We start from the raw sequence: 72,089 nt of genomic DNA, 5'->3' as shown, positions 1-72,089 counted from the left end.
ATAAAAATAATTTTTTAAACTCTAAAGAACCTTTCTAAATATAGAAAATAAGTTTATGTAATAAAGTGACCATTCCAAATAATTTTAAAAATAAATGGAATAAGGTTCAAATTGGCCACTAAACGTAATCTGAAAATGCAATTAGGCCACTGAACGAACAAAAAGTGCAATTAGGTCACTGAACACTCAAAAAACGTGCAATTAGACCACTGAACTCTCCAAACGTATGCAATTTCACCGGATAGCAGGTTACCATCAATTTTAGCAGGTTACCTGCTTACGTGGCAGCTGAGTTGGCATTTTTAATAATTTTAAATAATTAATTTTAATAATAAATTTTATAAAAAAATTGAAAAAAAATTAAATAAAAAATAAAATAAAGTCGTTTTTATTTTTAAAATTTTTTTTAATAAAAAATTATTATTAAAATTTATTAAAAATGATTTAAAATTTATTAAAAATGCCAACTCAGCTGCCACGTAAGTAGATAACCTGCTAAAATTGAGGGTAACCCGCTATCAGGTGAAATTGCACATTTTTGGAGTATTCAGTGGTTTAATTGCACTTTGTTTTCGTTCAGTGGCGTAATTGCATTTTCAGGTTACGTTCAATGGCCAATTTGAACCTTATTCCAAAATAAATTTATAAACTCTAGAGAACTTTTTCTAAATATAGAAAATAATTTTATGTATCAAATTGACTCTTTCTAAAAATTTTAAAAATAAATTTATACAACCTAGAAAACCTTTCTAAATATAGGAAATAATTTTATGAACCAAATTGAGCATTCCAAAAATTTATAAAAATAATTTTATAAATTCCAAAGAACCTTTCTAAATATAGAAAATAATTTTATGTATCAAATTGACACTTCAAAATATTTATAAAAATAATTTTACGAACAACAAAAAAACCTTTCTAAATATAGAACATAAGTTTATGTACTAAATTGACCATTCCATAAATATTTAAAAATAATTTTATAAACTCTCGAAAAACATTCTAAATATAAAAAATAATTTTATATACCAACTTGACACTTCCAAAAAATTTTAAAAATAATTTTATAAACCCTAGAGAACCTTTCTAAATATAGGAAATAATTTTATGTACCAAACTGAACCTTCTAAATATTTATGAAAATAATTTTATAAACTCCAAAGAACCTTTCTAAATATAGAAAATAAATTTATGTAACAAATTGACCATCCAACAAATTTTTAAAATAATTTTATAAAACCTAGAGAACATTTTTAAATATAGAAAATAATTTTATGTACCAAATTGAACCTTCCTAAAATTTATAAATATAATTTTATAAACTGCAAAGAACCTTTCTAAATATAGCAAATAAGTTTATGTACTAAAGTGACCATTCCAAAAACTTTTAAAAATAAATTTATAAACCATAGAGAATCTTTCTAAATATAGAAAATAATTTTTATGTACTAAATTGAACCTTCCAAAATTTTTTTTTAAAAAAAATTATAAACCCTAAATAACATTTCTAAATATAGAAAATAATTTTATATACTAAATTGACCATTCCAAAAAATTTTAAAAATAATTTTATAAACCCTAGAGAAGCTTTCTAAATATAGAAAATAATTTTATATACCAAATTGACCCTTCTAAAAATTTTTAAAACTAATTTTACAATCCCTAGATAACCTTTCTAATTATTGTAAGTAATTTTATGAACCAAATTGACCCTTCCAAAAAATTTTAAAAATAATTTTATAAACCCTAGAGAACCTTTCTAAATATAGGAAATAATTTTATGTACCAAATTGACCCTTCAAAAAATTTCTAAAAATAATTTTATATATTCCTAAGAACCTTTCTAAATATAGTAAATAATTTTATGTACCAAATTGACACGTCCAAATATTTATAAAAATAATTTTATAAACTCCAAAGAACCTTTCTAAATATAGAAAATAATTTTATTTACCAAATTGTCCCTTCCAAAAATTTATAAAAATAATTTTATAAACTCCAAAGAACTTTTCTAAATATAGAAAATAATTTTATGTATCAAATTGAACCTTCCTAAAATTTATAAATATAATTTTATAAACTCCAAAGAACCTTTCTACATATAGCAAATAAGTTTCTATACTAAAGTGACCATTCCATAAACTTTTAAAAATAAATTTATAAACCCTAGAGAACCTTTCTAAATATAGAAAATAATTTTATGTACTAAATTGACCCTTCCAAAAATTTTTAAAAAATAAATTTATAAATCCTAAATAACATTTCTAAATATAGAAAATAATTTTATATACTAAATTGACCATTCAAAAAATTTTTAAAAATAAAATTATAAACCTTAGAGAACCTTTCTAAATATAGGAAATAATTTTATGTACTAAATTGAGCCTTTCACAAATTTATAAAAATAATTTTATAAATTCCAAAGGACCTTTCTAAATTTAGAAAATTATTTCATGTACTAAATTGACCATTTCAAAAAATTTTAAAAATAATTTTATAAACCCTAGAAAACCTTTCTAAATATAGTAAATAATTTTATGTACCAAATTAACCCTTCCAAAAAATTTTAAAAATTATTTTATAAACCCTAAAGAACCTTTCTTAATAGTGAAAATAATTTTATGTACCAAAATGTCCCTTCCAAAAATTTATAAAAATAATTTTATAAACTCCAAAGAACCTTTCTAAATATATAAAACAATTTTATGGACCAAATTGAACCTTCCAAAAATTTATAAAAATAATTTTTTAAACTCTAAAGAACCTTTCTAAATATAGAAAATAAGTTTATGTAATAAAGTGACCATTCCAAAAAATTTTAAAAATAAATTTATAAACTCTAGAGAACTTTTCTAAATATAGAAAATAATTTTATGAACCAAATTGACTCTTCCTAAAAATTTTAAAAATAATTTTATTAAACCTAGAAAACCTTTCTAAATATAGAAAATAATTTTATGTGCCAAATTGAGCATTCCAAAAATTTATAAAAATAATTATTTAAATTCTAAAGAACCTTTCTAAATTTGTAAAATTATTTTATGTACTAAATTGACCATTCCAAAAAATTTTAAAAATAATTTTATAAATTTTAGAGAAACTTTCTAAATATAGTAAATAATTTTATGTACAAAATTGACCCTTCCAAAAAATTTTAAAAATAATTTTATAAACTCTAGAGAACCTTTCTAAATTTAGAAAATAATTTTATGTACCAAATTGACCATTCCAAAAATTTATAAAAATAATTAAATAAACTCCAAATAACCTTTCTAAATTTAGAAAATAAGTTTGTGTACTAAATTGACCATTCCGACAGTTTCGAACCGAATGAACCGTTAACCGAAATTTTAAAAAATATGTAACCATTAACCGAACCGAAAAAGTTCGGTTAAAAAACGGTTAACTGAACTTTATCGGTTCGGTCGGTTAACCGAAAATTTATCAAAGTTTGTACACCTCTAATGGTATTACTCTGTATTCACTAGTCAAATCAACTCTTTATATATTTTTTTATTATTTTCTTTAGTATTTTTAATTTTATTTTTTCGTGCTTAATAATACTTTTAATGTAGTTTCTAAATATATAAATTTTATATACTAATAGTAAACTTAATATTATTAAAAATTGAATTAATAATAACTTCGATCAGTCAGACATCGTTAAACTAACTAGACACATAAAATGGGATGACGGGAGTAAATCATAAAATCTAAGGGGGCGTTTGGTTCAGGTTATATAAGATAACCAAGGGAATGTGACATTCCAAAGCTCACATTCCGGTGTTTGGTTCATATTATCTCAGGGAATCTAACATTCCCAAGGAATGTCACATTCCCTCCACATAGGATTTTGAAGGGAATGTGATTCCCTTCAAAATCTTAGGTAATCTAAGATAACCTTGGTTATGTTAGTTATATATATATATATATATATATATATATATATATATATATATATATTATGTTATGTTAGTTTATAAAATAATTTTGTTTCTCAAGTTCAAGATTTTAGTTAATATTTTAAAATCATGTGATTATATATGATACCGTTATCTTATTTATTTATTTTAATTTTTAAATTTATTAAAATATATGAAAATATGTTTAAGGATATTATAGTGTGTATAAAAGATAACCCTAAACCAAACATCATTATATTACATACCCCAATTTTAACCAAACACAGGAATCTAACATTCCCAGTAATCTAACATTCCCAGCAATCTAACATTCCCTAGGTAATCTTACATTCCGTGAACCAAACGACCCCTAAAAGGTGAACCCTAAGTGCATTGCACTTTTACATTGGGTACACTTTATAATGGGTGCACTTTATAGTATTGCTAGGTATACTACAAAACTCTAAAGTAAATTTCTAAATCAAACCAAAAATATTTAAACCCTAAATAAAACCAAAAGAAAAAAAAAACTAAATTAAAAGCTCTAAAAGATAAACCCGTTCAATGCACTTTCACATATCATGAAATGCACTATATAGTGTTGCTAAATGCACTTTATAGTGCTATTATGTGCACTTAAAGTTTAAGTTATTTACACATTTTTTCCCTTCACATAATTATATGGGTGTGGGGATGAAGAATATGGCGCGGGGTGGGAAATCGAGTTTTTAGGTGGAGAATATACTCTTTGCATATCCCAACCCCTTCCCCGCTTTCATTTCTAGCTGGAGACGAAGAATTGTTCTTTTTATCTAGCCATAAATTAATAAATGATCTGTGTATCTAGTTTGGATACGAAGAGATTTTTCCCTCTCTAGTAGGAGACAAAGGCGGGGATGGGGGATTGGATATTTCGTCTTTTTAAAAAAAACTTATAAAAGTTGTTTTAAAAATTATTTAAAAATTAATTTTTAAATAAATTAATTGCCCCATCACTTCATCAGTATGAATTGAAATAATATGTGAATTTTGATTTAATTGCATAAAATTTACTTGCAAAAAATTAATTACATTTTTAAAAGTTGAATGACCAAATAATATTTTGATTTGTAGTTTTTTGTCCGACCACGAGATGTCCTGAGAAGGCCATTTAAGTCCGTACCATACTCGGACTAATCTCCATTCTCATTGAGTCAGTCCAATTAAAGGGGAAAGTACTGGCCAGATTAGGTTTTCCACAATCGTTATACCGTGCACCAGGGCGCACAATGCCATGGCCCAAGACGACGTCGTTTTTATAAGTTGTGTGGAGAGTTTAACACGACGGACCCCGTTTCATCCATTCAATCTCATTTCATTTTTTAACACTTGTGTTTTATGTGTATTATATTAAGAGTTTATGCGTATTATGTTAAGAGGAGTTTATGTGTATTATGTTAGAAATTTATGTGTATTTTACTATACAATATCGTAAATTTCAGAGGAAACCACCCGAATGACGATAGATAATTCACGACGCAGAAATCAGACACAGCCACAGACAAAGACAAAGCTTATTTTCTTCTTCTTCTTCATTTTTTCGTACTCTCAACACTCGCTTGAGTTTGCATTCAGTCCATAGCCTTTCAACTCTGTACTAGTCTGTACTGGAATCTAATCTTACCCAGATTGATTGTGTCCTTCATTAATTTCTTGGAAACCCCAGATTCGAATTAGGGTTTCTTCAATTTCTGCATGAACTTAAGATCTGACAGCTTCTGAATCGCGCTCGAGGGTTTTCCCAATGTTTACGCCGCAGAAGAAGTCGTGGTCGGCCTTGCCGATAACACCCGCTACGGGCAAGGGCAAGGGCAAGGCGGTTGCGTTCGTCGACGGTCCTCCTCCTCCACCGCCGCCGGTGGCGCTGTTGAGTGAAAATGGGGCCAGGGGAGTTCGGGATATGGAGAACATGGAGGATTGGAGGAGGTTTAAGGAGGCTGGGTTGCTCGACGAGGCTGCTATGGAGAGGCGGGACCGTGAAGCGTTGCTTGAGAAGGCTGAGAGGCTCGAAAGAGAGGTGAGGGATTCTGATTCTAGGGTTTCCAATTTTGAGTTTTGTTGCAAGTTTCATAAGCATGACGTGTCTGCCTCTTATGTCACTTATTTTGCTTAAAAATTTATTTAATTGGGTGTTTTTAGTGGTTTGTGCTTTTGTGTTTGAAATATGAGTTCTCAGTCTGCTTCTTATTCTTGTTAATTAATTAAATAAAAAGCCTTAATCCAACTACCAGAAAGTTCCCAAGTGCATGACTTCAGGTGTATAAATGATTGGGACATTTTGCTATTGCCCTAGCTGATCAGGAGTCTTGAATTCCTTATTGCACTTTATAAATTCCAAAATTATGTGGACTTCTTAGGTAACAGACTTGAAGGGCACCTGAAATGGATTCAAATTCTTTGTTTCTATTCAAATTCATATGTGAAAACCATGCTTGGGTGCATCAATTGAATCTAAACAGTCTGCTGGGACGGACTGACTTTTTATGGAGCCCTCTTACCTTTAGGACTAGATACTGGCAACTTTTGGGAGAAGTTAAAGATCTTGCTGCAAAGGAAGTGAGTTTCTAGAAGATAAAGAAAAGTAACAATTTGGATTGTGCTGAGCCCTAATTCTTAGGAGGAACGCTAGATGAGGAAAATAGGCCTCTATATAAGCCAGAAGTGTTAAACATTTTAGTGAGAACCACCGAAGCAGTGATCCAGGTGTCATTTTTTCACAGTTTGAGTCATTGTCCTAATCATAATTTTGGTTGCAATTACAGGAAAAAATCTATTATGACAAAACCTTTGACATCTAGAAGAAAGTCAACATCAAATATAACCCTACTAACGGCACAGCAAATTTAGTGTTTCCGTGTGTGTCGTTTTAGTGTGAAATTCAAAGAACTATAATTCTTTTCTAATGGTTATGAATGAGACCTGAATTTTAGATTTATTGGGTTGCAGCTTTCTCCTGAAAAAGATTACATAATATTGTCTTGAAATCAGTCTTGAATTTGTTGAAAGTTAAATACTAAGATGTTACTTAATATGTATTAATTTCATTGTTGTTACTGTATGCACTCTTATCATTTTGGCTCTTGGACTATCTGAAGTTGTCATGACGTGCTAATTTTTGGAATTTATTTTGTACCAGCTTTTTGATTATCAATACAATATGGGACTGCTGCTAATTGAGAAAAAGGAGTGGACTTCCAAGTATGATGAACTTGAAGATGCACTTGCAGAAGCCCGGGAAATTGTAAAACGTGAAAAGACAGCTCATTTAATTGCAATAACTGAAGTTGAGAAGCGGGAGGACAAGTTAAGAAATGCTTTGAGCTATGAGAAGCAATGTGTGGCTGATGTAAGATATCTTATTCAACGATACATTATTACTTGATAATTAGTGTGCGTGCACCTGTGCTTGTCTTATTTTGCTTTGGGCTATCAGGCTATGTGAAGCAATGTGTAACTGATGTAAGAAATCTGATATGACAATACCTTATCACTTGATAATTATGTTTTATTTTGTCTTTTTCTAAATCACTGAATTTATGTTAGCTCCCTGCAAATTTTGATAGGGAGCATGAATAAACTTGTCTAATCCATTGATGTTTATAAAATCTAAACTATCTTACATGTTTTTCCGATCATGTGAATATTTTATAGTAGCACACTTTTGGTTTATATTTTAAAGTTTAAACACTTGAAGATAAAATAGTTGGATCCATTATTCATGGTTGCTAATCAATTCAAATTCTTCCAATTAAGGTCTCTTTGGGCAATGGAGATAAAGAAAGTAATTGAATGATTTAGAGTTGTTCGTACTTGTGTTATAAAATATGATTTTGAAATTGATATTTTATTTATACAGCTTGAGAAGGCTCTGCGAGAAACACGTACAGAATATGAACAACTTAATCTTGCATCTGAGGTAAAAGTTGCAGATGCAAGTGCTATACAAGCTGGAATTCAGGATAGATCTCTTGAAGTGCGAGAAAAGTTGCATGTTGCTGATGCCAAGCTAGCAGAGGCAAGTAGAAAAAATTTGGAGCTTGACATGAAATTGCATGAGCTTGAGGCCCGTGAAAGTGTCCTGAGGAGGGAGCGTCTATCCTTTAATACAGAGTCAGATTCTTTGTCTGTACTAATTTATTTGTTCTTACATTTGTTTGTTTGTTTGTTTGTTTTTTTTTTTTAATTTATTTATTTAATCTGACATCTATCTAGTGTTCTTGTAATTAAGTTACAATATATTCCTCTTGAATTGCTAGACGAGAGGCACATGAAGCAACTTTCTCCAAGCACAAAGAAGACTTGCGGGAGTGGGAGAGGAAACTTCAAGAAAGGGAAGAAAGACTGTGTGATAGTCGGAGGACCATTAATGAGAGAGAAGATAAGGCAAATGAACTTGAAAGGATTGCCAAGCTGAAAGAAAAGAAACTTGAAGAAGAACAGAAGAAATTAGATGTAGCTAAGTTGGCCATAAATGAAAGAGAAGTTGATATCAACAACAGGCTAGAGAAGCTAATTGTAAATGAGAAAGTGAGTATTAATCTACACTTTCTAATTAAAAGGTTGTGCAATATGTTTTGATTGCAATGCCCATTTTTTCTTTATTTGGGTGCAGGAGGCAGAGAATCTTAGAAAGAACATGGAGATGAAGGAGAAGGAATTGGATGGCCTAACAGAGAAGCTAAGCAAGAGAGAAAGAGTGAGTTCATAATTATTTAGATAAAGTTTTCATTGTTTTAACTACTGCACACTCTCCCCTACTTGAAAGTCTCATGATATTAATAGATTTTTTCTATTCACAGCTTGTGCCACTCCTTTACATACTCTTTTTTGTCAGGCTAATTCTTTTCATTATCACTTAGGGTTAGTTGAGGGAGGGATTGTTTCATTTGCACCAGGGTTTGTTTATTTTTTTAATTGTTAGACCTCCCCAAACTCCCAATAGCTCTGCTTGGATAAGTTTAGATAATGTACTTCCTTTGCTGATCAAGAAGTTCTTTAACTATTTCTAAATAACTAAATGTTATTACTAGTTACTGAAGCTTGTATTATTGTAGTCATATTAAGGTTGATGATGTAAAATTCAAATGAATGACTTGGTTTAAATTGAAATTATGTCATCCACTTATGTTGGCACTTTATCTGCACTCAAATGACTCAATTTATAGGAAGAAGCTGAGATTTTGAATTGCATTTTTGAATTGATTGTTTCTCTATACTTCGTTTATTATACTGATGGTTAAATTTCTTTACAGGTTGAGATCCAAAAGCTTGTTGATCAAAAAAGACATTCTCTTGATGCTGAAATGCAGAAGTTTGAGAAGGAACTGGAGGATAAAAGAAAGCTTTTTGATGAGGAGATGAAAACAAAGGCTGAAGGATTGGAGAGAAAGGAGATGGAACTCAATCATTTGGAGGATAAAATTAAGAAACAGGAGCTAGCACTGGAAAAAAAGTCAGAAAGAGTCAAAGAGAGAGAGAAAGACATGGATAATAAGTCAAAAGCACTGAAAGAGAAGGAGAGGACAGTGAAGGCCGATGAGAAAAGGCTGGAATTGATAAAGAAAGAGATATCTTCTGATAAAGAGAGTTTGCTAGTTCTCAAGGATGAGCTTGAAAAGATGAAGAGTGATATCAATCAGAAGGAAATGCACATTCGTGAAGAAGCTGAAAAGCTTAGAATTACTGAGACAGAGAGGTCAGAGCATCTTCGTCTGCAAGCAGAACTGAAACAGGCAATTGAGAGATGTAGGATTGAACAGGAAATGCTTTTGAAGGAAGGTGAGGAGCTGAAACAAGACAAAAAGAAATTTGAATATGAGTGGGAAGCACTAGATGAGAAAAGAGCTGCTGTAGCTAAAGAATTGGAAAATGTCAGAGAAGAGAAGGAGATCCTTGAAAAATTACAGCATGCTGAAGATGAACGATTAAGAAACAATAAGACAACCACAGAGGAGTACATAAAGAGAGAGTTAGAAGCCATTAAAATAGAGAAGGAATCATTTGCTGCAATGATGAGGCAAGAGAAGTTAATGTTATCTGAAAAAGCTGAGAATGACTATAATCAACTCCTTCATGGTTTTGAGGCTCGAAGAAAAGACCTTGAGACTGATTTGCACAATAAACAAGAGGAAATGGATAGGATTTTGCAGGAAAAGAATAGAGCATTTGAGGAGGAGAAAGAGAAAGAACTTAGCAAACTCAATTACTTGAAGGATGTAGTAAATAAGGAAAGGGAAGAAGTGAGATCTGAAAGGCTCAAGTTAGAAAAAGAAAAGCAAGAAATCTCTTCTAACAAAAATAAACTGGAAGAGCATCAGCTTGAAATGCGCAAGGACATCAATGAGCTTGCTGTTGTCAGCAAGAAACTCAAGAATCAACGGGAACATTTTGTAAAGGAAAGAGGCCAATTTCTTGCATTTGTTGAAAGGATAAAGAATTGTGATCATTGTGGAGAAGTAACAAGAAATTACACTCTCTCTGATGTTCATTTGGTGGAAATGGAGAATAGTGAAGCTTCTCCCAATTCGGTGCCGGGAGATGAAATTTTGGATAAGGTTGCTTCCTATGTAGAAAAGTCTCCAACTGCAGAGGAGCAAAAGTTATCAGACTCTGGTGGTCAGATTTCTTGGCTCCGCAAATGCACCTCAAAAATATTTAAGTTGTCTCCTAACAAAAAAACTCAATATTTGGAGTCAACTTCATATGCAGTCAAAGAGAATCAGCAACATAGCAGTAATACTGGTATAGAGATTAGAGGTTCAGAGGGACCCAACACTCGACAACTGGCATCAGTGAAGATTATTGAAGATGCAAAGGAACATGTAGACGATATGAACAACATAGACAACAAGAGACAAGAAGTACCTGAGGAGTCACAGCAATCTGACGTAAGTGTTAGACGCACCCGTGGTAGAAAAGCTAATGATGGAATACGTAGGACGCGCTCTGTGAAGGCAGTGGTTGAAGATGCTGCTGTGATTCTCGGTAAGACTTCAGAATCGCTGCAACCACACGATAATCATTCCAAGGATGTGGTTGAAGTAAGTCGTGCGGACTCTAGTACTGCCACAACACGGAGGAAGAGGACTCGTGGGCAGAACTCTAAATTGACAGGGGCTGAACTGGATGCCGATGATAGTGAGGGAAACTCTGAAAGTGTTACAACAGGTCGTCGACGGAAGAGGCGTCAAACAACTGCTCCGGCTGTAGATAATACAGGAGAAAAGCGCTATAATTTGAGACGACACAGGACGTAAGTTTGTCCTCATTATTAGATTGTCTAAAGCTGTTAAGGCATGCTCATGCTTGAGCAGTTCTACAAATCTCAATGTGTTGAGTACATGGGTTTTTCTTTACATTTTCTCTTTAATGCTTCCTTTCAATATATTAACATAGTAATAGTGATACACATGTTGCATCATTCCTGCATTAGGTCTATTTATATTTTATGGTGCTATATGCTTCCTTGGAAGATTGGCATATGCTCAGTCTTGCAGGTGCAGGCAATCTAGTCTTTTCATGCAGGAGCTTTGACCTTAGGATTTCATCAATTCATGAAGATTAAGTATGATGGGAAAATCAAGATCATAAAAGGGATCTGCACTATTTCCCTACAAATGATTTGGGATAGTATTGGTTCTTTCCTTGTAGATTTAGAAGTATAATATTAAGAAACTATCTTTAGTAGTAAGTACTAGTTAATAGTTTGTTTCTTTTCGAGATTAAGTATTCTTTAATATTCCTAGTAGGATTAGGACTAGTATTAGTATTTCCTCTATACATGCGCTTGTAACCTTTGGCATAATCATTCAATTTTCAATAAATTTTATTCTTTTTGGAGCTACTTGCTTCTCTTTCTGTATTCTTATTATGTCCCTAACTGCACAGCTGTTACTAGATTTTGGTGTGAGCTATGTTTTGGAATGCTCTTTGTGAAAACAGTAAAGAGTTGGGTTAATGGGACTATCGTGCGACAAGTAATATTATGGCCTTTAGTGATCCTTCTAAGATTTGGTTCTCTTTTAAGTAAGCAAGGAATATGTAAATTTATTCTGTATGGGTAAGTTTTAAGGCTAATGTATCTTGCCTTTTATAGGAATTGGGGATCATAATGTTTTGATTTATAATATTAATGCCTACTGATTGCTAGATATAGGTGGTCTTTCCCCATTTGTGAAGTCTGCAATTTTTTTTTCATTCATTAATTTTTTTTGAAGAATTTTCATTTATTAATTGAAAATGAAGTTTGTGATTCTCATTTGGAATTTGGTCATCCTAAATTATGATGTTTCAATATTCAGCCCAGGAACGACTGTTGGTAAAGCTTCAGTTGGTAGCGGGAGAACAGATGTAGATGAGCGCAGCAACAACAATCGTGGAGTTGCAGCAGGGAATGTAGAAGTTCCTCCTGTTCGAGCACCAGAAGTTGCTGGTGAGAATGGCCATCCAACTACTTCGGTCCAGGTTGCCAATTCCAAAGTTGTCGAAACTGAAATTGTCTCCTCCAGTAGGGGTGTAGCGGTAATTTTCTCCCTTAGGTATCCACTCTTGTTTATTGTTTTCAACTGCATCATTGAGCTCTGTCAATTCACTTTACTTTATGCAGTTGAAAGCACCAGAAGATGGTAATGAAAATAATGCCAATACAGCAAAATTAGTTGAAAAAACCAACATGAGTGAGGAGGTAGATGGTACTCCAGAGTGCAACGAGGGAGATGAGTACGAGAGCACATTGCATGCTGATGAAGGGAATGATGGTGCCAGTGATGACAACAAAGACAATGACAGTGATTCAGAGGACGATGACAACTCAGATGATCCCGGTCAAGCGACAATTGGTAAAAAGTTGTGGACATTCTTCACCTCATGATCGTTGGTTGTTCGGGTTAGTTCAATGTTGAGGGAAAACTCTCTCCTTGTACACCCTTTTCTTGTACCATGCATCATAGTTTAGACTACTGTACACTTTATTCAATGGAGGAAATCACATGTTGATTTGATGAGGCAAAACCTTGGCGTTTTAGATTTGAGTAGGTCGGGATCTGTTGCTATTTTTTGACCCCAGATCCGTGTAGTGTTTTGTGCTTTAATGGTCTTGTTCATGGAGGTCCAATGTTTTCAAGCATCATTCTTTTCTATTGGCACAGAACTGTAAGCCTTTCTGCCCACATATAAAAGCTATATTAGAGACAGGAGATCAGTGTTGTTTTCAGTGGCTTTCAAGACTATCTTTATCTTCTCCTCTTCTTTAATGTTATTTTAAAGCTGTCATTTGCAGCAAGGCTATGGATGTTAACCAAGTCTTTGATTGTACTTTCCTAGAGAAATGTCAAAATCTATTAATGTTAGCTTGGTTTTACTCTTCTAGTAGGGAAACAGTAACTTTAATTAGCTCTAGTTTGAGATTAGAAGTAAAATAATGTTAGTTTGAAACTTATGTTCCCGTGTTAAGGGATTGAGCTTTGACTTTGGGTATGGATCAACTTTAAATTTTCAGGCCAGTTGTTTCACTGTTAGAGGTGCCTAAAAGCAAGCAAGGGGATCAGTCACTGTGTAAGATAGTGAAAATCTTGTGTTACACACAAAAAAAACAATTGTCTATTTAACCGGCCCGTCAATAAAGTTACTAAATTTGAGTTTGATATAAACTTTTAGGAGCGTTATGCTATGGACCCGTGTCCACCATGTGTATGGTGGACACGCTGTACACTCATAATTTTTATACTGTATATTCATAATCTATACTGTAGATTCATAATTTTTATACTGTAGATTCATAAAATTTATAATGTAGATTCATAATTTCTATACTGCACATTCATAAATTTTGTACTGTAGATTCATAATTTTTATACTGCACATTCATAATTTCTGTAATGTAGATTCATAATTTCTATACTGTAGATTCGTAAAATTTATAATGTAGATTTATATAGTACATAATTTATGAATGTGCAGTATAGAAATTATGAATCTACAGTATATAAATTATGAATGTACAACGTGTACACTATGCAAATGGTGAACACGGGTCCATAGCAAATTTGCCAAACTTTTAAGTGTACTTTATAAATATGAAAAGATAAATTTACAATTACATATCATAATTAAGATATTTTAACTTAACTTATTGCTCGACAAAGTTTGGTTCGAGTGCAACCAAATCAAACCCTAATACCCAATCAAGATAAATTGGAATAATGGAACTCATTTAGGCCATATTAATAACACTAACATTTTATTTATTCATACTCTTTTATCTTGTTTCGCTTTTAGTTATCTTTGACAGATAGCTTATTTAATGTAGCCTCTAAAGTCCATACTCATATGTGATATGTTGCAGCCTTAACACCTCTTTTACTTCTCCTAACAGATTAAAGCAATTATATTAGCTTTAGGCTAACTGATCCGTCCCACTCTATATGCTGAGCCCATTGGAAGAAAAGAGGGTTTCAGTGGGTGGGTAGGTTTTGGGGGGGGGTGGGGTTAAGAGAAAATGACAAGTCAAGCCATTAGGGGTGGCAGCAAAATTCAGTGTGGGCTAGGGGGGGACACCTCTTTGTAGCTCCAAAGTCTATCCTCCAAAACCGAGATGGGTTGTGGTCCTATTCCTATTCCTATAGTGTCAACAAGGGTTGCTATCTTCATTAACTTCTGTTGCATTATCTGTGTGTGTATTCTCCCCCTCCCCTGCACTCATCACTCATTCACACACAAGAAAAAATGATAAAAAGTTAATGCATCTGCTGCTAAAGGGATCATGCAAGTACAACTAAAATCTCATTCAATCTTGTTTGATTTTTCAATGTTCTTTAATTTTTTTGATATATTAGGTTTTCCAACTTACATTAGACTAACCAGTTAATCCTCAGTTTCCACCTCGACCTGTACACATTGCACATAAGGAGTTTCCATATCAATTTTTTGGGCTTTGGGTCTCCCAATGACTCCCCCATGCCTTCAGATCAGTGGAAATCAGACCCCCACTCTACCGTCAGAGCAAGACTTTCAGGGCGACCTTTGATCATTGAGTTAAGCCTCGTTGGGCATGTTCTTTAATATAATGTTGATTTCATTTTTGTTACTCCCTGGTGTTTAGTAGTTAAATTAGACTCGGGGTATTTTGAAATTAAAAAGTAAAAATAAAAAAAAAACTCTTTTAACACTTGTTATTATTGTGACAAAAGGTGGAACCGTTCACTCCAGGGGCAACAGCTTGTGGAGGGTCACATTGTTGCTGGTGAGACTCAATCCTTAGTCTATTGCGACAAACTTTACCTCTGCAATCAGTTGAATTGCCTATGCGGGCTTCATTCTATTCATATGGCTTGAAACTCTGACCGTCAATCTAGTTACTTGGGCTAGTAATCTTATTTTTACCTTTCATTCAACTATTTTTAATGCAGAGGACCATACTTCTTTGTACTACAATGTCCTGTATACAAACTAGTATTGTCTGCCTAAAAAAATGTTGGTCTGCCCATCGTTTCTAACAAAGCATGGTAGACTTGATACAATGTCATATAGGATTTGATACAATTATTGATTTACCTGCTTGTATGAGTTGTATCAGGTATTATTAATTTCGATACTGACAATATACGATACAATCAAGTCTAATATACACTATTCCATTATAATTAATTTTTTCATACTCCGGAATTAGGCATGTTCTAATATGAACATGATATGCTTGGATACTGACGAGTGATATTATTTTTGTAAGGAATAAGGGTCAAATAGGTCAATGAATTGCACACCAAAATACAATTAGGTCATTGAACTCAAAAAAGATGCAATTAGGTCCCAGAACTACACAAATCCCTGAACTGCATCGGTTCTGGACTTTTGATTTTCTTCAATAATGTTTTTAATTATCAAATCTTTAGACATTAAGGCTAGGGTGTATTCCACAAAGTGCTTCATGCATGTAGAAAATTTAAAAAAGGTGTATTTTGAAATGGGTAATGAGTTTGAGATGTTATGATGATGAGCAACGTAACCTAATTTTTAGAATTGGTAGTGTTTAGGAATTTTGAGCTCTGGCAGAAAAGTGGAATGTACTTTTGGCATTGGAGGGTGGAGGGTAGTTAAACTAATTCAAGGAAACCCTATCCCTTTCTATCAAAGTAGAATTGGGAAATTTTTACTTTGGTCCTTGAGGCTGTCTCTCCATTATTTGCAATGTATTTGTATTTATGCATACCATACGTCTCATTTGGATCCAAACAAATGCATGCATTTGCAAGAGTTTAACATACTTTTAATCTGATTTTGATTATTGAGTTGGCAATTTTCATATTTTTAAATGTCAGAAAGTTGCATTCAAAAAAAAAAAAAATGTCAGGAAGTTATTTTTCGCAAAAGGTAATTTTAATTTTACTAATATCTAAGATTTTGTAGCAACGGTTGATTTGTAAATGGTAAAAGTAGAGATTTGTAGTATGGTGCATTTGTATTAGAGTACCATATCGTTGTCCTTTCAAATAGAAGATATAGTATATTCATATTTTTACCAATATTTTTTAGAACAATCTTGTGTGAATAAACTGAGCACCTTGTGCTTAGCTGACATCTCTGTGACTCTTCTTTATGGAAGGTCACAGAATCGAACCCCAGTATACTTGAGACCAACATCTTTTCTTGTTATCATCTTGTTTCAAACAATCTTACTAATTAAAATCCAATCGTTATATCCTACACCACGGCGCACATAGCACTGTGCGCCGCACGCCTCCCAAAACGACGTCGTTTTGGGGTAGTGTTGGGAGGCGCGGTAGGAAGTTGCTGAGATTATGTGTATTTGTTCACAACGTTATGTGTATTTGTTCACAACGTTATGTGTATTGGTTCATACAGTTATGTGTATTTTTTATACAATTATGTACATTCTTTTTATACAATTATGTACATCCGAATCAGAAAATTTGTATGTATTATGTTAAGAGTTGATGTGTATTATGTTAAAAGTTTATGTTTATTATGTATTATGTTAGATTATGTGTATTATCTTTTAAAAAGAGTATGTATATTTTGTTATATAATTATGTACATTCATGTATAACATTATGTGTATTCTAGTATAACATTGATACTGCTAATTATACGTAAGCAATATATAACAACACGAGACCAATTAAAGCAAGTAAATGACTTTATTGATCACAATAGAGGCCCTAAGTACAATCTACTTGGTTGCTCTGAGTACCGACCGACTGCGGTCGGGATTCTCTAACAACAACCTATCGATCGTCCAAAAGTCCCCTACACTGTAGCTACTGTGGGTATTTATAGCCGCCATGCCGGGGACAAGATTCCAGCCGTTCGGCATGTCCTCCACGTAGCCACCACGTGTCATCCTCCCGGGTGCCCTGCCTGTCAATGTAGAGAACAGCCACGTGTCCTTCGTCAGCTCTCTCGCCAAAGGGCTACCGCTCGGTGGTCGACACCGTCGCTCGGGCAACTCCCGGTCGGCCCACAACCGGGTTCTTCTCAAGGAGCCCGACCTGTTACCTGCAAAGACAAAGAGAAAAAGACAAAGGCTTCTCGGTCGTGGTGAAGCTATGTCGGTCGGGATATTCCCCTACCAAGAGCCCCCCAGCCCGGGCCTTTTTGATCGTCCGGGAAAAAACGGGCCGGGATGAAGAAGCCCAACCGTTGGCCGCTAAACCGACCGGCCATCTGTCATTCCCTTCTCCGCCACGTGTCGGCCACTGCGACTGCAACCGTTGCCTCGGAATCAGCGCTGGTCGTGTCGCGCAAGTGGACGGCTTTCCCGCCTAAATGTTCTCCTATAAATAGGCCCTTGAGGCCCTCATTTGAACTTTCCTCAATCTTCTAAAGCAATCGGTACCCTCAGAGAGTCCCGAGCAGCAGATCAGCAGTCCGATCAAGCAAAGCAAAACTTCAGATCCTCTTCCAAGTTTCTTCACTCGGTAAGCTCCTAACCCTGCTCTTTTCTTTATGCTTCCATTTTTGGTAGAACTCCTAGGTCAACTAACTGTCCCGGACATTCTAAGTCCTCTACTAACCCCGACCGACCTTTAGGTAGATCGAAATGACGGACTCTGACAGTCAGAACGCCTCGATCGCGGATTATGACGAAGAGGTCGAGCATCTCAGCGATGAGGAGGTGGACATCATGTCCTACTCCCCCGAAGCTACCTATCGACCGGCGCCAGCCCCCGAGCAGGCCGCCGCACAAGACACGTCGTCAAACTCATCCGGGTCGTCGAGCTCTAGCTCAAGCGGATCGGGGAGCTCCGGCGAAGAAGAAGAAGAAGAAGGAACCACATCGGGGAGACAAGGATCTCCGACCGAAGGCGCTAAGGAAACGCCAACCCGGGTGGTTGGGGACCACCCGGAAGCCGTTGCTCGAGGAAGCGACCGGGAAAACACCCCCGAACAAGCCGAGGTAAATATGGCCGGGCCGGCCGCACCAGCCGCAGCGGAGTTCGAATTCTTGAACAGCGAGAATGTCGAACAACAAATGAGCCGATTGACCACAGGCGAGGCGGCTAGGATTGCTGAAAGGCTCGTAGGTCGGGTGGAATTTGACACGAGCCGGAAGTTAGGGAATGTCATCGATCGGCATCGGGGCAAATGGATCGGGATGCATTACGACTCCCTGATGGCCCCGATCGCCATTCCCTTCACCCCCCTCCTGAACGCCTTCCTGGCCTACTACCGGGTCGTCCCGGCTCAGATTTGCCCCAATGCGCACCGGATCATCGCCTGCTTTCCGCAGATATGCGCTCGGCATGAAGCCGCCTGTACGATGGAGTTGTTCAACTTCATCTACCAGGTCAAAGTCCTCCCGGGCAGCTATGGGGGCGGGTTCTTGATGCTATAGTCCCGAGCCGACATGTGCGCAATCAGAGGCTTGCCTGGGAACAACAGGGGGTGGAAGAACAGGATTTTCTCCCTCAAATACGACCCCTAGATCCTCCCGGTTGACCGTGCTTGGAGCACCCATTTTCGGAAACAAGTGGTGCCGGTCGAGACGCAAGCGCTCAGGGAGACGGTTAGTCGGATCTCGAGCGAGCTGCACGAGTACATAATCTTCCGGACGGCTGAAAGTCTTGAGGCGGCTAAACTCCCGCCCCCTATACACGAGCTTCAGGAGAAATATCTGCCTGTGCCGATGGGCGTGACGGTCGCCAAACCGTCGAGGCGAACGAAGAAAGGTTTTAACTCGAGCTAACCCTCCCGACTTAACTTTATGCCTTGATCACACTAACTTGATCTCTTTATTTGCAGCTATGGCCGAATTCGGTGACGAAGACACTTCCCTTCCCCCGCCCACCAAGATCTCCCTGGGCGGCAAGAAGAAGGCGAAAGCCAAGCCAGCCGGGGAAAAGGAGATCCCCTTGGCCCGACCCCTAAGCGCCTCGACCGTGACGACGGACGAGGGCTTTATCGTCGAGCCGTCCGATGTCTTGGTCGCCCGGGTAGAAGTTGCCCGGGGAAAAGAGAAGGTGCCCGAGCAGGGCGTGAGGGAGGTGGGCGGCATGAAACGCCGCCGTGAGCAACGCAGCCCGAGCCCTTCGGTCGGGCGAGAAAAGGACGCCTCGTCCATATTGGCCCGAATTGGTAATGCGGGGCGGGCCAAAGAAGATCTGGGGAAGATGACCCCCACACAGGTAGCCGGGAGGATCGGCTATGATCTGGCCGAGGTAAGCCTTCTTTAGCTATCCATCTTTCATCTTTTGTGCAAGTGCCATCGACCGGGCTAACCCCGACTGTTTTTGCCTTTGCAGATCTCCCGAGCGGCCTAACTACTACAGGGCCGGGCCATGCTGGCCGAGGAGGCCGACCACCACAAGAAGACGGCCGCCCGTCGCCTTCTGGAGGTTAAAGAGCTCCAAGCCGAGCTTGAGAAGGCTCAAAAGGCTTTGAAGAAGAGCGAGGAAGACCGGGCCCTTGCAGAGAAGGTCGCTCAGCGGGCGATCGGTGAGAACAAGGAACTGAAGACCCGCCTGGAGAGCCCGGAGGAGCTGGCCCATTCGGCTTTCAAGGACGATCAGATCGGCTCGGCCTTCCTCACAGCTGCTCGGAGGACCAAGGTCGGGGAGGACCTGATTCTCTCCTTTGGTCGGTGGGCCTTCAAGGCCGGCCAAAGGAAGATGTTAGAAAAGGCCCAGAAACGGTTGGGGGAAGCCCTCGAAGGCGACGACCTCCAACTCGTACTGTCTGCCCTTCCTCCCGACCTAGCTGACCCTGGCCCCTCTCCCTTTGCTCCGAAAGAAAAAGCGGCTGAGCCCGGTGGAACATCTGCGGCCACCCCGAGCGGGAAGGAGACGGCTGCTGGAGCTCGGGAAACGAAGAAGTAGAGTAGGCTTCTTTTCTTCTTCTTCTTTTTTGTAAAGGGCCACTGATCGGGAGCCCGGTCCCGAATTTGTACCGGGCACCTTTTGATGATCAATAAAATTTCTCTTTTGTTCAACTCATGCTGTTCGTTCTTTCTTTTCACATTTTTATCTTTAGTCGTGTAAATGCTGATCCTTAATGCTCGACCTCGCGGCCTTATGGCCCGGTCCTGCACTACTTCGACCCACTCGACACCCGACCCTACGGCCTTACGGCCCGATCGCGCCTCCGAGATTTCGACGCTAAACTGGCCGTCCGATCGGGTTTACCCGATCTCCGGGCCTTGTCGAAAATTTTCGAAACCAAGCAAGCCTCTAGATTCGTCATAATATTGACCTACCCGACCAAGTTTACCCGGTCTCCAGGTCTTGACGAATTTTCCGAAAAGAAGTAAGCCCCACGGTCGGGATATACCGAGCGATATGGGCCCTTCAACACTTCATATATCCCAGCCCCCACACTATTGTGCCTAGGAGGCACGAGTGGGTGTGATAGTGGACCGAAGTTGGAGGGATCGGGGAATTATGCTGTGAGCTCCTGGCTTCCCCGATCAATGGCGTGACTCAAATGTCCGCCGATGTGGAGCGCATCTGACCGGTCGATAGATTCGCCCGGTTCGTGTAGCTTGAAGATAAATTGATCTGCATGCACTGAAGGTATAGAAAATAACCGATCGGGCCGCCGTATGCAAACGGTCGTGCAATCACCGATCGTATATACATTAAACCTTCCCGCTCGCAGGCGGTTGAGTAAATATTTACAAACATAGGAATTTAATTACAAACGACGACCGGGACCTACACGCAGGTCAAGCCCCCTCTTCGTCCAAAGATTACAAAAAAGAGGCTTAATGCCTAAACATAACGAGGTGCTCGGAATTCCAAGTCCCCTCGATTACCCGACCAGTTGTCGTCTCCAGTCGGTATGTTCCCGGCCGTATGATCGCACTGATGATATACGGCCCTTCCCAGTTCTGAGCTAGCTTTCCGCCCTCCAAAGGTTGACTGGCCTCCCTTCGTCGTAGAACGTAGTCTCCGACCTGAAAGTAACGAGGGTTGACTCGAACGTCTTTCGAACTCTTAACGCGCTTCTGGTACTCGGCCATACGCCGAGCGGCTAGCTCTCTTTTTTCTTCGACCGCATCGAGATCCACGGCCATCGCATGTTCGTTTTCCTCCGCATTGTAGGTTCTCTCTCGATCGATCGGGATCCAAGCCTCGATCGGGAGTCGGGCTTCTGCTCCATAAACCAGGGCGAAAGGGGTCTCCAAAGTAGCTTCTCTCGGGGTCGTCCGATAAGTCCATAAGACATATGGCAACTCATCGGCCCAACTACGACCAGCCGAACGCAGCTTCTTTTTCAGGCCTTCCAGAATCGTCCGGTTTGCATTTTCCACTTGACCGTTTCCCTGCGGGTAAGCCACCGACGACCGGACGTGAGTCGTCCCGATCGTGGCCAAAAAGTTCTGGAAGTATTGGCTTACGAATTGGCGGCCATTGTCGCTGATGAGGTGGACGGGCACGCCAAAGCGGGAAACCACATTTCGCCAAAGAAAACGAGCACATTGCTGAGAGGTGATCGTAGCTAAAGGCTCGGCTTCTATCCACTTGGAGAAATAATCAATGGCGACGATCACGAACTTTCTCCGGCCGGAGAGCTGAGGGAAAGGGCCCAAGATATCCACCCCCCACCTTGCGAAAGGAATCGCGGTCGTGACCGGTTGGTAGAAGGTCGCCGGTCGTCCAGGCATCCGGGCGAACAATTGGCACGTCTCACATTCCCGAGCTAGCTTTTCACAGTCTAGCTGGAGGGACGGCCAATAGTACCCGATCAGCATGATACGACGGGCCAGGGATCGGCCTCCTTGATGTGAAGAGCAAATTCCCGAGTGCAGTTCCTTCATGACTAAATCGGCCTCGAATGCGGTCAAGCAACGCATGAGAGGGCCTCCGTACGATCGCCGATAAAGTCGACCGTTCAAGACTTGGAACCTTGGGGCCCTCAGCTTGGCCTTCCGAGCGCGCTGTGGGTCATCTGGGAGGCGACCGTGCTCGAGGTACTCCTTCAGATCGGTGATCCAATTGTCATCTACCGGTTGGATGGGATTGACCGGTAGACGGTGAATACTGTGTCTCGGGATCACCAAGATCCGAGCTATCTTCGACATATGTTCCGGGGCGTCTTGAGCTAATTTGGATAAGATATCTGCATCGGCGTTATCCAATCGGGGTATGTGCCGGACGGTATATCCCCGGAACTGAGCGAGCTTCTCCATGGCAAGGTCTCGGTATAACTGCAAACGCTCACCATTGACTTCATAATCTCCGAGAACTTGCCCGACCACGAGCGCGGAATCTGTCTGAGCTCGGATGTACTCAGCCCCCAAGTCCCGAGCGCACTGCAAGCCGTTGACGATCGCTTCGTACTCGGCTTCGTTGTTGGTCGGGTGGAACTGGTACATGAGAGCAAAATAGACCTTGAATCCTTCCGGGCTTGTGACCATCACTCCTCCTCCTGCCCCTTTCTTGCTACTTGACCCATCAGTAGCTAGCGACCACCACTCAGCCTCGGGATCCGCAACCTCAGGAGGCCGGGTATCCCGGGCGGTGCACTCAACCAAGAAGTCCGCAAGAGCCTGACCTTTAATAGCCGGTCTCGGTCGGTATTCGATCGCGTACTGGGTCAGCATTAAAGCCCATTTGACTAGGCGACCTGATGATGAAGCAGTTCGGAGGACTGGCCCGATCGGCTGATCGGTCAACACGCGAATTGCTCGACCTTGGAAGTAGGGAGCCAACTTCTTCGCGGCAATGTATAAAGCGTAGACGACCTTCTCTAGCCGGGAGTACCGGAGCTCGGGACCATGTAGCGCGTGGCTTACATAGTACACCGGTCGCTGGACCCCTTCCGGATCGGTTCGGCACAGTACTGCGCTTACTGCACGATCGGAGACGGCGAGGTACACGTCTAGCTCTTCTCCGAGCTCAGGCTTTGAGAGTACAATTGGTGACATGAGATATTCCTTCAGCTCGTCAAAAGCCGCTCGGCATTCTTCGTCCCAGACGAATCCATTAACTTTTCGCAATACCTTGAAGAAAGGTAAAGCGCGCTCGGCTAGCTTGGAGAGGAACCGGCTGAGGGCTGCCAACCGACCGGTCAATTGCTGGACTTCCCGAACGGTGGAAGGTGGCTGCATGTCCAGAATCGCTTTTACTTTGGCCGGGTTTGGCTCGATTCCTCTCTTGGTCATCATATAGCCGAGGAATTTGCCGGTCTGAACCGCGAATGTGCACTTGGTCGGGTTCAGCCGCAACTGATACTTCCTCATGATCTGGAAGCATTCCCGGAGGTCCCGAGTGTGGTCGGATCGGTCCCGACTCTTGACCAGCATATCATCGATGTAAGCTTCCATCGTTCGGCCCAGTAGATCGGCGAAGAGCATGTTGACCATCCTCTGGTAGGTCGCTCCTGCGTTCCGGAGGCCGAACGGCATCACTCGGTAACAATACAGCCCATCCGGGGTCACGAAGGCTGTCTTACTCTCGTCTTCATGGTGCATCATGATCTGATGGTACCCCTTAAAGGCATCCATGAAGCTCATTAACTCGGCCCCGGCCGTCTCGTCGACCATCTGGTGAATGCTCGGTAGAGGATACGGGTCGAGCGGACAGGCTTTGTTGAGGTCCGTGAAGTCGATGCACATCCTCCATGCTGGGGGCTTAGGAACAAGAACGATATTTGCCACCCACTCAGGATAGACCACCGGACGGATGTGCTCGATCGCCGCCATCTTTTTGACTTCTTCTCTAACAAACTCGCGGCGATCGGAGGAAAGGTGTCGTGTCTTCTGCACGACCGGCTTTGCTGCGGGATCGACGGCCAGCTTATGACAGATGACCGAACGGTCAATCCCGGGCATATCTTCATGCCCCCATGCGAAGATATCAGCATACTCCCGGAGTACGGCCAGAACTTCCGCTCGGATCTCGGGGGTGAGGGCTCGACCAATCTTTATCTTCCTGTCCGGGCGGTCCTCAGACAGGGGAACTTCTTCTATTTCTTCGGAAGGCTCAGGCTGCTCCTTTCGTTCCTTAGCCTCCTCCTTGGCTATGGTGTTCACCCGGGAAGATGGACCGGAGTCACGTCTATTGACCGCTCGGGTGTAACACTTCCGGACGGATTGGACATCGCCACGGACCACGCCGACCCCATTAGGGGTGGGGAATTTCATGCACAGGTGGGGCATAGAAATTATCCCACCGATCTTCATAATGGCGGGTCGGCCCAAGATAATGTTGTGGACGCAATGGAGGTTGACCACAACAAATTCTAGCTCCGTTTGGATCGACTTTGGAGGTGTGCCGATCTCGACCGGGAGCGTTATTTTCCCCTCGGGGTAAATAAGAGCCCCGGTAAATCCTGACAGTGGTACACCGACCGGAGTCAGCTCCTTCCTGTCGAGGCCAAGCTTCTCAAACACGTCCAAGTATAGGACGTTCACACTGCTGCCCGTGTCAACCATAACCCTCTGGACGTCTGTCCCCTTAACGTCAATCGTGACCACGAGCGCCTCCATGCCGTGGTCGCTGCTGGTAGGTTGGTCCTCAAGGGTGAAGGTTATGGGTTCCATCTTCTGCCTCTTCCCGGTCCCCCGGGAATCCACTATTGCGACCGGGCAATTAGTCCGCGGTCGGGATGCATCTTCCAGCCCACCAAAAATGACGTGGATGGTAGGCTTTCCGGCCGGGCGGCTACCAGACGGAGGGTCGGGGTCCCGTCGGTCATCATGACGATCATCCCGTCGATCGTCCCTTCTGTCTTGCCCAGATCGATCAGGGCGGTGATGGGAACGTCTATGATCCCTCCGCTCGGTGTTCCTCTTGTTGTCCTCTCTCTTCCCCACACACTTGTCCAATTTTCCCCTGTTAAGCAGATCTTCCAACAATTGGCGTAAGTGGGTACACTCCTCGGTGTCATGCCCGGCACATCGGTGGTAAGCACAGTGCTTACTCTTGTCAGGGCCGTCTCGATCGGGATGGGGGAGTTTGATGAGATTGCAGGACTGGGCGTACTGCATGGCCTCCGCTGCGGATCGGTTCAAGGCCGTAAACTCGCCAGGCCTGGTGCGGGATCGGGGATTGTCATCTCCCGACCGATGCTCCGCCCGGCCGGCCGGTTTACGGGACGAAGAGCCGACCTCCTGCAAGCGCTTTACGGCATTCGCCTCGCCGGCGTTGGCATAGTCTGTGACCCTCCGAAGGGCCTCCTCGTAACTGGTCGGGGGGTGTAGGATGAAATCCTGATACAAATGTCCCGCCCGGAGAGATATGTGAAGCATGTGGGTGGCGGTCGCATCGTCCATAGGCTCGACCTCCCCGACCGCTGCTTTCCATTTGATGAGGAAATCGGTCAAGCTTTCCCCTTCTAGCTGCTTAGCCTTCTCGAGATACATGTAGGACTTCCTCACCACTTTGGAAGTGATGAACTTCCTCACAAATTTGATCGCCAGGGTCTCAAATTTATCGATCGACCCCGGTTGCAAGGTACGGAACCACTCTGCCGCCCGACCGGTGAGGGTTGAGTAGAAGGCCCTGCACATCACGGCGTCCGTAACGCCCTTCAGCATCATGTTGCTGAAAAAATCATTCACGTGGGCCTCAGGATCTGCCCGCCCGTCATAACTCTTCTCCCCAGAGACCTTTAAGTCGAGTGGGTAAGGCTGGGCCATTACCGCTGCTGTGAAAGGCGTCTGGTGCAGGGTCGATTGGTTGACCGGGGGTGTTGCAGGGTACGCACTCCTAAGCTGCGCAACTTCCGCCTGGAGGTTATAGAGTAATCCTCGGGTTTCGTTGAGCTTGGCGGCTTGAGCCGTATCCCGAGCGCGTCGCCGTCGATGAGATCTCGACCCGCTATACCCGGATGAAGCCTCCTGCATCTGTACGTCTTCTTGACCGCGGTTCGGGTCTTGGGGTCCCAAACGCTGGCGCATCTCCGGTCGAAGACGATCAAAAGCTACCGCTCGGGCAACTTCTTCAGGGTCCTCCGCTTGAACGGCCTGAGCTGGTACCTTCATCGCATCAGCACCCCCCGACCCCAACCGCGAATTAGCCGAGCGTCGAGCCCGGGATGTGGACTGACGCTGCGGCTCTACTTGTGCGGTCGGTTGTACTGGAGGGGCGGCGGCTGGAGCTGTATAAGCAGGTGTATATGGTGGATAACCAACCGGGGAAGTGTAGCACATCGGTTGGCCTGGCCAGTACCCATACGGCGGAGGTGGGACCGGGTACGGATACTGGGCGGGATACATCATCGGCTGCTGCTGGTATGGCAGACCGGGTGTTGGGTATCCCGGTTGTATGTAATTCACCGGCTGCTGGGTGGCCGGGTATGCATTTGACGGATGCGGTGGTGAGAGGTTGAGGTTGAGGTCCATTGTCTGACCCTGCTGTTGGGTAGCATAGTGGTCGGAGGAGCTCGCCGCATCCGCCTGGTCGTCGGCAAAGTTGTTGTGTGCCCACGGATACATGTCGATATAGTGATCGGGTGCTCGTCAAGACGTTGGTTTCTTGCACGGTCCCCACAGACGGCGCCAAAATGATACTGCTAATTATACGTAAGCAATATATAACAACACGAGACCAATTAAAGCAAGTAAATGACTTTATTGATCACAATAGAGGCCCTAAGTACAATCTACTTGGTTGCTCTGAGTACCGACCGACTGCGGTCGGGATTCTCTAACAACAACCTATCGATCGTCCAAAAGTCCCCTACACTGTAGCTACTGTGGGTATTTATAGCCGCCATGCCAGGGACAAGATTCCAGCCGTTCGGCATGTCCTCCACGTAGCCACCACGTGTCATCCTCCCGGGTGCCCTGCCTGTCAATGTAGAGAACAGCCACGTGTCCTTCGTCAGCTCTCTCGCCAAAGGGCTACCGCTCGGTGGTCGACACCGTCGCTCGGGCAACTCCCGGTCGGCCCACGACCGGGTTCTTCTCAAGGAGCCCGACCTGTTACCTGCAAAGACAAAGAGAAAAAGACAAAGGCTTCTCGGTCGTGGTGAAGCTATGTCGGTCAGGATATTCCCTACCAAACATTATGTACATTCTTGAACAGCGGGTTTTTTTTTTTAAGAAAAAACTACTGCCATTCACTGGGGCGGGAAATTTCAAAAAAAAAAAATAATTAAAACGACGTCGTTTTGCATCTGGGTGCATAGTGCAACGCGCGCCGTGGTGTAGGATATAAATTGCCATTAAAATCCTATACATTGAGCTTAGACGACCATAATGACAAAAAAATTATTGTTACTATTAATTAATTCCTTACTATTTTTTTCTTAGATAACTTAACATATACTATCTCTTTCATTCTCTATCTTATTGTCACACAAACTAAGTTAACTATCCACTAAACACACTAAGAAATTAGTGATTAAAGCTGGGACAGTTGTGAATATGACAATACTCTTTTCATCTATAACTAGATAATAAGATGGCATTATCCTTTTTTTTTTTTTTTTTTTTTTTTTTTTTTTTTTTTTTTTTTGGTGTGTGTGTGTCTTGTGTGAACATGCGATGATGATATGTTGAGTTCTTGCTCATTTTAATCAATAAATCCTCAATTAAAGCTTCTCACACTCTAACACATGATTTGAAACCTCGCAAAAGAAAAAACAAATTAAAGAAAGTATAGGAACAAAAATTGGATCTAGACTTTTTTTTATTTTTATTTTAAATATTTCCATTTATTATTTTGCGAGCAAACAATGGATAGAGTCAAATCTTGAGTAATTTAAATAGAAAAGTTAACCGAGTTGATAAAATGATCAAATCAAATGAAATTTGTAAAATTTAGGATCAAATTGACAAATAAAATAACATAGGAAGGAATTAACCAATCCATTAAAATATAGGGGCCATATTTCTTTTAAACTCTTTTTTTTTTTTTTTTTTAAATCATGGGGACCCAAGAGCAGCTTAATGCCCTCTCGCACTAGTCCTTTTGAGGCTAACAGCTCCCATATGGTCATTGCAAATCGCATTCAATACACAAGTAGTGGTTCTCTTGGACGTTAAACTAATATTTTGCACTGTTGCAAAAATCTCGCTTAGGCACTGATTAATCGGCGCCCCTAGCGTATCGTCATAATCGGTGGTCTAGGCGGCCGGCTGGCCAACTAGGCCGCCTAAGCGCCGCCTAGGTCTCCTAGGCACCGATTAGGTCGCCTAATCGATCGATTCGTTTTTTCTTTTTTTTTTTTTTTTAAATGATTATTTCACTCAAAACGACATCGTTTTGAATCGTTTTGAGTGAAATAACCCTAAATTATTCAAACTCTAGATGTTTTTAAAGTTAATATTTAATATTTCAGTATTATCTATTAATGTATTAAATAGTTTATAATTATCAAGTCTTAAACAATTTAAAAATTTTAAACAAATTTTTTAAAAATAAAAAATACACGAGCATCCAGGCGCCGATTAATTGCAGCCTAGGCGCCTCTCGAGCGCCTAGCAATTTTTTCAACCATGATATTTTGATAAGAATTTAGGAGGATTTTTTGAACATCTATTGCTATTAACATTAATTAATACTAATAAAAAAGAAGAAGAAAAAGTTAACTACAAAAATAGTATAATGGATTGGGATAAAGAAGTAGCATTTGGCCTAAATAGTAAGGATGCTAGGGTATAGCCTCTCATTATTTGGGACCATTGTCGCCACCTCTACAAGTCTAAACCATGTGCCCCATTTAAACCACATTGTTGTTCTTGTCTGCTTCTTACATTATTGTGATAAATATCATCAATAAAATTTTGGTCCAACTTTTATGAACAATTAATAAAACCATAATAATTATGATCCTTAATTTCCTTGTCGATAATTGAACATTATGTTGTTGATATGATGATCCAACTTAATTGTCCGGGCCCGTCCCCTCATATTCAAATTTAGGATTATTGTTTGGTTGACTATAACTATAATGTTAGATATCTAACCCTAACGATTTCACGATTAATGAGAAAATAATTTACGGAGTACTTTTTAAGTCCAAATTTTAAGCAAATAAGGCAAAATTCATAATGATGGATTAAATTCAACAATATTATTAAAGTAGAGATTAAATTAAAAAAATGTTACCATGTATAGTCAAGGATTAAATCGAGAATTAATCCATTTTAGATATAATATACAAAATTTTATGAAATATAACTGTTGCGAAGATGATATAATGACATATGGAAAAGTTTATGTGCAAACAACATTTTACTACATTTTTATGTACAAATAATACAATTTATTACGTTTTTATGTAATCTTGAGACATACCATTAAATTTTCTTTTATAAAAAGAAAATATTGCATGGACTACTCTCAAACTATACTCTACACACAATCACCCACATTATTATTATTATTATTATTATTATTATTATTATTATTATTATTATTATTATTATAAGATAACAAGATCCTAATCAAATTGCTAAGTATGATTATTTTAAACCAACGCTACTCATTTCCCAAGGCTTTGCCATTGGTATGTCACTTTTATGTCTTTTCCATAAGCCCTCTTCTAAAACAATTTTTGAGCTCAAAAAACAAGAGAGCATGCAACTCATTATATTGAACTTGAGACAAAAAATCACCTTTGGCTTGCATGCACTTACATGCACCTCTTCCTTCTGCATAGGTCCCCCCCTTCCCCATTTGCTCTTACCCCACCCCCACAAAAAAAAAAAGTAACTCCAGCCAAGTTCATCAGTTGATTTGATAATAACCACAAAGTTTCAAATTTAACTTCTCGCAGGAGCAGTAATAACCTATTGATTGACCTTCTTGATTTGAGCTTGTCAGCTATAAACAATCTAGACTGACTTATCTTACTGTAGTCTTTTATTGGTTAAGGTCACAGTGTGAAATTTACGTGATGATACATACCCTTATTATTATATTAGATAGTTACTATGGGTTTCTCTCGTCACACAAAAAATTAACCACCCCCCCCCCAAAAAAAAAAAAAAAACTTAGGTAAATGGAAAAATTCCACTCTAACCACCTGTCAAACCATAACTCTCCCAACTGCCATTTCACCATCAAACTTTAAATATATTTAGTTCTGCCTTTTTCACTTTCTGATAATAACCATGCCTCTGCTGATAAAGGGAAATCTTGAAGCAGTAATTAAAATGGTGCACAGCCTTTCTAACCAATTTTACTTTAAAAACTGATAGAATAAATTATTATTGATAGAAAATTTCTGTGTGTACCATAATCACATAATGACTTGTAAAAACCCTTTAATTTATACATAAATTTTACATTAAATTATATAATATTCAAATTATAATAATAGATTAGTTACAATTCTAACACATAGTTTTACTCTAGTACGTACTTTAACAAGAACAATTTATTTTTTTGTTCATTGGATGAGTCCTATATATTGTAATGATTTATGGTACAGTACAATTGTGGTACAATTCTGCAAATAATTTCATTATTTAAAAAATATAAAATTTTAATTATGAGGTTGTCACATCAATCAACATTATATATCCAAGGAGTTAAAAATGTGAATCACAAATTTCCATACTTTTATAAAGTTGGCAATTTTGACATTTTATATGAAAAAGACTTCAAGAAAAAAAAAAGAGAAGAAATTTCTTAGAGTGATTGCACTTAAAAAAAAAAAAACAAAAAATTATAAAACAATAACAAAAGAGTTAATAATCAATTTAGTTATCGATTATAGTGTTTTATTTATTTATTTATTACTCTGTATTATTTAGTCCTCATAAACGCCTTTTTGTGCATAATTGGGTATTCAAATTTGATGGCTTTCTCTAACTGAGTCGTCTGTAATTGTAGCTTGGTAATTTCTCCTATGTTAATACATAATTTAGTCTTCAACTATAGTGCTTTTACCAAAATTAGTTATCGGCTATAACGATTTAGTTCTTGATTCTAACCGTCAAGGAATCAATTAGGAAAAATCATCAAAATCAAGGAACCAAATTAAGCATAAAAATATGTTTAGGACTAAATAAAAAAATCAATATAATTGATGACTAAATTGAGTATTAACTACCAAGGACCTTGTAGTTCAATCCCCAACCCCAACCACACTCCGGGAGGATGTAAATCACGGTGACTCAATGACTCAGTAGACAAATTAAATGCCGGTACACACAAGGGACCGCTGTCGAGGTTCGAACATTTGTACTTCTCCCAAATACTGCCTACTAAACCAGTTCGGGCCACTCATGAAATACTGCAATAATAGTAAAATACCCAATCTAACCTTCCACTTCCCCCTCAATTCTTTAATGCTATTTCAGAATTTAAATTTAATATATTATTATTGACATTTCCATAATTGCTTTTTGGAGTTGAGAGCCTTGACACCTGTGCTATATCTATTTAGCTGCTAAAACATCCTAGACTTAGTTTTTCCTCTGCAATCTGTCCTGCTCTTACTCTACTCTGCACCTCTCTTCCCCCCTTTCTTTTTTTCCACCTTAGCCTTTGCTATAAAACATTTGTAAGGAAAAACCATAGCTTCCATCTCTTTTTATTTGTTCCATTCATTTCCCTGTTTCATTGGGATCACTTTTTGATCCCAAAAAAAAAAAAAATACAGATTTTCTCTGAACAATCAAGTCTTTAAAAAACTGGCCTTTTTGTTCATGCAGTACTCCAAAACCCATTCTCTCTTCTCTTAGCTCCATGATGAAGAAGTTCAGAGACTTGAGTTTTCTTGTAACTGTTTTGCTGTTTATAGCCCACTTTGTTGTGTGGTGCAATGGAGATGATGCCCAAATTCTTGAAGCTTCATTAATGGAGAAAACTGAACAAGAAGCTCTCTACTTTGCTATTCAAGGCTTTGTGGGTAAGCACTGGAATGGTTCAGATCTCTACCCAGATCCTTGTGGTTGGACTCCTATTCAGGTATTACTTCTATACTTTGTTTTACAACAAAATATTCATCTCAGTAATTCTGTAGTCGGAAAACGCTTAACCACTGTTCGAAGATGTGCACCGTTCTTATTTTTGTGATTCTGTAGTGAGAATCTCACAGCCACTAAAGATGTTATAATCGAACTTATAACTTTGTGGTTATCAAGTAACAATCGCACCAACTTAACTGTGTGACGAGAAAAACCCGTAGTCACTGTCCAATACCTCGTGACCCTAGCCAGAAAAGAATTACAAAGAGGAAAATCAGTCTAGATTGTATATAACTGTTCGAATTGGGGCTGGGAAGGGGGAGTGAGGGACCAATTGGTGTAGTAAGAGTCTGATAATTCTTTAAGTTACAAAATTACAATACTGAATATTAAGTATAAATTCAATGGACATTTATTTCATTTATTTCAAACGTGACAAAAATTTGTTCAAAACTTATTAAAGGATGAGGAAGTAGAAATTTTTTACATCATACTTGTTTTGTAAAAATTCTAGTGTCGGTAGGTATATGCCTTATGTTTGATATTCTTTTTACCTCTTATATTTTATAATGCCACTAAATATAAAACATGTTAAAATACAAGCACCTTAAAATAGTACAAATAATATAAATTTATAATTTTTTTTTAATTTTTTTTTGCATTATGGTAGGTCTTGTCTGATTTGATACTTTAACTAAACATACCCATTCATTATAAACTTGCTTTGTTGGTATGAAGCAAACAAACAGATTCAAGAACATGCAATCTGTATTTGATTTTTGCATTATTTTATTTATTTATACTTTTTTGGTAAAGTGGCTGACAAACACATCAGTCTGGGATCAGATGCTTCCAACCATATGCTTGTTGAGAGCCTAAAATCTTTGATGAATCTTATGGAATATTAATCCTAGTCAGTGATAGGCAAAAGGGGGAGAATGTTCATTGACAGTTCAAACACTATACACAACTGAATCAAGTAGCAAATTGTTAAGAGTCACACACATGAGTTTATAAGACCATGTGTTAGACTAGCTAATTGATTGGATTCAGTCTAATAATGTGATTTAGCCAGTTAAGGGATATTGGTCTAATCTTAGATTATAACATGGTATCCGAGTCTGTAATGGTCTGATAGTGGTTTTTGTGTTGTGCAACAGGGTGTATCTTGTGACCTATATGATGGCTTATGGTATGTCACAGACTTGAGCATTGGGCCTATTCATGACAACTCTCTTGAATGTGCCCAAAATGCAGAATTTAGCCCCCATCTCTTTACACTCAAGCACCTCAGAGCTCTGTCATTTTTCAACTGCTTTGTCTCGCCCCGTGATCATCCGATCTCCATTGCAGCTCAGAATTGGGAGCTCCTAGCAGGTAGCCTGGAGTCACTCGAGTTTCGTTCAAACCCGGGGGTGATTGGACCGGTACCTAGTGCCATTGGGGACCTGAGAAAGCTCCAATCTTTAGTGCTTGTTGGGAATGGATTGTCGGGCGATTTGCCGGGGAATATTGGCAGCCTGGTGAGCTTAAGGAGGCTAGTTATTTCTGGTAACAAGTTCACAGGCAGAATCCCAGACAGTTTTGGTGGATTTGGAAGCCTCTTAATCTTTGACCTTAGCAGAAACTTTTTGTCTGGTCCATTGCCTTCATCACTGGGAAACTTGAGTTCACTTTTGAAGCTTGATTTGAGCAAGAACCAATTGGGTGGCAAAATCCCAGAAGAGATTGGGAATCTGAAGAACCTAACATTGTTAGACCTAAGCAACAACAATTTCTCAAGTGGACTCACCAAATCACTTCAAGAAATGTGGTCATTGGAGGAATTAGTCATGTCAAACAACCCCATTGGTGGGACCCTCCTGGGCCTGGAGTGGGGCCACCTCAAGGCAACCTTAACAGTCTTGGATCTGTCCAATACAAGGTTGAATGGTGGCATCCCAGAATCCATAACATGGCTGGAGAGGTTAAGATTCTTGGGCCTTAATGACAACAACCTTTCAGGCCAGGTTTCCCCCAGGCTTGCAGTTCTGCCAAATGTAAGTGCCATTTACCTAAATGGCAACAATCTGACAGGGAAACTTGCATTCTCTCAAGGGTTTTATGGGAAAATGGGGAGGAGATTAGGGCTTTGGAACAACCCAAATCTTTGCTTCCCTTTTGCTACTCCAACTAGCCATGTCCCTTTTGGTGTAAAATCTTGTCAGCAACAACATATCATCACTCTCACTACCCAGATCGGTCTCGATGCCAATTCCCGGTTGGGTAATGGGAATCAGAATCGGAATGGGAATCAGAATGAGAATGGAAATGGGAACGGGAAAGGAGATTCCTATGTAGGGCCAATGGTTTCTTTGGGATTCTCAACCCACTTTGACCTTTGGAGAACTCTTGTGGCTCAACTATTTATAGCTCTTCTACTTTTGAATTTGGAAATAAGGATATTTGGGGTTTAGAAAAGACTAACCTTTTTTTATGTAACAAGCTAGCTAACTTCAATTCTAGAATCTCTATCTTATGTTACCTTGCCATTTCTAGACAACTATGTTATATATATAGTCAAATATATTCATTCATTAATGTTGTGTTCTCCTATTTAATTTCTTAATTTTCTTTTTCCAGTACCAAGAACACAGTCTTAGCTTTATGTTCCTATAAAACAACAAAACTTACAGAAACATTAATTAAAAGGAATAGAAGCATAAGGCTTGATGACAACAATAAGAGGCCAATATGGTTAAATAATGATTTTAGCAGAAGATATATGGGTCCATGAAGATCCAACAGTGTCATCAAACCTCCTCCTGCCTAAGCAGTGTCCTTTTGGATTGTAGCCAGAGAAAATTGGATAGTGGAAGCTAAGTTATGGCAGGCTTGAAAGGACTGGGTCAAATTGAAGTATGGCTCATAGTTATTGTAATATTTTCACTTTGATATACTAAACTAATCGTAAGTCTCCAGAACTTTTGCTCAATCACACTGGAGGAGGTGAATCGAGAATCCCTCAGTTAGCCTCTTTCCACCCTTGCCTGTATATTATGTCGCAAAAGGAGTCTTCATCATTTCTGATCAATTTTTTGAACTTTGGGTCTCTCAGTGACCCCCCATGTCTTCAGTGAGAATCTAACTTTCACCTTGCTGCTGGAGCAAGACTACTTCCAGGGTGACCTTTGAAACATTTTCACTTTGAGTTGATATTTTGTGAGACCGTTTTACGTGGGACACATAATATGTTTTAGCTATATGTTAGTATTTTGAATGAACTCATGGAATCATATTACATTTTAACTAAAAAATATTATGTGTTTCACTTCACGTGAAACAGTCTCACATAAAAAAAAATAAAAAAATACCAGTACGTATTACATTTTAACTATAAATATTATGCATCTCACGTAAGTGAGACGATCTCACACAAGATTTTTTTTTTTTTTTTTTTTTTTTTTTTAATGGGAGGAGTAGGAGGCATTAAAGAGTGACAGCTATGGCAGACTGATGATATTTGAATACATTAAAAGCGAAGCATAAGGTTATACTTATAGGACTGTGGTCGATGGCAGTAATACGTACAATTGACTGGCCTTGTGGAATAGGTTTGGTGTATTAAGGTCAGATTAAATGGGTGCAAAGGGTACAAGTGGTCCTAGCACAGAATAATGGTTTTAGCTTAGCTGGTTGGTACACCAAATTCCTCTAATAATATCTCGTCTTATCAATCTTATTATATGCGATTTGTATTACTCATCACATTATTTATATATGCTTTAGTTTTACCTATGAATCTATGATGGAAATAATTACAATGGGTTCTATATTAATTAGTCGCAGATGAAAGAATAAGAACAAGATAATGCTAAATTGTAATATGTTAATAATTTTTATTTCTTATTTTTTTTGAAAGGATTTTAATACAAACCCATTCTGATGAGTTGAAACGAATGGTTGTGAAAATTTTGAAATTATTTTAAATTTTAATAAATTAATACTTCTCCTTTAAATTCGAGGAATAAGAATCAAATAGGTCATTCAATTGCAGTTGTTATATCATAGACCGCGGTGCACACATGCACCACGGTAAAAAATGACGCCGTTTCTTTAAGTAAAGAAACGGCCCGCCGTTATAGTTAACGGAGTCGCTTGTTTGGTGTATTAAACTCCAACTGACACTACAGTATATCTAAACCGACACTGCAGTTATATCAAAATGATACTGTAGTTATAGTGAAATGAAACTGCAGTGTATATAAAATGAAACTGAATAACATTTCACATATTTGAGTGTATATTGTACAATGAGGCTGTAATTATATCAAAATGATCATGTAGTTGTGTTTTAATGAAACTATAGTGTATATAAAATAAAATTAAATAACATTTTCACATATTTGAGTCTATAAATATCGAATGAAACTATAGTTATATCGAAATGAAACTGTAATTGTGTTGAACTGAAATTGCAGTGTATACAAAATGACACTGAATAACAGGGTTACTTTTTGCTAAAGGGTGCGAAACGGCCGAAAACAAACACCATTTCTTTTCATTTAACAAAAAGACGCGCGGTGCATGATTGATCATGCACCGTGGTGCATGATATAATTTGCCATTCAATTGCACACCAAATTACAATTGGGCCATCGAATTCAAAAAAGTGTAACTGAATCCCTGAACAACGTAAACTCATGCAATTCAACCCAAAATGTCCTGTTTACCTGAAAACATGCTAACGTGACAGTTACCGAATTTAAAAATAATTTTTTAAATAATTTTAATTAAAATAATTATTTATTTATTTTTTTTTTAAAAAAAGAGCTCTTTCGTCTCCGCCTGGGACGAAGGGGCAGCCGATTCGTCTCTCCCTGGCCATGGAGACGGCCGGAGATGAAGCCGACCCCTCCTTCTCCGGCCGTTTCCATGCCCAGGGAGAGACGAATTGGCCAGGCCCTTCGTCTCCGAGCCGGAGACGAAGGGTTTGTTTTTTTGTTTTTTTGTTTTTTTTTTTAAATAATTATTTCATTTAAATTTATTTAAAAAATTATTTTGGGAGTCGAAGAAAAGAAGAAAAAACAGATGCAGTGAGTATTTATTTATTTATTTATTTTTATTTGGAAATATGATGATAGAAATGGAGTGCATTGTGGAAGCTAAGGGATGATTGTTGAATTTAAGGGTGTGTCAGGTGGATGATCTGATCTTGGCTCTATTTTAGTTTCATCAGTTCCCTTGTTGGTTAGTAGAATCCAATAATAATTCTTGCCTTCTTGGTTGCTGAGATGCCATTTTGTTCAAATAAAGGAATATTGTAAAGTCAAATGCATGCATAATACAGTAAGAAAAATGTATTATAGTTATGCCTTTTTGTCCAAAAAAAAGTTCAATTCTTTAAATAATTACATTTTTATTTGATTTTTTTAAATTTATTTATTTTAACATAGAGTAATAAGCATGGGAATAACTCATATTTTATTTTATATATTTTATATGTTGATAAATAATAATTCAACTCAAATGACTCAGAACCTAATGTAATTATGCAGAGAATCTCTTACTAGACTAGTTTTTTTTTTTTTTTTTTTTTTTTTTTTTAAAGAAAAAAGAAGAAGGATGTATTACATAATACTACTTGTTTATTCAAATCTCTCAATTTTATATATTTTAGAGAAAATTGAAATTTATTCTCCTTACAAATATGTCAATTATCAATATCACACTTAAATTATTAATAGTGTAAATATTGCTCTTCAATTTTTAAAATATGACATATATTGTTGCTTCATAAACATTGTAGGCCATTAGGCTAAACCAAACCTATTTAAAAATGGGATGGGGTTCACCTACCCAATTATAGTTATTGGTAATAATGAGTGCTCATTTAAGTGGTAATTGTAGCTTTTGGTTGAAAATTTGGTAATTAAGTTGTTTTTCAAACCAATGAACTTGTGATTTAGTGACACGAAGTGACTTTCTCATATGGATTTCATGGGTTGGGTTTGAGCCTCGACATATACTACATTCTGTTCAGGGTCAAATGAACACTACAAAAAAAGTGGCTTTTCAAAGTCATTTTTTGAAAATTTTGATTTTTGGCTATTTAAAAAAAATAAGTGAATGAAAAATACACAATGTGATTAAAAAAATATTTATACAAAAAATTTCATATGAAAATGAAATGAAATGAGCTTGATGGATCCACTACAAATTGGGGGAATGAAGCAACTGGCAAAAGACTTTTTCTTTTGTTTTTCTTCGTCAAAAGCAGAGCACAAGTTTTCCCCAATCACAAAACTAACAAATTCCCTCTGTCACTTTCATCAATTGGCAATTCAACCTAGAGAAGAGCAGAGTAGTTCAAAATGAGTTCAAGAAATGAAAATAATATCAATCCACCAAATTAGAAGACACAACACTAACAATTCCGAATTGTGAATGAGAATTGAAGAGAGACCAACCTTAGTTCCGTGATCATAAACACGAAGTATACGATTTTCCTTTCTTTGGACCTTGCCAGCAATATTGTTTGCAGAAGTCACAAGAGAAGAATAACAACTCTCTAACACAATTGATTTGAGAGTTTTAATATTTGCAAAAGTAACCGGAACCCTTTTCAAGTCCCAACAATGTTTCAAGACTAGGAGCTCCAAAACGGGAAAATGCTCAGCATTTGCATTCCAATGTTTGAGATCCAATCGCTCAACAAGGAGTATCTTTAATCCTCGAAAGCCCCATTTTGTTGGCTCCCACTTTGAGCCACAAAAGGCAAAATCTTTTAATTTAAGCACTTCAAGGTTGGGTAATTGGCCAATTATGCTCATTTCCTCCCAAGGGAGAAAAGTATAACGTAATGTCAACTTCTTTAGGTTCGGTGGAAAACCGCTAGGGAGATAAAAGCGTTCTACTCTTCCCATGTCAAATTTTAACTTCTCAAGTCGACGTAAATGGACAAGACTCTCCAGACAACTAGGTGTCATTTCACCTTCAATGTAAATCCCTAACTCCTTCAAGTTTGGAACCACTCTAAAGTTTGGTTTTTCATCTAAGCTACCGACTCTCAACCAATAAAGAGTTAGTAAATTTCCTTGAACCAAACTAGGGAGGCATTGTGAAGATTTCCTTTCAAGGTGTAAGTGCCTTAATTGTGGTAAATCTAATATACCATATGGCAATTGCAAAGGATACCCTTCGATCCATGAACAAATAGCGAGAGTTTGCAAATTCTGAAGTTTAAACAAGCGAAACTTGTAAAGAGAGCCTATAGTGTTTAAAGCCAAGTATCTCAAATGAATCAAATCCGCTATCCCAATGGGCATGCTATGGGAGTATTTAACTAAAGACAAATCCAACACTCTTAACAATTTCAAATGTGGGTTCACCAACCTACATTTTGAAAGGTATAAATCTTTATTACCTGAGTATAAAATAGAACGGATTTTATGGAAAGTGTGATTCTCATAACTTGTTTGAGTGACTGGCCAACTTCTTGACTGAAAGCTCATCCAACGACGGTCTTCTTGAACATGATTTCCATTAATGACTGACAAGAAGTTCTCCTTTTTAGCTTCTCTCATGCAAAACTCATGCAATCGGTCATGAACCTTGCATGACTTGATTTTGCCATCGATACTTAATTCATTAGCTTGAACAAGACTTCTATCAATAAGATCATGCAAGTAGCTCTCTGCCTGTTTCTCCATACTCTTATACTTCTTCTTCGCCTTTAGAAATCCCTCTGCAACCCATAAGCTTATCAGCTTCTTAACAGGTATGTCACTGTCTTCGCGAAAAACTCCAAAGTAAAGAAGACAAGCTTTCAAGTGAGTAGGCAAGTAGTTGTAACTTAATGAGAGTACTCTTGAAATTCTATTTTCAGCACTATCCATTCCATCCAAAGTTTTTGCAGCATCTCTCCATATTTCTATTGACCCTTCCAAAGTAGCTAAAAGTCCAGCCATGACAACAATTGCTAGAGGTAATCCATAACAACCATCAAGAATTCTCTTCCCAAGTGACTTGTATTCTTGAGGAACAATTTGTTTTAGCCCGAAGACCTTCCTGGAAAATAATTTCCAACTATCATCTTGGGTCTGGGCTTTCATGGCATGAAGATACTCACTTGTATATACAGCAACCTCAGTGAATCGAGTGGTTAATAGGATTCGACTTCCATTAGAATTATCGGGGAAACATCCTTGGATGGCATCCCAGGCTGCAATGCTCCATACATCGTCTAACACAATTAAATACCTATGACCAATCAAACTTTTGCGTAGTTGCTCTGCTAGCTGCTCCTCGTCTTTGTTAGAGATTTCACTAGTCATCGGCACAATACAACCCAAAAGGCAAACGAGCATCTCTTTTACATTATGTTCTTTAGACACAACAACCCATGCTCGAATGGGAAAGTGGAACGCAACCAATGAGTTGGTGTAGACCATGTTGGCTAAGGTTGTTTTTCCAATGCCTCCTAGTCCCACGAGTGTGAGAACATCCCGTTTCACCCTCGGGAGACGAATCAGCCTGTAAGTGATTTTCTTTATGTCTTTGTTGAATCCCACAATCACTGAATTCTCAGGCTCTAATGTATTCTTGCCCGTAATACTGCCTACTGAACCAGTAAAGTAAGCCTGTACGGGCGGCTCTAATGTATTCTGGTAGGCACCACCAACCATATTCTCCTGCTTCAAACTCTCTGTTGATGAACCAATAACAAGTGAATTGGTGTTTGTTTTCTCCATCAAGATCTTCACTTCAACATCCTCAAAATCTTTTAATACTTGCTGCAAGGTTTGATGGAGTTTTTGACAAGCTGAAACTACAGAGTCTCCCCTGTTAGCCACCACATAAACCTGTCCAAGCTCAGATTCTACTTTGCTTTCTGCTTCAGCAGCCACATCTAAGATCTCTGCCTCCAAACTTTCCTTATTATTAGCTTCCCAGTTGTCGGTTTTCGCCCCGAATTCCTCCAGAAAGGCTTGCACAAAACGTAGCTTTTTCGACAGAGACACAACCATTTCTCTGCTGTAAAGAACCAAAGAAGAATTGGGCTGCAAAAGGTGTTTCTCTACTATTTCTAGCAGAGAGGTGACCACAGCAAAAGCCATGGAAGAACTCTTAGAATAGGTGGAGTTGTTTGTCTCAACCATTGAGATGGAAATCTGGAATGGGAAAGTTTTGGGTTATAACTTAATTACAACAGAGATGGTGTGGTGTGTGATCCTTAAAATCTGCTGAATTATTGATGGTAGAAAAAGCAACCAAATTCATTTTGCAGAGTAGAATTGGTAATGGTCAAATGAACAATTTTTTTTAATCTTTAGGATTGGTCTATAAAATGTTTGCTATATAATATACCAACTTGCAGCAGAAACACAAGAAAGAGACCAATAGATAGATTAAAAAACAAAACTTTTCTTGGCTATAGAACTATAATCAAGAGTCAAGAGTGTGCCCCCACACAGGTTCAAATTTGAGATCTCCCATTTGAAGGGCTACAGCTATACCGCTCAATTACAAGACTTTTGGCATATATATAAAATATTTAGTTGAGAATAAATAAAATTTACTAAAATTTTATATTAATGAGTATTCACTTCAAATAAGATAATTGTTCCGTACAAGCTTTGAAAACAAGATAATAAGAAATGTTTGGTGTTCAAATTTGAAGTAGTCATGCATGATAATATGATATAATTTATGCCAAATTGCCAATTTTCTATCTGAATTTGTTGACTTCCATTGTTTGGCTTTAAACCTTTTGTTTTATGTACTTTATGTCACCTTTAATTAGTTGTTGTAACAACCACTTTTGGAGAGTAAATAATAGTCTTTGACAACACAATTCAATATTGTTCAATTTATTAGTTCTTCTCTTATATTAATCCATTCTTTAGATTAGGTAATCTGGACTATGATAAGCACTCGATTCGATCTGAAAAAAATTCATCCCAAAATACTAGTTCAATTATTCAATTACGTTCGAGTTTAAGGATCACTAAGGTCCATCCGTGCAATCATCTAGCATTTCATTATCTCACATTTATGTGCTACTGAACCACAAAAACTTAATACCACCCCCACCCAGACTTAGAGCCATGACCTTCAATTTGGGAGAGTTATTTCATTAACTAGATCATAAGATCATTGACACTTAAATAATCATATCTAAAACTTTAAAAAAAAAAACCAAAGATTCATAAAGAAAAGAAAAGAATAAAAGTGTACTCAAAACATTGATGTATCAAATCACAATTCAAAATAGCAAACAAACAAATACTGATAAAAATTAAAACGCAAAATAAACAACAGTTTCATGTAAACTTTTAAACAATTAATTTTATTCTTCACCCTTCTGCATGGACGACTGACAGAAGTATATATATGTTTCCTTGTTCTGCGTCTGTGCTACAATTGTGGCGGCGCTCAAGTTCTTCTGCAACCTGGACCTGCAAACACCATTAGAATGATAAAGAGAATTAGAGATTAGTGATTTTTTTTTAAAATAATATTGATTTTTTAAAATACAATTTGCTCATTTTCTAGAAAATGATTCAAAGCACACTAAGACAATTTTTTGAAATGCAACCAAATGCGGGAGTAGAAAATGTTTTTTTGAAAAATGACTCATTTTTCAAAAACATTTTCTAAAAGTCATTTTTCAAGTTTTCAAACACACCCTAAAAGTTTTTGTATTTTCTTCCTAAGTTGTATAAGTTGTAAATCTGTTATGAGTTACATTATATTGTTACACATAATAACAACCACTAATTTCCTTCACTTTTACTTTGGTAAATAGCTGTTAGCTGATTGAGTTAGTGATTTTGATTAATTGATATCATTAGCTTATTGTATAAAGATGTTTGGTAAATAACTATTAACTGATAGCTGATTACATGTAAAATGTCTTTCTCAAAAATATAATAAAAAAAACTGCTTGAAATACTTATAAACTTTTACAAAAAGCAGATTAATCAAATACTTGTATTGATTGTTTAACCAAGTCAAACACCTAATATTAGTCAACTAAACTAACTATGTTACGAACCTGACCATTGAATTTCTATATATATACCCCTAAAAACTTGGTAAGACCGCAGTAACTAATTGAAATTTGAAAGTATGTAATTGCTGAAGTGATCTGTTTATTTTATTGTTAACTTACCTGATCCTCCTCCTGGTGGACGACGTGGCGGCGCACGTAGATGATTATAGGGTATCTTTTTAGATTTTTGTGGTCCCGTTCTTGTAAATGAATGAAGCTCTATCAAAAGTGCAATCTTTTATCAATAGTGTAATCATTTCTAATAATAATAATAATAATAATAATAATAATAATAATAATGTGGTAAAATATTTCTGTGCGCAAAGAGAAAGACAAAAGACATATTATAGAATAAATTACAATTATAATAATAAATAATAACAATAATAATAATGCTAATAACAAATAATGGTAATAATACTGCTGTACGCAAAAAATTAGAATTTGCGCCCCGGGTTGAAGTAACAGACTAGAGTTTTGAACCTTGGACCTTGAAGATGAAACGTCATAAAAACACATTTCTGTCATTTCTCCCTGGAGTGTTTTAAAAGTAATTACAATTTTATTTTCTTTTAATGTCTTAATTAACTAGGTACAAATTGTTGGGTAATAAGGTGGAAAAATCCTAAAATAATAATCCTACGGAAAGATTATTAATATATGGGAAAACAAGAAAAAGATTGGGAAGGAAAAGTTGGAAAATTTGGGTAAAGATTAGCACGAGTTTGAACAAATTGTTCTTTTCCTTAAAACCTTATTTGCTACCTTCCACAAGTGCTAAGAGCATTGTAGCCTAGGTTTCCCAAGATAAAACGTGCTACTATTCTTTGCTTAAGCACCCAAACAAAGAACCCGGCAAACAAAGCAAAGTGAGAACACAAGTGGCTAAAGAAGAGAGTAGAAGCAGAGTGTTTGGAAGCTAAAACGTACTGGAATTCCTTTGTGAATCATGGTCCATACAATACTTTGTGAATCATGGTCCACACAATAATTTGCCATGCACGGTAGGTGTGGCCCGGCTCCGGGCTCCACACTGTGATAAGTTGGAATCAAGAGAAAATATTAGGCTCAAAATTTGCAGCGAAGAAAGTCTTTCTCCTTGTCATTTTTGGAGGTTATGGTAGGGACTATGGTATTAACTCTTTATAAAACTAATCCTGTTCATTTTCCTATTATTTTATAAGCATCGTCCCATCCACTTCAAGTGAATACGACCTAGATGGAGTAAATTTGGTGAATTTGACGGATTAGATAAAATTTGACTGATCCTTGCTCACCCTTGATTTTACCAGAGTATTACTAAAATAGAGTTTTGCCCTAGCTAGCCTAGCCTGTACTCCTGACCTTTGGATTTCAAACCCATTACAGAATCATGCATGCATGTCAACCAATAAGTATGCAGTTTTTTGTCTGAAATTATAAATTCCATCGCTAAAATGAGCTCTTAGTTGTTTACATACCTCCTGGTGAACCACGTTTTACGGGCTAGTGTCGTTTTATGGGATAGTGTCGTTTTACGGGATAGTGTCGCCAGTACGACCGGCAAGCTGCAACAATTTATTCATTATTTATTATGAAAAAAATTCTTGCATGACATACAAAGTGTTCTAAAAATCATAAGCATGCACAATCAATGAGTAAAAAAATATTATTAATAGTTACGTTATGATACAATATAATTAATGATATAAAATATGCATGTGGCTAAGAGTTGTTTGTGTTTGTTTGAATTGATTCTACCAAAGTAAAAATAGTATAAATATGGAGAAGATGAATAGTACTTACGAATTCGAGCTGTGTGGGAAGAAGTAAAGAGAAATGCCATCATCATCAGAAGGACCAAGAGAAATGGGATAATATTGGGTGTGATACTCATCTTAATTAATTGCAGTATCTATAGCCGGATAAACTGAAGAGCAAAGAGATTTGGTTTATGATATATAATGGAGCTTTAATTTATGACTCAATTTATAGGCATCCTCATTTACTTTTTCCGTGAACATTGAAAACGAAAGGACTAATCACAAATTAAGGCTAAGGAGGCTTGATTTACTTTCTCACAAGTCTAGGAGTGGGTTTATAAGGACTAAAACTAGCTTGACCAAGTCCACACGGACTTAACTCAATGGTTCAGTAGTCAGTATTTGGGAGAGAAGAGATCAATGTTTGAGCCTCGACGGTGGTAGTGTGAGGATTATGTCTAAAGTGTGATTATGGGCTCACCAGCAGAATATTAAGTCATCGAGCCTTCGTGATTTACATCTTTCTAAATGCTCTGCCAAGTCGGGATGTGGGGGACCCTTTTGGGTGAATTAGCTTGACGAAATTGGAATACATGCATGATTTTAATTTAAAAAATAATTTTTTTTTTTTTTTAAAGCATCAAATAAAGGCCAACTTGGTGGCAAGAAATTTCCATGTAGGCTCCACTCTGTGATAAATTGAAGTCAAGAGAAAATATGAAGTTCAAAATACGCAGCGAAGAAAGTGTAGACTCACTTCAAGTCTTTCTCTTTGTCATTTTTGGAGGATATGGTAGGGACTAGGGAATAAGATCGGCCATATTGTGTACGTATTTAAAATATAAGCTACAAGTTTTTGAATATAGAATATAATTTTTGACATTTTCTCGGTAGACCAAAGATTGATTAAACAATGGTAACTTTATGAATCTACCATCATTACTTTATAAATTGATAGTAGTGATTTTATGAGTCTACAATAATTACTTAATAAACCTACACTAGTAACCTTATGAATATGCAATAGTGATTTTATAAACTTGGTTGAATCAGCGTCCAACTCGATTGAGTTAGTGCCCAATTCAGCGGAGTTAGCGCTCAACTTGACCAAGTGGTATTTTTGCCTGATTGGTTGTTCATCTTCTATATTCCTCCAACCATGTACTCAACTAACCATTTAACATATATAGTTCACTAGATTGTGGGGTAATAACAGTCTAACAACTCAAAGTCCTGAATGGAAAAACTGGAGATGATATACTTGAATTACTCGACTGCGCGCCTGATCGACAAGCACCTAGCGCCTTCTGCAATATTGAAACCTCTAATGAGCCCCTGACCTTGATCAATTGTCATACTATGGACGAAGGTCTACCTTGTATTGTTACATAATTTGTTAACTGTAGGTATATATTATATTAATTGCAAATACATAATCTGAATGTCATTTTGAATCAGGATTTACACACCTAGCTAGTCTATGATATTATTTGCCTACCATAATTTTACTCATTCACTATCTCATTGGGTTGGGATGTGAGAACCCTAGTGATAAAGAATATTACCTTTTGTGGACAAAAGAAGCATGAAATTTAAGTGGTAGTGCCCTTGATGACAAATAATTATACTAAGGATGTGTCCTCTTTGCATTGTGGGTCCTAGTTCAAAATGACATTCATATTATGTGTATGCAATTAACATATTACGTCGTGTTTATAAATAAATTGAACGACAAATAATATGTTAAATACAGTCACATAATTCTTTTCAAAAAACAAAAAATACAGTCACATAATATGTTCGATCACTACAAACACATAATATGCTGTTAACATATTATGTGCATGCAATTTAATATTATGCGCCTTTAATTAACCGTGTTTGTAGTTAACAAATTATGTGGCTCCAATTTATTTACTATTAACTGAAGACACATAATATGTTAACTGCAAATAAATAATTTTTAGACCAAACTCCATAATGCAAGATGGACCTTAATTAATCCATGGTATAACAATTCGCCCTTGAAATATTTTTATTAATAGGGAAGGGGGATACCCACATATACAAATGTTTTCATCAAGTCTTAAACACATCACCTCTCATATAGAGGAGTAACTTAGTACCATTGGATCACAAGATCCTTGGTTTCGCCCTTGAAATATAACTGATGTTTAATTTCCCCAAGAATTATTACACATCAGTACAGTAGCATAAATTTTGCCTGCACGGACTTATCACATACATACTCATACATTACCAAAAAAGAATTTTTATCACTATGACACTATCCCTACCAAATCTCATTTCCTCTGACCAAAGGAAAATGACACAATATAAGGGATTGTTTACTTTATTTATCTATTTTTTAATTTTCAATTTTTTATTTCTCCAATTTTTTAATTTTTTTATTACATTTCTTCAGTTTTTTATTTTTTTCAATTTTCTAATGTCATTCCTCATTCCTCCCGTGTTTGATATTTTGAGTTTTACAATTTTCGTACTTCATTCTTCAAGTTTTTCATCTCAAGTTTTCTAATTTTCAATTCTCATTCCTCCAATTTTTTATTTTTTTGAAAAAGTCATTTTGGTAAAAACATATTACTAAATAAATTGCAATTTTTTCAATAATTTTAGTATATAGTTTGATTACACAACAAAATACGCAAAACCTCATAGGGTACTACTGACTCTTGTACTGCCCCACTAGGATTCAAATCCATCATCATCGTGGTGATGGTGGTGGTGGTGGTGGTGGTGGAGGAATCTGTGAAATCTGTACGCATAAGAAGGGAAAAGGAAAAAATGTTGTGAAAAAGCAAAAATAAGCATGCACAATAGGAATCAAACCGTTGACCTCACTATATATATCCATCACTGTTTACCCATATTTTCTTCAATCTTTCATATGGAAAAGTTCAAATTAGAGTTCTCCAAAAGCATATATAAAGTTGGAGAATGGAGATAAGTTAGGCAACTATAAAAATGATTGTAGTAAATATGTTTTCCACTTTTCATTTTTTTACATCTCTGCTAATTCTCTGTTTTTCGAGAAAATATTTCAAATTTTCAATTTAGTAAACAACCCCTAAACATTGCGGCGTGTGGCACGAGTCCTTGGCAATAGTGGCGGAGCCACATGAAATTTGCAAAGGCCCCCCAACCCACCCTTTTTTTTTTTTGGCTAGCCCGGGTGGTGTCATCCGGGACCACATGGGCACTTGGATCGTGGGGTTCACGCTTAAAGTTGGTATCACGAGCAGTTTTGCCGCAGAGCTATGAAGCCTAGGGAAGAGGCTCATCTTGGCTACAAATCGTGGTATGGATAGAGTGGTGGTGGAAATGAATTCGGAAGCGATGGTTATGTGGTCAAAGGTGAGGGCGAGTCTTATCCGGAGTGTCCGGAGTCCAATACCCTTATTGTTGACTGTAAGATCACCATGGAGCTAATTAGACATTGTCACATATTTCACGTCTGTAGAAAAAGAAACCAATATGCGGACTATATCTCGTAAATTTGGGGCAAAGAAGTGATTGGGGGACCTCAATTTTGGAAGACCCCATTGATGCAATAAAGGTCCTCTTGGAGAGAGACGCTAGAGGCATGACCACCATGTTAGATATACAATAGTCTAACTATATGAACCATAGTATACGAGAAACCTAACCTCGTATGATAGCGGAAGCGTAGCCGTGTTGATCTCCAGCCATAGTTGATGTTCCTGTTGTGTTGCCTCTTAACGGTAGACCGTCAGCCATGTTTTGCCTCAGACCTGACTCAGAACCCTAGATGGTGTATTGGTATCTACTGAGCGGTCTGAGTACCGTAACTGAATGTGCTATCTAATCCATAATCCTGTATCCCATCAATCCAGGTTATATTAGGCACAGAGTTTGGTTGACTAACAACTACTAGTTATTAAGTCCAACCAGACCACTTAATAAACCTAGTCAACTTGCACCACTTAATTAAGGCCCTAATATATAATATATAATATATATTATTAGGGAAAATCTTACATTCTCCCACTTGGTGCAAGTACTAGCACAACCATCATCAAAGAACAAAACACACGAATCATAGTGATACGTCCTCTATTTAATCAGAGTAGTATCCATTATGGTCACATGCATTTTAATTCTCCAACTTAGGTCCTTTATGAACAAACCCTATGTTTATTCTCGGTACCTTAAGGGATGTTTCTCAAAATACATTATGTGCACAACTGAAGGAGAAAACACATCCAAATTGTACAAAAGAGTACACTGTATGATCTCTAAAACTTTATAAGCATGCCTTAAGTAGAGATCTCTTAATGTTAGCATAATGCTAACTATATTCCATGACTTCTTTATAAGTTAACTTTAAGTACTATCTCTAACGGCTAAGAGCTTGGAGTTGACACGTCTGTCACTCCCACTCATCAAAAATAGCCAAAAGATAGTCAAGTCACAGAAGCATTCCAATAACTTAGATAATAAACCAAAGGTCCAAGTCCATGAATTTGGAATCTTAATCATACACCATAACTTCCCAAATAACTTCAATGTTCACTTTAAATGAACTGAACATAATGAGTCTTACTTATATGTCCCACAAAATTATTTTGAGCCTTACAAATCAAAATGGCCCAGGATCAATTTTGAAGAAACTAAAGACTATTCATCACTGAAGAATTTATTAAATGACAGTGTACCACAAGTTAAATGCTTTTGTTCTAATAAATTCCTCAATATTGTTACAACATTTTAATAAATATGTTGCACAACAAAATGTTCAATAATTTGAACTTATGAATTTATATAAACAAATACAAAATTAATACTTGTGGAATCTTATGGACTTATTGTTTGACATACAATCAAATTTAGGATGTATGAAGCCATTTAAATCCATAAACTTTAGTGGAGTAACTTAATGATCTTTTTCTAAATGATCACTCCCACTGATTAAAACATTCTTCAGCAAAATTAATAAAATGAACTTAATAATATACATACTCATAATTGATTTATTGACCAACTAACAAATGAAGACATAATTCCCCACCATTAGTTGGACATACTAAATAATCAATTTTTGGTTCCAATTAAAGTCCAACTAAATAATGAAGATATAATTCCCCACCATAGTTGGACATACTAAAATAAAAATACACCTTCCAAAACCAAGTTAGAATTTGGCTCAAAAGATACATTTTATTATTAATGGAATCCAAAAGATGTATGTCAAATCACGTAACTTACTACAGTTAGTCCGAAGAACGAGCAAGATTCGTGGATTAATTAATAGAAGTGACTAAATTTTGGGAAGTGACTGAAAAACATGTTTTGCCAATGCAAACCATGAAACTTAGAATTATAATTGAGCTAAATTTATAAATTCTAAGAAACTGTGATAAAATTATTATCTAATGGGTTGAAGGATTTATTGACATAAAACTTGCCTATGGGCTAAAGTTTTAATTCTATTAAATCCAATTAAACCCTTATAATATTTTTCACAATTACTAAAGAGCCAGAAGAATCTAGTGACATAAAACTTGCCTGTGGGCTAAAGTTTTACTCAATTAGATCCAACTGAAAAATTTTATTTATGATGAAACTATTATCAAATGAGTTGAAGAATCAAATGATATAAAACTTGCCTGTAGGCTAAAGTTCTATTCAATAAGATTCATTGCTATCATTATGATAAAAAACTTAAGAGATCATGTTCCTTTTCTTAATCCCTGTGGGCAAATTAAGAAATATGATCTAAAGTTTACATCATAAAATTAAACTTCATGATAGAACTGAAAATTATTTACAAATAACCATAAAGTAAATAAATTTATTTATTTCTATCTCCACTGATAAAACTACTAAACTACATTCCGATACATAATTGCCTGTGGGCTAAATTATGACCGTAGTCCAGTATTTCATCCTGATTAATTATACAAATATAACGAAATTGCCTGTGGGCTAAATTTCATCATATTACATACAATTAATCACAAATGATATGTCCAAAACTTTATGTGATCAAAATAAACCGCTTAATATATAATTTTAACAGATTAAGGATGCTGTGGCTACTCCAAAATCAAATTAAAATTATAAGATCACTAGACAATTATCAATTCTTTGCCTAAACTTTATGTGATTAAAACTTAATAATCTTAGGTAGCTGAATATGCTGTAGCTATTCCTTAATTAACCAAGATTGAAAACTTAAGAGACTTCAGTAAATTAAAGATGCTTTGGCTATTCTTTAATGAACCGAAATCAAATCACATTGTCAAGGAATACTTAAAATTTTGACAAACAGATTATACCAGATTGTGATGGGAAAATCTAAATATACTCCAAGGAAAGGTGGTTAGAGACTAACTCTCACTGAAAACCAATTCCTTAAATAGAGTATCAATTTAAGGAGACTAGTGGCTCAAGATGTTCTTAAGTCATGACCATTAAAACTAGTATGTCTCCCCGATTCATATATACTTAATGTATAACTGTTTGGGGTATAAACCAGTAAACTGTATGGTATACACCAGAAAACTGTAGGGTTCACCTATGAGTAAAGCTTAAATGGTGAACTAAATTAGCGGACTAAACGTGCTTAAATTCAGGCACTACCGCGACTAAAGTTTATGCATAAGTCCAACTTAAATAGGAACTAATATAATTCCATCTCAAAGTATGCATTTCTAAAGGCATAATAAAATTGCATAATTTAAAACAGAATATTATGCTTAGGACAAATATGCATAAAATTAAACATTAAACTCATATTTTCCAAATAAATTGCATAACTTAAAGCAATTTACCATATGAGATTTTAAAGTATAAACTTAATATTCAAACATCGATGAGTTCAAACCAAAAGAGACCCAACATTTTGAATAATAATATACTGGATATATACTTTAAAATTTTGTTAAACTGGAAGCCCATGACAAAATGTTTGAATGCATAAAGATCAAATTTATGAGAAATAACTGAATTTACAAATTCAAACAATATCAAACCAAAAGGATATGCTAGCATTTGTAAATCAAAATCTCACAAACCCTAATTGCATAATTAAACTTAATATTATGCACTTAATGTGATTGAATGCATAAAACAATCTAGAAAGTATGAACCAACTAAAGAATATGAATTTATGCCAAATATTCATACTTAACCAAACATGGGCAATCAGAACTAAAATCATAATTCCAAGAACTAAATGAATTATGGAATTAATGGCAATAGTCAATTGCCTAGCAAATATGTTTTTTCAAGATTACTAAATTGATTCAAAATCACTCTCCATAACTCAGATAATAATATTATTATTATGAATGGCAAAATTGCAAATAACCAAAATAGCAATAAATAGTCATAACAATATTATCACATTATGTATGTAGGAGACTAAATATGGAAAAATAATGGTTAAAACCGCTAACTTTTATAAACGTTTTCGGATAAAATTTTGAAAACTTAATAAAATTTGAAGTCCGAAAAATATTAATGTCCAGAAAATTATTTTCTGAACTGGAGTATTGTCACATAAATTTATTTGGAAACAGTTTAAGATGCATATCTAAATACCATAACAATATTAATGTTATCATTAATTAATTATTAATAGCAATAAGTAACATTATAATCACTATTAACATTAGTAATGACAAACTAAAGTATGGTAATGCACTTTTAATGTTTTCATTTTCTAAAGATAAAATATGTGACTAGTCCAAATTAGCGGTTAACTGTAACTGTAGCACTAATTATCAATAACAACCATAAAAGATAATTAATGACTAACCTTAATGGTGCAAACCGCATCTGCCCATTGCGCTAACAACGATGACGATCCACAAGAGAAGAAAAGACTCCAGAATTCTCCCAATCTTCACTATCCCGTCAATAAACTCGATGCAGCGTCCAATGGTACGTTTAAAAATTTATTGGTAGGACTTAATTACCAACATTAATAATCGTGTAAAATGAAGTGGTAATCATGCCAATGTACCAAATATAGCAGATTACCATTAAATGCTAATTATTATGAAAAGTAATAAAATGAGATTAGCCCCTAAACTTAATAACAGTAATTAATAATGCTAATTAATAATAATTACAATAAAGGCAAAACTGTAATTAAGGGATGCCAAATACTAATCTCAATTTACCACATAATAATTAACCATGACTATTATGATACTTAGGGAGACTGAAGTTAAGGTAATAACCAAATTTACCATTATACTAACAATATAAACTATATTGCTTTTGCCATAAAATTAAAGACTTAATATTATTATTAAGGCCCTGAAAACTACTGATAGATTAAAAATTAATCAACTTAAATAATAGTTTGTAATTCTTAATGGCCAAAATAACAATTAAATCCTTAATCCTTAATGTCTCAAAATAGATCAAGACAATAATTATAGCACTTAATTACTCAAATTAGGCTCATAAACCTCAATGGCCTAAGTGAATTATAACATGGATGAAAAATGGTCTAATACTGAAGTAGACCCAAAACTTAATATTATTACCAACGATGAATACTAAAATATAGTAGTTAGTAATAATTAAAACTTAATAAACATGTTATAAGGACCTCTAATTATTATTAAAATATCAATCAAAATGGTAGGATCCATACTTTAATGACCCAAAATAGGTCCCAAATAGCTTGTTCAAAATAGGTTCTAAAGTCCTAGAGACACATAAAACAAAAATGTGCTCAAATTAAAGGGAAACCAAACAAGCTGCTTTAGTAGATCATAATGTCCAAAATTGACATAAAGATCCAAAATTGAACGATATTTAATAATGAATTTATGAGTTAATAATATGTTAAATCCAACCTTAAAACATGCGTTTCTAAATGCATAATTATTATAACAATAAAATTATAAAAAAAAATACTTAGCATGCTTGGATTTTGCATTTAACTCATATATATCCTAAACAAATTGCAATACTTCAGGCAATTTAATATGAACCTCAATATTAAATTAAAATTCAAAGAGCAAATTCAATACATAATATTTGCTAAATATTGAATAGTAATTTAATTATGGATTTAATGCCAAAAATTAAGAGGGAACTAAAGGGCATTAATATCTGAAAACAAGCAATTACCATATATTTACCATTTGCTAAGAGTAATATTCAATATTAATTAAGGAAATATTAATATGGTAATATCAAACCAAATAATTACCATTTACCAAAATTAATATATATAATATTAACTAAAGCAAACATTAATATGGTAAATAAATATAAAATAATGGTAATTACCTTAATGACTTGCGTGTTCTCCCAGGAAATTCCAAGTCAAACAACCAAAGCCAAAACAATGGATATAATTAATATTTCGAAGTCCAGATGAAATATGAAAATAACTGTGCTTCATGTTGAATTTTTTTTTTTTTTTTTTCAAAAAAAAAAAAAAAACACAACTACAGTACGTTAATTCATTCTACACATACAAGAAAAATTATATAATTGTATGCTGATTTTGAAATATTAATATAAAACATATACGAAAAACCCTTAATGTATATGAAAGAAATTAATGTTGATCGTAGGCAACTCAATCAACCAGACAGAGATTATAAAGGCTCTGATACCAAATGTTAGATATACAATAGTCTAACTATATGAACCATAGTATACGAGAAACCTAACCTCGTATGATAGCGGAAGCGTAGCCGTGTTGATCTCCAGCCATAGTTGATGTTCCTGTTGTGTTGCCTCTTAACGGTAGACCGTCAGCCATGTTTTGCCTCAGACCTGACTCAGAACCCTAGATGGTGTATTGGTATCTACTGAGCGGTCTGAGTACCGTAACTGAATGTGCTATCTAATCCATAATCCTGTATCCCATCAATCCAGGTTATATTAGGCACAGAGTTTGGTTGACTAACAACTACTAGTTATTAAGTCCAACCAGACCACTTAATAAACCTAGTCAACTTACACCACTTAATTAAGGCCCTAATATATAATATATAATATATATTATTAGGGAAAATCTTACACACCAGACGAATAATCTACTAAAAAAAAGTAGGTGGCAAGAAATTTCCACGGTCAATGTAGCCCGTCTACACCTAAAGTGTTATAAGTTGATGTCAAGTGAAAAGAAATTATAAATTATAATTATAAATATTAAATAAAAAAAAAAATTGCGGTGCAGAAAGTTTGGGCGGGCTTAAACTGCACTGTCTTGAAGTCTTTCTCTTTTGTCATTTTGGGAGGATATTGTAGGAAACCAATCGTTATACCATGTATCAAGATATGTGTATGTGTTTTATGTTGTGAGTTTTTGTGTTACGAAATTTTGTAGTTAAAACAAATAGTACTATGTAATTGTGTCTTGTGTTGTAAGTATACCTAAATCAGATTTGAAAATGAATAAATATATATAATGTGTATATGTCTTGTCACTCTTGTGATATGATTTTTTAGGTCTTGTGTTATGAAATTCTGTATCTCGTCGTTTTGATTCAAGATCGAAAATACTATGTGGACCCTAGCTAATGATATAAGATCCCGTATGAAATATGATCGGTCATATTGTGTATTTAAAACTAAGCTACAAGTTTTTGAAAAATAAAAACGCCAAGATTTTATTTGTAAACTACAAGCTTTTAAGTATTTCACTATAGTCTTTTAGATTGAGATCTTCCGTTTTGTACCTCTACCATTTGTAGCTGTTTTGGCTCCACCTTACTAAGTCCTATTTTAACATTTATAAATTTTATAAAGAAAAAAATTACGTAAAATTTTTGGACTTGTTGAATTGCAGGTTTGTCAGCCGGCCTTTAGTTCGTGGAGAACAATAAGAAAGAGTAATAATAGCAGGAAGAAAAGAATAAAGAATAGAGAAAAGTAATTCTTATTATCATCAAATCTGTACAATATTACAATTATATATATAATCTCTCTATCATAATAGCCTTTAGGACTCTAAGGAATCCTTCCGTATTAAGAATCCTATCATAAATATAAAGCTAGAATAATGTCCACATAAGGCTTTACAACACTCCCCTCGGACATTATTTTGCCATAACCATGCCTTGTTAAAAACTTGCTAGGAAAATCCTGTGGCAAAAACCTAGACAAGAAAAAAGTACAATAGAAAATATATTCATGCCTCATTAAAAATTTCACTAAGAAAATCGCGTGGGAAAAACCTAATTGAAGAAAAGAGTACATGATATATGTAAAAACATATATTGTATTGGTCGCCTCATTAAAAACCCTAACTTAAGAAAATCCTGTGGTAAAAAAGAAGTTAAGAGAAAAAGAGTACAACCATAAGCCTTCAGGGCATAATGGACATAATCTTCAGGATTTTGATATTGAGATTACTGAATTGTCCATTTATTTAACACCAATTTGACAGAATAACAAATGGGTGACTAAATTGAGTAACAATACAAAAGTTTGGGACTACATTAGATCTCCAAAATCATTTAGTACGAAATTAAGAAAAATCACTATAGTCAAGGACCATTATAGGTATTAACTCAAAAAATATTAAACCATAATTTTTTTGAAAACCAACAACGAAGAATATATATTAAACCAAACCAGAAAGAAAATGAGGGGAACAGTCTCCCAACTCATATGACCAGACTGAGAGCCGACCGTTTTAGCTAATGCATGGGCGGGCTGGTTCGCTGATCTAGGAAATTAATCTAACGAAATTGCAAATACATTTTCTCTTTCAAATTATACCTGCATGCATATCCGATCCGTGCACATACATATTTCTGAATTTATTTCTTAATTAAAAACTATTTTTTCATCACGTACTAACAACATACGATGAAGTTCTTAACTTCTGCTTATTTAATCATCTATAAGTACACATTTTTTTGGTTCATCATCTTCTTTGCTTTTGATATTTATGGGCGTGCTCAACCTCCACATCAACATTCAACACAACCTGGTCCTGCAACGCCAAGATATAGAATTAAGAATGAAATAGAAATTACTAATACACAACACTATAAAGAAGTACATAATTGCTGCAACAATTTTTTTTTTTTTTTTTTTTGAACTCGAAAAGAAAAGAAAGAAATATTATTATAAACTTCAAAATATTAGTCCTTATTTTTTCTGAGTTAATACCTAATTTAGTTCTCGACTATAGTGATTTTTCTCAATTTAGTCATAAACGTCTTTTTGTGCTTAATAAGGTCATCGAATTTGATAGTTTTACCCAATTAAATCCTTAGCTGTTAGAATCAATGACTAAATCTATAAAATAACTATAGTTAAAGACTAAATTAGGTAAAATCACTATAGTCGAAGACTAATTTGGATAAAACTACTAAAGTTGATGACTAAATTAGGTATTAATAGGACTCAATTGGATAAAACCGTTAAAATCAAGGACTAAATAAAAAAACATCACTATATATAGTCGACTAAATTAAGTATTAACTCTTTGTTCTTCTTATTTGATAAAACTAATCCTGCTCATTTTCTTCTTATTTTATAACAACCCTCAACCGATGATATAACTAAATACTAAGTAGATTAGTATCACATCCATTTCAAGTGAATACAACTTAGATGGGAGTAAATTTGGTGAATAATAAGTATGCAGTTTTTTTTTTGTCTGAAATTATCAATTCCATCGCTGAAATGTGCTTTTTTTTAGTTGTTTACATACCTCCTGGTGAATGATGGTCTCCGGGACCGATTTCGCACAGCTGTCTTCTAGCTGCAACAATTTATTCATTATTTATTATGAAAAAATTTCTTGCATGACATACAAAATCACTACTGGAAATTATGAAATTTCCGACCACTTGAAAGTGATCTTAAATCAAGTTGATACCAAAAAGTGGTCGGAAATAGCAACTAAGATTTTTCCGGATACGAAAATTGGTCGGAACAAGACTTTTGACTTGATTTAAGATCACTTTCAGGTGGTCGGAAATTCCATAATTTCCCGTAGTGAATGTTTTCAATTTTTATTAATCATAAACATGCGGAATCAATGAGTAAAACAATATTAAATAATAGTTATGATACAATATAATTAATGATATAAAATATGCATGTGGCTAAGAGTTGTTTGTGTATGTTTGTTTGAATTGATTCTACCAAAATAAAAATAGTATAAATATGGAGAAGATGAACAGTACTTACCAAAGAGAAATGCCATCATCATCATCAGAAGGACCAAGAGAAATGGGATATTTGGCAATTTGGGTGTGATAGTCATCTTAATTAATTGCAGTATATATGTAGGAGAAACTGAAGAGCAAAGAGATTTGGTTGATGATATATAATGGAGCTTTATGACTCAATTTATAGTCATCCTCTTTTACTAAATCAACTATATGTGCCACCAAATGAAAGAGATTTGTTCCCTCAAAAAAAAAAAAAAAAAAAAGCATCAAATAAAGGCCAACTAGGTGGCAAGAAATTTCCATGCATCCACACTGTGATAAGTTGGAGTCAAGAGAAAATATTAAGTTCAAAATTTGCAGCGAAGAAAGTCTAGGCTCACTTAAATGGCATTCACTTGAAGTCTTTCTCTTCGTCATTTTTGGAGGATATGGTAGGGACTAGGGAGTATGATCGGCCATATTGTGTAAGTATTTAAAAATAAGCTACAAGTTTTTGTAATATAGAATATAAGTTTTGACATTTTCTCGGTAGACCGAAGATTGATTAAACAATAGTTCTAATTCCCTTTATTACTCTGAAATGGTAACTTTATGAATAATCTACCATCGTTACTTTATAAACTGATAATAGTGATTTTATAAGTCTACAATAATTACTTAATAAACCTACACTAGTCTGGAAATTAAAATTCGGTGCGTGGAAAAAGTGACGTTGTTTCTCTGAAAAATCCTGAAGAATAGTGTTCTTGTCAATGGTGAAAGGTGGAGATGTGGGTTAACTGAAGATGGAGACTATCCTTGCTGTGCCTAATGAGCAAGTTTTTAATAATGTGCTTGTGCCAGCCAGCGAAGCGATGAGGCGGTCACTTAAGGACGCTTCAAAAGCCCAAACAATTCCTCTTGAAGCACAACAACCTCACGCTGGGTAGACAAGTCTGGGTTAGTTGGACCCCTTCAGATGACGGGTTCGTCAAACTCAATACAGATGGAGGGAGGAAGGCAAGCTCAGGTATGGCTAGCGCGGGTGGTGTCATTCGGGACCACATAGGCACTTGGATTGTGGGGTTCATGTCTAAAGTTGGTATCACGAGTGAGCAGTTTCATCGTAGATCGGAGCTGTGGGGTTTAAGGAAGTGGCTCATCTTGGCTAAAAATCGTGTTATGGACAAAGTGGTGGTGAAAATAGATTTGGAACAATGGTTCATGTGGTCAAAGGTGAGGACGAGTCTTGTCCTGAGGCCAATACCCTTATCGTTGATTGTAAGATCATCATAGAGCAAATTAGGCATTGTAACATATTTCACGTATGTAAAAGGGAATTTGGGGGACCTCAATTTTGGAAGACCCCATTGATGCAATAAAAGTCCCTCTCATGGCACCAGACGAATCTACTAATTCTCGGGACCTTAGGTTTCTCCAATGCACCATAAAAAAAAAAAAAAGTAATGATAATTAATGAACTCGTGTCTTCGTTATGCTGTTTCCATTTTTTTTTTTTTTTTTTTTTGAAAGGAAGCTGTTTCCATTTTCAAATGTTTTGACGAAATTTGTATCCGCAAAGAAACGGAAATTTTGCGCTGGGGAAAGAAGAAAGAAATTTCTTTGCAATTGTCATTTGGAAGAATTTACACATACACAATGAGTCACTGACATCGTGGATCAAGTCAATTTTGTATGGTGGATCATAGTTTAAAAGGATACCGACTTACATTAAGTATCCTAATGTATCATGTTTAACAACATTATCATGTTTTAAATTCATAATATTTGTTCAATCTTTTAATGAACTTAACTTAATGTAAATAAACATTAAAATGCATGTATTTCATATGTATTTCCATTCACTTTATAATAAGCCTAATAGGTTCATAATTTTTCTTTTATATGTTCATAAAAATAAAACTTAATATACATAAACAGGATACTAAAATCACATCATGTTTAATATCATTCATTATTTACTATGCTCATAATATTTACTTTATATGATCATAAACATAAACTTTAACGTACATAAATACAAAATACTAATTAACGGCATGCACATCATATCTATTTCAATCCACTCTAAAGAGGTTCATAATGTTCTTTTCATATCTAAAAACATAATAAGCCTCAATGAAAATTATATCTTAATTTATATCCATATTTTTATTGCTAATTATTTTGTACAATGTGCTTTTAGAGTTGTACAAGATAATTTTTTGGCTTCATTTACTTTCTCATCATAAGTCTATGAGTGGGTTTATAAGGATTAAAATTAGCTTGACCAAGTCCACACAGGCTAATTAACTCAATGGTTCAGACGTTCAGTAATCAGTATTTGGGAGAATAGATCAAAGTTGGGAAAATGATTGAAATGTGAAGGAAGAAGCATGTATTTCTCAAAATGTGACTGGTCATTTTTATGGACAAAAATATGAAAATGACGTTTGGGACATACGTTTGATGTCAGACCACAAACGCAAGTCCCACTAGGGTTTTTTTTTTTTTTTTTTTTTTTTTTTTTTTTTAATTTGGTCTTTGCAACCAGCGACTTCTCCGACGGCGTCGCCGACTTCTCTAGCGAAGGAGAAGGCCGCCGCCAGTGGTTGCCTTCTCCGTCGCTAGAGAAGCCAGCGATTATGTTACAAGTTAAAGATTTAGCCAATAATATAATATACATATAATTTTACTTCTTTTTTTTTTTTTTTAGTACTACGGGCTCCGTTAGAAATGTAGTATCTATTTATAATTACTTTCTCAACCGTGAAGCACAAAAAGTCACTTCCCATCTAGAAGAGACACTTCATGCATGCCACTATACCACATTACCACAAGACAAGATCATTGGCATATTTAATTTTACTTAGATCAAGCATAATTTCAAATGAACTGCGAGCAACTATTGTTCTTGATGACAATTTACAACAACAACGGGTTTAAACCATTCTCTATGTGCATTTTTCTTACCATACCGTGCTTTATCTCATTGAGTTATGCTTTTGTAATCAATTCTTATGAATATACAATTCATTGATTGAGTGATCCACGCTCCGTATTATTATTCTTAGCTTCTTGTTGACATTCTACCTTGATATCTCAAATTATTATGATTGCATGAACAATTGATCCATATATAACCCCAATCATAGAAAATTAATAATCATATTTAAAACTTCAAAAGAAAAGTACAACAAAAACAAAGATTCAAAAAAAAAAAGAAAAAAAAAAAAGTACACTCAAAACATTGATGTATCAAATCACAATTCAAAATAGCAAACAAACAAATACTGATACACATTAAAACGCAAAATAAACAACAGTTTCACATTCAGTAAATATATGGTTCCTTCTTTTAAGCAATTAATCTTATTTTTTATTTTTTAAAATTTTATTCTTCACCCTTCTGCATGGGCCGATTTGATCGAGCGATGTATATATATATATATGTTTCCTTCTTCTGCCTCTGTGCTACAATTGTGGCGGTGCTCAAGTTCTAATGCAATGTGGAGCTGCAAACACCATTAGAATAATAAGCTAAGTGAATTAGAGAATACAAATTAAATCAAATATTCATTATTATATAGTACAGTGAAGCTCTGTGTCTCTCCACTTCGTACTCATAGATATTTCAATTTCAGCTCTCACGGGCTTAACTTAATGGTTCAGTAAGCAATATTTAAGAAAAGAGACTAATGTTTGAATCTCGGTGGCGACAGTATTAAGATTATGCCTAAAGTGTACAAATTCCTTGTGCACACAGATATTTGGCCATGTCTGCTGAGCTATAAAGTCATTGTGATTTAGGGTGTGTTTGGTTGGTGGGTTTTGTCCATAGGAATGTGTATGAAAGTGATTGTTGTTGTTTGGTTGATAGGTTTTTAAAACACTACTATTTGTTTCAAATACCCCATCAATTGAAAAACTCATACCCAAATATAATAAGGGTTTCATTCCCTTATTCATTCTCAAGCACTACTATTAGTAACCATTCTCATTCCACCCCACTACCAAACATGTTAAATACTTTCACCAAAACACATTACCATTACCAAGTATTTGATACCCATTCTGATTCCGATTCCTATATGCGAACCAAACACACCCTTATATGCTTCCAAATGTTCTATTGGGTCAGGGTGTAAAGCCTTGGCGTTGGGAATTCAACCTTTTGGAGAAGGTATTTGAATTCGAGTGGCCTCTTCCAAATTTAAAGCTGAGCTTGTGCGTATATATGCTTAAAAGCTTGGCAAGCCCGCAGTAACTAATTGAAAATATATATGTAGGAGAAATCAATATTTTGGTCCATCAATTGTTTCTTACTTATAGATATAGTTTTTAGTTTTCAATTTTAACTAACTTGATTCTCGAATTGTTTAAAATTGTTTGAAATAAACTTTTTTAGGAACTAAATTGATGAAATCTTAAAAAAAAAAAAGTGAGAATCACCATTTTGGTCCCTGAAATGGTTAATTGACGAAATTTTAAACAACTCGATGCTCAAATTGATTAAAATTGAAAAATAGTTTCGACTATAGTGGTTTTTCTTAATTTAATTTAGTTCTAAATGTCTTTTTATGCTTAATAATCGAATTTGATAGTTTTACCCAATTAAGCCCTTAGCTGTTAGAATCAATGATTAAATCGAAAAAAAAATCACTATAGTTGAAGACTAAATTAGGCAAAATCACTATAGTACAAGACTAACTTGGGTAAAACTACTAAAGTTGAAGACTAAATTAGGTATTAATATGACTCAATTGAATAAACTATTAAAATTGAGGACTAAATCGAAAAAAAAAAAATTCAACTTTCAAATTGTTATCATTTGTGGTCCAAGTTAACCACATGATGTTTCAAAATTTAATTAGTCGTGGTCCTCATGGATGAACCATAGGTGGTTGAAATTTCATAGTTGAAGGACCATGGTGGTTAATTTGGACTACGAATGGTGTAACAATTTGAAAGTCGACGGACCACAGATTGTCAATTTGAAAGTCGAAGGACCACAGATGGTCAATTTGAAAGTTTAGTTCGCTAAAATGAGCTCTTAGTTGTTTACATACCTCCTGGTGAGAAATATTCTGGGGGTGCATTTGCCTGCTGCGGTCGCGGGATGCCTGCAACGTTACTGACTCTATTACAATGTAATATCTATTCATCATAAATTACTCTAATGAAGTACAAAGAGGCCAATGCCGCCTCCGTTAAGGCTCAAACTCATGACCTTCCATATGAAAATTCAACCTTAGTGCCATTAGACCAGAAGGTCTTGGGAACAATTTATTCATTATTTATACAAAGTGTTTTAAATTTTTCTTAATTATATCATAAGCATGCACAATCAATGAGTAAAACAATATTAAATAATTAATGACATAAAATATGCATGTGGCTAAGAGTTGTTTGTGTTTGTTTGAATTGATTCTTCCAAAGTAAAAAATAGTATAAATATGGAGAAGATGCATAGTACTTACAAAATCGAGCTGGGTAGGCAGAAATAAAGAGAAATGCCATCATCATCATCAGAAGGACCAAGAGAAATGGGATATTTGGCAATTTGGGTGTGATAGTCATCTTAAATGCAGTATATATGCATGTAGGAGAAACTGAAGAGCAAATAGATTTGGTTGATGATATATGGAGCTTTATGACTCAATTTATAGTCATCCTCTTTTACCATGTGCGACCAAATCAAAGAGACTTGTTCCCTCAAAAAATAAAAAAAATAAAAAAAATAAAAAAATAAAAATCAAGGAGACTTGCACTGGCGACTTGGCGTAAGTCATGCATCCTCGATTTCCATTTCCATGCATGTAGGACACGAGTAATAAATATGATGTTTTTTTTTTCCTCATCAATTGAGAATAATTGGCCAAGCACCTTGTGCTTAGATGACATGTAGTGACATCTCCCATGTGGGAGATCATGAGATTGAGTCTAGTGGAGGCGTTGTTGACTCTTTGTACTTGACTCTTTGTGCTTCATTAGCTTGAGAAAGTATATTTGAAATATGTTAGAATTCTAACGAGTTAATACCTAAAATGGTGTTCGATTAGAGTGGTTTTTCTCAATTCCATTCTAACGAACTTTGGTGTTCGATTAGAGTGGTTTTTCTCAATTCCATTCTAACGAACTTTGTTGACTTAATATAGTCTTCAAACTTTTGTGTTGTTACTCAATTTAGTACTCTATTTGTTATTCCACCAAATTGGTGTTAAATAAAGGGACAATTCAATAATCTTAATATTGGTCTCTTTTTACTTTAATCTCAGTCATGTAATGAGAAATTCCTCTTTCTTTCATGAATTACTCACAGACCTGCGAATAAGCTACAAGTTTTTGTAAAATAGAATATAATTTTTTGATATTTTCTCAGTAGACCGAAGATTGATTAAACAATAGTTCTAATCCCCTTTATTGCTCTGAAATGGTAACTTTATGAATCTACCATTGTTACTTTATAAACTATAATAGTGATTTTATGAGTCTACAATAATTACTTAATAAACCTACACTAGTAATCTTATGAACATGCAATAGTGACTTTATAAATTTGGTTAAATCAACGCCCAACTCGATTGAGTCAGTTCTTAACTTGGTCAAGTTAGCGCTCAACTCGACAAAGTGGTTACTTTTGCTTGATTGGTTGTTCATCTTCTATATTCTTCTAACTATGTACTAAATTGACCATTTAACATATATAGTTGACTAGATTGATTGTGGGATTATAATAGTGTCTACCTTGTATTGTCACATAATTTGTTAAGTGTTGGTATATAATATATTAATTGTAAACACATAATTTGAATGTCATTTTGAATGAGGGTCCATAATACAAGGTGGACCTAGTCTATAATATTATTTACCTATCGTAATTTTACTAGCTCATTCACTATCTTATTGGGTTGTGGGATGTGAGAACCCTATTGAGAAAGAATCAAAGAATATTACTTTTTGTGGACAAAAGAAGCATGAAATTTAAGTGGTGCCATTGATGACAAATTACACCTAAGGAGCGAGGTCCACTTTGTATTATGGACTCTAGTCCAAAATGACATTCAGATTATGTGTATGCAATTAACATATTATGTGCTTGTAAATAAATTGAAGGTAAATAATATGTTAAATACATACACATAATATGCCGTTAACATATTATGTGCTCACAATTTACTATTATGCACATTTAGTTAATATATTATGTGTTTGTAGTTAACAAATTATGTGGCTTCAATTTATTTACATAGACATAGTGTATTAATTGAAGACACATAATATATATATTATATATATATATATATATATATATATATATATATATATATATATATATATAAGACACAATATATTAATTGTAAATAAATAATTTTTAGACCAAAAGTCCATGATGCAAGATGGACCTTCCATTTGGAAAAGTTCAAATTAGAGTTCTCCAAAAACATACACAAAGTTAAAGAATGGAGAGAAGTAAGGCAATTGGGGAGATGATTTAGTAAACAAATTTTCCATTTTCCATTCTTTCACTTCTCAAATTCTCAATTTTTTTCAAAAAATTCTTCATTTTTTCAATTTGATAAACAACCCCTAAACGCTGCGGCGTGTGGCATGACCTGCGAAGTGCGAAATTCTTAATGGTCCTCGACTACAATGATGTTTTTTTCAATTTCGTCTTAAACAATTTTGGTGACCTAATGTAGTTCTGGACTTTTGTGTTTTTGCTCAATTTAGTCATCCGCTTGTTATTTCGTCCATTTGGTGTTAAATTGATGGACAATTCAATAATTTCAATATTGACATCTCTTCACTCCTAGACCTGTGAGAAATCCCTCTTTCTTTTACGAATTACTCTCTGAATTACTCTCAAACCTGCAAATATGAAATTTGATTCGCAGGTTTGAGAAATTCGTAAAAGAAAGAATCCTTACTATCATCGAATTTGATAGTTACATTTTATCCAATTAAATCCTTAGCTGTTAGAATCAATGACTAAATCTAAAAAATCACTATAGTTGAATACTAAATTAGGTAAAATCACTATAATTGAAAACTAACTTAGATAAAACTACTAAAGTTGAGGACTAAATTAGGTATTAAATAAGACACAATTGGATAAAATCGTTAAAATCGAGGACTAAATAAAAAAAAACATCACTATAGTCGAGTAAATTAAGTATTACCTCTTTGTTCTTCTTATTTTATAAAACTAATCCTGTTCATTTAATTTTCTTCTTATTTTATAACAACCCTCAACCGATGGTCTAACTAAATACTAAGTAGATTAGTATCACATCCATTTCAAGTGAAAGGAAAATAAAATACGAGAAAGAAAAATCTCTATCTTTATTTATCAAAAAAATGCGTTCACACAGGAAAAATGCTAAGTTATGATTGGCCAAAGCTCTATAACTTTATTATATAGAAGATTTATACCCATCCTCATTTACTTTTTCCGTGAACATTGAAAACGAAAGGACTAATGACAAATTAAGGCTAAGGAGACTTGATTTACTTTCTCACAAGTCTAGGAGTGGGTTTATAAGGATTAAAATTAGCTTGATCAAGTTCGCATGAACTTAACTCAATAGTTTAGTAGTCAGTATTCGGGAAAATAGACTAAGGTTCGCACCTCAACGACGGTAATGTGAGGCCACTCACCAGCACAATGCTAAGTCATCGAGCTTCTGTGATTTATGTCCTTCCAAATATTCTGTCAAGTCGGGATATATATATGGAGGGTCCTTGGAGATTCAACCTTTTGAGAGAAGAAAATTAGTTTGACAAAATTGGAATACATGCCATGATTTCAATTTAAAAAAATAATTTTTTTTTTTTTAAAAAGCATCAAATAAAGGCCAACTAGGTGGCAAGAAATTTCCATGCATGGTAGGTGTGCCCCGGCTTCACACTATGATAAGTTGGAGTCAAGAGAAAATATTAAGTTCAAAATTTGCAGCGAAGAAAGTCTAGGCTCACTTAAACTGCATTCACTTGAAGTCTTTCTCTTTCTCATTTTTGGAGATATGGTAGGGACTAGGGAATATGATCGGCCATATTGTGTACGTATTTAAAAATATAAGCTACAAGTTTTTGTAATATAGAATAGAGTAAATACCCAAAATGGTCCGATCCCTCGACTATAACTAAATTCACAAATTGGTCCTCAACTTTCAATTTCAACCAATTAAGTCCTTAACTTTGTAATTTTAACACAATTTGGTCCTCTGTCTATTTGACCGTTTGTTGACTGTGATTTTTAAGGATATATATGTAATTTCATGGTCCATCATCGGTTTTTTAAGGTTCCGATTGCATTTCCAGACCGCATTGTTACATTCGAATCCACTGCCGAAAGCAATCTACCAAATCCGGTCGCCTTTCTTCATCCTCCCTTTGGATTCAATGTAGTTGAGTTCGTACCAGAGCGAAGAAGACGACGTGTTTCCGAACCGGTGCAACGTCATCCTGGAGGCCTCCACGTGCTCCGACGAAGCTAAAGGTTCTTCTGGAGATCGTCGATCACGGTCAACAAATGGTCAAATAGATGGAGGACCAAATCGTGTCAAAATTGCAAACTTAAGGACTTAATCGGTTAAAATTGAAAGTTGAGGACCAATTTGTGAATTTATCTATAGTCGAGGGACCATTTTGGGTATTTACTCTATAGAATATAATTTTTGACATTTTCTTGGTAGACCAAAGATTGATTAAACAATGGTAACTTTATGAATCTAACATTGTTACTTTAGAAATTGATGATAGTGATTTTATGAGTCTACAATAATTACTTAATAAACCGACACTAGTAACCTTATGAGCATGCAATAGTGACTTTATAAACTTGGTTGAATCAGTGTCCAACTCGACGGAGTTAGCGCTCAACTTGACTAAGTGGTTATTTTTGCCTGATTGGTTGTTCATCTTCTATATTCCTTCAACCATGTACTCAACTAACCATTTAACATATATGGTTGACTAGATTGTGTGATAATAACAGTCTAACAACTGCAAAGTCTTGAGCGTAAAAAATAGAGATGATATACTCGAATTACTCGACCGCGCGCCTGATCGACAAGCACCCGGCGCCTTTTGCAATATTGAAACCTCTAATGAGCCCCTGACCTTGATCAATTGTCATACCATGGACGAAGGTCTACCTTGTATTGTTACATAATTTGCTAACTGTAGGTATATATTATATTAATTCCAGATACATAATCTGAATGTCACTTTGAATCAGGGTTTACAATACAAGGTGGACCTGGCTAGTCTATACTATTATTTGCCTACCGTAATTTTACTCATTCACTCATTACTACAGAATTCACATACAACGTCGGGCCTTTAACGTCGGCTATATACATAGCCGACGTTAAAAACATTTTAATTATTTTTTTTAAAATTAAATTTATAACGTCGGCTATTTATTAATAGCCGATGTTATAAATAAAAAATTAAAATATAAAAGAAATAAATAACCTACGACGTCGGCTGTATAAATAGCCGACGTCGTAGGTTGTTTAAAAATTATTTATATATAACGTCGGCTAATTCCTATTAGCCGACGTTATATACTAAAAAAAAAAGAAATAAATATAATACGACGTCGGCTAACTATCTAGCCGACGTCGTATTCTTTTTAAAACATTTTTTTTTAATTTGTTTTCTTTATAACGTCGGCTAAAAGCAATTAGCTGACGTTAAAAAGTTTATAAAATAGCTCCAGGATTTCAATTTACGGATTCGTCAAACTCAATACAGATGGAGCGAGGAAAGCGAGCTCAGGTATGGCTAGAGCGGGTGGTGTCATCCGGGACCACATGGGCACTTGGATCGTGGGGTTCACGCCTAAAGTTGGTATCACGAGCAGTTTCGTCGCGGAGCTGTGGAGCCTAGGGAAGGGACTCATCTTGGCTAAAAATCATGGTATGGATAGAGTGGTGGTGGAAATGAATTCGGAAGCGATGGTTATTCGGTCAAAGGTGAGGGCGAGTCTTATCCGGAGTCCAATACCCTTATCCTTGATTGTAAGATCACCATGGAGCTAATTAGACATTGTGACATATTTCACATCTGTAGAAAAAGAAACCAATATGCGGACTATATCTCGTAAATTTGGGGCAAAGAAGTGATTGGGGGACCTCAATTTTGGAAGACCCCATTGATGCAATAAAGGTCCTCTTGGAGAGGGACGCTAGAGGCATGACCACCAAACGAATCTACTAATTCTCGGAACCTTAGCTTGGGTCCCTGGTGCGCACAAAAAAAAAAAAAAGTAATGATAATTAATGAAGCTGTTGTGTTTTCAAAAATGTTTTGACTTACCTTTTGAAATTTGTATCCGCAGAGAAAAAGAAATTTTGCGCTGGGGAAAGAAGAAAGAAATTTCTTTAATTTGCAATTGTCCTTTGGAAGAATTTACACATACATACACACTGAGTCACTAACATTGTGGACCAGGTCCATTTTGTATGGAGGACCATAGTTTAAAAGGATACCGTTTTATATTAAGTATCTTAATGTATCATGTTTAGTAACATTATCAAGTTTTATGTTCATAATATTTGTTTTATCTTTTAATGAACCTATAACTTTTTATTTTTATTATTTTGATTGTATTTGTTCGTAATAGAAACAATAGTACTCAATGAACCTATAACTTAATGTAAATAAACATTAAAATGCATGTACTTCATATGTATTTCTATTCACTCTATAATAGTCTAATAGGTTCATAATTTTTCTTCTATATATTCATAAAAATAAAACTTAATATAGATAAACAATATACTAAAGTAGCATCATGTTTAATAACATTCATTATTTATTTTGTTTATAATCTTTGCTTTTTATAGTCATAAACATAAGGAAAAAGTGTCAAATTGGCCCCCTAAATCGAGTGGATAGTGCAATTGGGTCCCCTAAGTGAAAAAAGCTCCGTTCAGGTCCCCTAAACTTGTAAAATTGTTCAATTAAGTCCAAGTTGACTTGTTTATCAGGTTAAATGCATACAGTGTTGACACGTGTCCTTATTTTATTTTTTTTATTAAAAATATTATTTATTATAATTTAATAATAATAATAATAATAATTAAAAATTAAAAATTAAAAAAAAAAGCCACCGGATGTCCACGCCGTAGCGCGGACAGCCGGGGGACAGCCGTGGCCAGACGGCCACGGCTGTTTTTTTTTTTTTTTTTTTTTTTTTTAAATAAAATTCTTTTTAATAATAATAATTATTATTTTAATTAAATTATAATAAATAATATTTTTAATTAAAAAAATAAAATAAGGACACGTGTCAACACTATATGCATTTAACCTGATAAACAAGTCAACTTGGACTTAATTGAACAATTTTACAGGTTTAAGGGACCTGAATGGAGCTTTTTTCACTTAGGGGACCCAATTGCACTATCCACTCGACTTAGGGGGCCAATTTGACACTTTTTCCTAAACATAAACCTTAACCACCTAAATACAAAATACTAATTAATAGCATGCACATCATATCTATTTCAATCCACTATAAAGAGGTTGATAATATTCTTTTCATATCTAAAATCTAAAAACATAATAAGTCTCAATTAAAGTTATATCCCTAATTTATGTCCATGTTTTTATTGCTAATTATTTTGTACATTGTACTTTTAGAGTTGTACTAGATAATTTTTTAGGATTACATTAACACTTGGGAAATGACTGTTAGACCAAAATGTTGATTTTCCCTCATCATATTTAAACTTCAAAAAAAAAAAAATCAACAAAAACAAAAATTATATTCAACTCAAATTAAAACATTGTCACATTGATGTGTATCAAATCACAATTCAAAATAGCAAACCAACAAAAGTGATACAAATTAAAACGCAAAATAAACAGCGTACAGTTTCACGTATACTAAATGTGAAACTTTTAATAAGCAATTAATAATTTTATTCCTCTTCATTCTGCATGGGCTCACTAATGGCACACCACTACATTTGTCCTCACAATCCTCCATAGTTGTCCTCGTTTGAATACATATATATATATTGCTTCCTTATTTGCCTCTGTACTACATTTGTAGCGGCGCTCAAGTTCAACAGCAATGAGGAGGCTCTGCAAACGCGTACCATTAGAATGATATAAGTGAATTAGAGATTACACATATATATAGTGAAACTATCTGTCTTTAATTTCTTCTCAATGGTATTTTGAATCAGAATTTAATCAATGGCCATTTTGCTAATCATTATGATATATATATATATATATATATATATTAGATTTCAGGTGCGATCGCCAGTTCCCCGCACCAATAGTTATACAAATATGCACTATTGTATATGCATCACAGAAAAAAAAAGTAACATTATTAGGTATGCATAAAAGCACGACACAATGTCTGGAAATGCACAATTAGGTGTGAGAGTTATGGTGCATTATTTTGGGTGTGTTATTGGTGTATTTGTGCATTTCATTGTTGCGCATTTTCCTATCATTATATTGGTGCCTTTTTCAAGTGGCCGCACGGGAAGGCACGACCGCATTTGAGCAGACTTATATATATATATATATGCCTTCTCCCAAAAGGTTGAATTCCCAACCCGACCCGACAGAGCATTTGAGAGTATGTAAATCACAGTTATTCAATGACTCAACAGACATGCCGGGTCAAACGCAAATTATGCCATGGAATCGTGTTCACCGAGAATGGTGAACACAAGGCAAAACGACGTCGTTTTTAGGCAAAAAAAAAAAAATTCGCGGATGTGGAGTTAACGGCGCGCGTTTGATCAAATTATGAATTTTCTGTTATGAGATTATGAATTTTATGAAAATTCATAATCTCATAACAGAAAATTCATAATCGCATAACAGAAAATTCATAATCTCACAACTGAAAATTCATAATCTCATAACAGAAAA

General features: G+C 35.9%; 3 protein-coding genes and 2 long non-coding RNA genes across 8 annotated transcripts; 2 read left to right on the top strand and 3 right to left on the bottom strand.

Annotated features, from left to right (window-relative positions):
- The first annotated feature begins 5,445 nt into the window (after positions 1-5,445).
- LOC109161068 (protein CROWDED NUCLEI 1-like) lies at positions 5,446-13,240 on the top strand. The gene is made up of 8 exons (XM_019309379.1): positions 5,446-5,958; positions 7,078-7,287; positions 7,798-8,051; positions 8,198-8,468; positions 8,554-8,637; positions 9,194-11,193; positions 12,242-12,461; positions 12,547-13,240. The coding sequence occupies exons 1-8, from the start codon at positions 5,686-5,688 to the stop codon at positions 12,808-12,810; spliced, it is 3,576 nt and encodes a 1,191-aa protein (XP_019164924.1). The 5' UTR covers positions 5,446-5,685; the 3' UTR covers positions 12,811-13,240.
- Positions 13,241-31,770: 18,530 nt separating this feature from the next.
- Positions 31,771-34,788, top strand: LOC109160770 (piriformospora indica-insensitive protein 2-like). The gene is made up of 2 exons (XM_019309011.1): positions 31,771-32,266; positions 33,426-34,788. The coding sequence occupies exons 1-2, from the start codon at positions 32,045-32,047 to the stop codon at positions 34,719-34,721; spliced, it is 1,518 nt and encodes a 505-aa protein (XP_019164556.1). The 5' UTR covers positions 31,771-32,044; the 3' UTR covers positions 34,722-34,788.
- Positions 34,789-38,408: 3,620 nt separating this feature from the next.
- On the bottom strand, positions 38,409-41,756 carry LOC109160765 (putative late blight resistance protein homolog R1B-17). Of its 4 annotated transcripts, XM_019309006.1 has the most exons (3): positions 39,671-41,756; positions 39,184-39,185; positions 38,409-39,005 (listed from the first exon to the last, which is right to left on the bottom strand). In XM_019309006.1, exons 1-3 carry the CDS (start codon positions 41,403-41,405, stop codon positions 38,625-38,627), a joined length of 2,118 nt encoding a protein of 705 aa, XP_019164551.1. In that variant the 5' UTR covers positions 41,406-41,756; the 3' UTR covers positions 38,409-38,624. The 4 variants fall into 4 exon arrangements, with proteins under 4 accessions (XP_019164551.1, XP_019164549.1, XP_019164548.1 ...); XM_019309004.1 differs by having other exon boundaries at positions 38,409-38,589; positions 38,711-41,756; XM_019309003.1 differs by having other exon boundaries at positions 38,409-38,593; positions 38,715-41,756.
- Positions 41,757-56,754: 14,998 nt separating this feature from the next.
- LOC109161112 lies at positions 56,755-58,391 on the bottom strand. The gene is made up of 3 exons (XR_002050880.1): positions 58,213-58,391; positions 57,731-57,781; positions 56,755-57,004 (listed from the first exon to the last, which is right to left on the bottom strand). It is a non-coding gene; the product is annotated as an uncharacterized LOC109161112 (long non-coding RNA).
- Positions 58,392-61,399: 3,008 nt separating this feature from the next.
- On the bottom strand, positions 61,400-63,793 carry LOC109161113. The gene is made up of 3 exons (XR_002050881.1): positions 63,656-63,793; positions 63,245-63,298; positions 61,400-61,690 (listed from the first exon to the last, which is right to left on the bottom strand). It is a non-coding gene; the product is annotated as an uncharacterized LOC109161113 (long non-coding RNA).
- Positions 63,794-72,089: the final 8,296 nt, after the last annotated feature.

This window comes from Ipomoea nil, unplaced genomic scaffold, assembly GCF_001879475.1.
Source record: "Ipomoea nil cultivar Tokyo-kokei standard unplaced genomic scaffold, Asagao_1.1 scaffold2921, whole genome shotgun sequence".
Lineage (NCBI taxonomy): Eukaryota > Viridiplantae > Streptophyta > Magnoliopsida > Solanales > Convolvulaceae > Ipomoea > Ipomoea nil.
The sequence above is the reverse complement of the archived record's forward strand: the minus strand, read 5'-3'. Positions and strand labels throughout refer to the sequence as shown.

What these genes read in the sequence shown, in the direction of transcription:
- LOC109161068 (XM_019309379.1), top strand. Translation starts at nt 5,686, where the DNA reads ATGTTTACGCCGCAGAAGAAGTCGTGGTCGGCCTTGCCGATAACACCC. An exon ending in CTGAGAGGCTCGAAAGAGAG is followed by an intron (nt 5,959 to 7,077) that starts GTGAGGGATTCT and finishes ATTTTGTACCAG; the next exon opens with CTTTTTGATTATCAATACAA. An exon ending in AGAAGCAATGTGTGGCTGAT is followed by an intron (nt 7,288 to 7,797) that starts GTAAGATATCTT and finishes TTATTTATACAG; the next exon opens with CTTGAGAAGGCTCTGCGAGA.
- LOC109160770 (XM_019309011.1), top strand. Translation starts at nt 32,045, where the DNA reads ATGATGAAGAAGTTCAGAGACTTGAGTTTTCTTGTAACTGTTTTGCTG. An exon ending in GTGGTTGGACTCCTATTCAG is followed by an intron (nt 32,267 to 33,425) that starts GTATTACTTCTA and finishes GTTGTGCAACAG; the next exon opens with GGTGTATCTTGTGACCTATA.
- LOC109160765 (XM_019309004.1), bottom strand. Translation starts at nt 41,405, where the DNA reads ATGGTTGAGACAAACAACTCCACCTATTCTAAGAGTTCTTCCATGGCT. An exon ending in TGATCACGGAACTAAGGTTG is followed by an intron (nt 38,590 to 38,710) that starts GTCTCTCTTCAA and finishes TTCTCTAGGTTG; the next exon opens with AATTGCCAATTGATGAAAGT.